We start from the raw sequence: 72,089 nt of genomic DNA, 5'->3' as shown, positions 1-72,089 counted from the left end.
AAAATACTATTCGGCATGTACAAGTAAAACAACACTCAAATATTACAGTATTCCCAAAACCTGATAGTCCCGAGTCAGAAGCTCTAAGAAATTTGTCTATTCATCTTCTATACATTTGTGTCTAAAAGAGATAGATGAGGAAAACAACATAAGGGATAGAACATGACTCCGAGGATCTGCGGGCCCGGGCAGATGTTCCTTGAAATCTCCAGTAAGTTGTAACGACTGCACTAACGATGAGGCGAGTAAGTGGTACCTGGATTTGCACACAAAAAACATGTGTAGGAAAGGGCGTGAGTACACCACAATGGTACTCATTAAGTGCCAAGCATAACCTTGGTCGAGTAGTGATGAGGTCAAGTCAGGGCCATACCGGAACATATATATATATATATATATATATATATATATATATATATATATATATATATATATCTAATAAGGCAAAGCAAAATAAAAATCGCAGTAATAAAGACTGAAATGTAACAAGGAAGAACTCATGGAAAAACAACAACTCATTACACATCAATACAACAGGGGATCTCCCGAGATACCGTGTCGTAGTCGCAAACGTAAATGTGCAAGGGGATCTCCCGGAATTCCATTCCATAGTCCCAAAATAAATATGTAAGACAGGTAGATCTCCCGAAATACTGTTTCATAGTCCCAAAGTAGATATGTAGTACATGGGAATGCCCCGGAATACCGTTCCGTAGTCCCAAAGTAAATATGCAACCAAACAACAGAATTCAACAGTCATGGCACGGAATCTTACAATTTAGCCTAAGTACAAATTTCAGGGAAAATAGGTAAAATCACTAAACATGCTGCACGTGGTTCAGGTAAACAGTTAAGGCGAGTAGACATGCTTCCTTAACCTAACAGGATACTACACATGCAAATAAAGTTCAAAGAAGAGGAAAGACATGTTATTATTTAATGAAAATCGGGTTTTTCAACAATTAGCCCGTGTACGTACTCGCCACCTCACGTACACGGCGCTTATATATCAACAACAGTACAAACCCTAAGGGAAGAGTTCCACCAGACAAGGTTAGGCAAGCCACTTACCTCAAACCAAGCTCAAATCAATCCAAATAATGCTCTTTCCACGAATATCCGACTCCAAATGGCCAAAATCTAGCCAAAACCAATTACATAATATAATTAACTACAAGAAAATAATCTAGCGAACAGAATCAAAGTTAAAGCAAGAAATTGGAAAATCGCTCAAAAAGCCTCCTCGGGCCCACGTCTCAGAATCGGGTAAAAGTTACCAAATATGAACACCTATTCACTCACGAGTCTAACCATACCAAATTTGTTCAAATCTGATACTAAAATCCAACTCAAAACCTCAAAATCCGTCCTAGAACTTTTTCTTTAAATTTTCCACAAATTTCCACCCCAAATCCCTGATTAAATGATGAAATCAACAATGGATTAATAAGAAGCCACCAAAAATAGGTTAGGAATCATTACCCAATAACTCCCTCTGAAAATCCTTTAAAATTTCGCCTAAATCCGAGCTATCCAAGTCCCAAAATGAAAATGAGATCAAACCCTCGATATTTTCCCTTTTCTGCCCAGCGATTTCGCTTCTGCGAACCCAAAACTGCATTTGCGGTCCCGCACCTGCAGGATTACTATCGTAGGTGCGGATTTTCACTTAATACTCACCGTCCGCTTGTGCGATTAAAAGGTCACACCGGCAGACCTATGTATGCTTCTGCAGTCCCAGACTGCTCATGCGATCCCTCACGCGCATCTGCAGGCTTCGTAGATGCGGAAATCACCTCGCACCTGCGACCCCAGACCACTCCTTCCGAATTTGCTTCTGCACTTGATCATCCACGCATGCGGCCCTGCACATGCGTTCCCCCACCGCAGGTGCGAAAACACCATAAACCAGCAACATCAGTAATTCTTCTAAGTCCAAATTTCCACCAGTTAAGCACTCGTAACTTACCTGAGGCCCCCCGGGACCTCAACCAAATATACCAACTAATCCTAAAATACCATACGACTTAGTCGAGCCTTCAAACTACATCAAACAACATCAAAAACACGAATTACACACGGATTCAAGCCTAATAAACTTTGAAATTTCTAAATTCTACAAACGACGTCGAAACATATCAAATCTTGTCCGAATGACCTCAAATTTTACACACAAGTCAGAAATGACACTACGGATCTACTCCAACCTCCGGAAATCAAATCTGGTCGACTTTTCCAACTTAAGCTTCCAATTAAGAGATTAAGTGTCTCAATTCACTCTGGAAACCAAAACGAACCCTCCCGACAAGATACAATAGCAGAATTAGATACGGGGGAAGTAGTTAATATGGGATCGGGGCTCTAACTCTTAAAACGATTGGTCGGGTCGTTATAGAATTGTATTCAAAACTTCTTTGCACCTATTTCATCTCTTGAGTCTAAAAACGCGACCTTTTGGTTCCGAACTCAAAATCATTTACATCCCTCAAGTTTGCTTAAAAAATCAAACTCATCCTCCAACTTTGAACAATTATCTTTCTACTCCTCATATCAAATGTGACTTCTTAAAATGCGTATTTTACCCTCTGCAATTTTTATTTCTTTAATATAATGATACTTTTTTATTTTAAATTATGTTTTTGACTTACTTATGGACAGATTAAAAAAACACTTTTCGAAAAAAAATGAGAAGTAATAGTCAAGCATATAAGTTAATGATGTTCAATAGTGGCATAATAAAAAAAATAAAAAATTACAATAAATTATTTACTTGTATCAGTAATTTTATTGATAGCAATCAAAACTCAATCTATTTACAACATAGAGAGTAAAATTGAGTAAATTTTTTATAAATTATACAATACAAGTAATAAAAATATAATGGGGGTAAAATAGAGGTAAATTTCAAAATAAATTTGCAAAATTTATCTATTTATGCTTTACATTAACTTTAATTAAAATATAGAAAAAATCCAGTAATATCAATTAAAACTAAAGAATTTATATGTATGTATATATATATATATATATATATATGAGAGAGAGAGAGAATAATAAAAATAGTGGAAAATCATACACCCATACCGACATACATTATATGCATTTTAATATACATAATATAATAATAATAATAATAATAATAATAATAATAATAATAATAATAATAATAAATAAAAAGTAGCAATACATTTTGTATTAAATTCATAATATAATTATTTTATTTATAATGTTAGTGAACTTAGATTAAATTATATAATAATATGTAATATTTTTAACCTATGAATTAAATACCTGCATTAAGAATATCTAAACAATATAAAAAGGTATTACATATATGGAGAGTTAAAAATGTCAAGGGTAAGAAATTAAAGGATGAAAATGACAATTGTTCAAAGTTAGAGAATGAGTTTAATTTTAAGAGTAAACTTAGGGGATATAAATGATTTTGACCTGATTTGAATCACAACTTTCTCTTAGTAATTAATGTGAAAAAAACATAATCTCCTTTTTTCTTTCCAATGCGCTTTTTCTGTTTTGTAAAGGCGCAATGCTTTTCGAGTACACCCTCTAGTCCTTTTTATATGTTTAACATTTTGAAACGGTGATGATAGGCTATAATTGCGTATTTTAATCGCTTATTACACTCTAATTTACTGCACTTTAATTGAGTTTGAGCTTTAATCGCTAGTGTTTTGCACTAACGGCGTGTTTTATGCCTTGTAGGAGTGATTACGAGCTATATAAATGTTATGGAATGAATTCTAGTGATTTGGAGCTTTTAAGTCTGAGTAAAAGCCCAAGGATTTAAGCCAGGATCGTGTTCGGGGGTCAAATTTGATAGTTAAAAACAAACGAAGACTCGAGTAGGCATATTACGTACTGTCTAGTAAAATAAACATAACTTTTTTCTCTGAACTCCATTTGGGTATATAATATATGGTTGGAAAGCTAACTCAAAGGGCTACAATTTTCACGTTTTATGTTTTTTTCACATTCCAAACAGAACAGGGTGAAAAATGCGGTTGAAACTGTAACCACGAACCTGGACGCGAACTGAGGCAGTGCACTGGGAAAATACCGCACCCGGACCGCGATCGCGAGCGTCCAGACCTGCAAAATTATCCTTTTTTTGCATAGGAAAAGGTATAAATTTTTGATTCCAACCCTACTTGGTATATATACATGGAAAAACGGTATTTTAAGGGGTTGGACATACTTTTGACACAGATTCGACCTAAGGAGGCAGAGACACAATAGGAGCAAGGCGCAAAATTCTTTTACGAGTTTTTTCTTCCTCTTCCTATTTTTCATTGTTGGTTATGACTTTTAGTATTATAGTTTTTCATACTATTATGAATAGCTAATTTGTTATCTAGGGTTTTGATAGAACCTTTTGTAGGATAAATTCTAGTTATGTTTTTATATAATTGAGCCGTTGGATTTTTGTACTTGTTCAACTACGTGTTTGTTGTTGTTGATTGAATGGCCTGTAGTGCTCGAGAGAGAGTACATATTTAGATAGTTATTGAATAACGTCACTCCTAACGTATGTGAAAAATCAATACAGTGGGTTTAAAGGCAGGTTTAAAAATAACAAAGCCTTGACGTGGTCATAATAAGCAGTTAGATAAAGCCAACTAGCGTAGTTCGAGAGAATATGTCTAGTAAATTATTTTAGTTGCTTGATAGATAATTGCGACACCTAAAGGGCTCATGATCAGTAGAGAATACATTGGCAAAAATTGTAGGGAACATAGCTAGAAGGATTCCGACAATTGGAGAACTCATAACTCTAGACCTCCTAATTTAGTTTCCAACCATTTGTCTCGTTAGTTCATAATTTTACTGCTTTCTAGTATTTGCTAGTTAATTAGTTAAAAATATAAATCTCAATCTTTATAATATAGAAAATTGTTCAAACTTGTCTTTTTAGTGATATTAGACAGATATAGCTAAGCCTTAGTTCTCTGTGAGATTCGACTCCGGACTTTTAGATCGGATTATATTTGCAGCGACCACTTACCCTTTTTAGGACTAGTTTTGGGTGTGATCAAATTTTGGTGCCGTTGTCGGGGAACTAACGGTGTAGCTGTAGGTATACATATTGCTAGGTTGCAAGTTTTGTTTTGTTGTATTTGATTTTTTTATATTTTTGTTTTACTTGTTAATTTGAGAAACATGGCATCCTGGAGTTATGGGAGTTTGGATGTTGGTAATTCTACTTTTAATCCTCCTTATGCATATTGTGAAGAAAACCATCTGTGGCAAAATTATCAAAATATTTTCGAGAGCGAGTTATGTGCACCAACTCGATCTTATGTATGGAATTTATGTAATATATATGGTGGTCAAGATGGTCACTTTTATGGTTGTGCTTATATTTCTTATCTTCCTCCAATCCCTTACTTTGATGGTTCTTCTTTTTCTTGTGAAGTTAATAGGAATAAAGAACCCAGGGATGATGACCTAAAAGAGATCAAGGATATGCTAAGGTGCCTTGTGAAACAAAATAATGAGAAACAACTGCACATATAAAGTCAAGATGTTGCTACTCTCAACCTGGAGGCACAAGTGAGTCAACTAGTTGAGGTAGTTAATGCTTAACAAGCCAATATTGTGGATAGTAGCCAAGAAGAGCATGAATTAGATACCGAAATTGAGGTGCAAATGGAGGAGGTCAGAGTAGAAAACCAACAATCTAACCAACTAGAATTTGAGGATGGCGATGTTGAAGAAGTGAGACTAGAGTCAGCAAGGACATTGAGGATATAAATTTTGTTGACTCTAGTATCATTGATATTGAGGATGCTGAAAGTCCTGAAGTTCATGTGTGTGAGCACATTGGTCCATACTCCAAGCATTTTTCCACATTGTGTTTGGATGATAATATGGAAATAGTGTCATCCGAACCAATTGAAGAGTCAAGGAATGAGGAACAAGGTGCATATATTTGAAATTCTTCTTGCCAGAAAGTCAGGATTACATACCTCATACAAAGGCCAAAAAGTGCAGAATACAACATTATTTCCTTGGGCCAGTTAGATTCGTTCCACCTCCCCAAAAGCATAATCATAAACTTGAAGCAAAACTTGGGGTTCAATTCATAAGCTTGAGGTGAAGACAAAAAGTGATTCATGTCGTGCCGCGACGTTAAATAAAGCGCTTGTTGGGAGGAAACCCAACTTTTTTTTAATTGTATTATTTTTATAGTGTCAATTTTTGATCTTCTAGGAACATGAAAATCAAAACTATTGGAAGGATGCAACAGCAAACCAAATGGTTGGAACTAAGTGTGAGGTACCCGCACGAAGGACCAAGCTTGGGAGAAGTCTGAGTACCCCATGAGTTATTAGTGCTTCGGCCTTTGGCCTACTAGGGAGTCTCTTTTACCCTTTTATTAGTCATGGTGTGCATTAGGGACAATGCATAATTTTAAGTGTGGGGTGAGGATATTGTCTTGATGACTTTCTATGCTATTTTAGTTGTGTTAGTTTAGTTGAATAATTTTTTTTTAAAATAGAAAAGATTGGACTTTTCCCGATGATGGATCTATTAGACAATTTTCTTGAGGGATTTAAGTCTAAAGAATAAAAAAATTCTTTTGTTAGGTAGTGTAGCAATTCCTCCTTTGTTTTTCTTTGTGCCGCGATTCTTTTCCAAGGGTTTTTTTGAACCGGGTGTAGTTAGTTTTATTTTTTTAGGAGTAGGAGCTAGTGTGAGATGAATTTAATTGCAGCGATATCTCTTAACTTTGTTATGCCTTGAGAATAGTAAGTACTCGTTGTGACGCTTAGACTTAGTTTTTGACTCTTGTATAAATACCTTAAATGGCATGATCTTAACTTTGTTTAACTGCTTTTACTAGAGTGTCTTGATGAATCCAATCCTGAGTGAGTTAAGTGCCATGTGTTGTGAGTTTTGTGTGTTATTCTGTGCATTGCATTTGATCTCTAGAACTTGCCCCATGTGTTTGCAAAGCGATAGAGGTTTTGTTCAGTCTTGGAAGTGATATAGGCATTTTTTTGTTAAACCATATATATATTTTACCCGCCTAATTGTTATGTAACGTAGTTAACCCCTTTGAGCCTGTAATCCTGTTTCTTTGGCAACCACATTATAAGTCGTACACATTTGTTTGAATTAATCATCTATTTGAACCTTTTAACCTCTCATGAACACTTGAATTATTATGAATTGTGTAAAAGTTAAAGTGTGGGGTGATTTGTAACGATCCGGCCGGTCATTTTGAGCTTTTGCATTTCGCTCGCCAGTTCTCGGGCATGACTTGACCCGTGTAATGCAATAGACTTATGTAAATCGTTGGTGTTGGGTTTCAGGTTAATCAGAATTTAATTTGGAAGAACAGTCTTAGTTGAAAGCTTAAAATTTGAAAGGTTTGACCGATATTTGACTTGTTTGTATATGATCTTGGATTGGAATTTTTATGATTTGGTTAGCTCCGTTAGGTGATTTGAGACTTAGGAGCGTGATTGGAATGCATTTTGGAAGTCCGTGGAAGGTTTAGGCTTGGATTGGCGAAATTAAGATTTCGATGCTTTCCGGTTGATAGGTGAGATTTTGATATAGGGGTCGGAATGGAATTTCGAGAGTTGCAGTAGTTTCGTTGTGTCATTTGGGATGTGTGTGCAAAATTTCAGGTCATTTGGATGAGATTTGATAGACTTTTGATCGAAAACATAATTTAAGAGTTCTTGAAGTTCTTAGGCTTGAATCCTATGTTAAATTGGTGATTTGATGTTGTTGTGAGCGTTCCGAAGTTTTGAAAAAGTTTGAACGATGTCATGGGATGTGTTGGTACAATTGGTTTGAAGTTCCGGGAGTTCCGAGTAGGTTCCGGATAGGTTCCGGGATGTGTTAGGCCGAAAATCATAGTTGTAGCAGGGTCCAGAAGGGTTGCAGGCCTCAGAACCCACCCGCACGGTCCACACAAAAAGAAGTGTGGCCACGGTATGTGATGTGCGGACCACAAAAAAAGAAGTGCGGCTGCGGTAGGTACTGTGCGGATGCACAAAATGCTGTGCGACCGTAGTGGGGAACTTTTCACTGGTCCTACTTCGGAAGCTCATATCTTTTTATCTACAAAGAATTTTGAGATGATTCAAAAAGAAAGGTTGTAGCTCTTTGTGTCTAGTTTCCATAAAGGTAAAGATATTGCAATTTGAACATATGTAGGGAAAGGTATGGCCAAAATACTAAAGCCTATCACTGCAGAGAAAGCCGTGCGGCCGCGGTCGTTTTTGTGCGGACCACACGGGTTTTGTGCAGACCGCGGTCGATTTTGTGCGGTCCGTAGAGGTGTAAATCTGTGGGGTACTCTATAAATACGAGGTTTTGGGTTTTATTTGATATTTTGACCTAGAGAGCTCGGATTTTGGCGATTTGTCGAAGGTTTTTCAAGAAATTCATCGGGGTAAGTGATTCTAACTCATATTTGGCTAGAGTACATAAATCTATCATTGAATTCATTATTTAATTCGTGATTTGGGATTGAATTTGGTAAGAAAATTGTGAAATTTTTCAAAAATATAAAATGATGATTTGAAGGACCAAATGGTATCGGAATTGGATAATTTTCGTATGGTTAGACTTGTGAGAGTATAAATATTTTAGTTTTGCGAATTTTGTCAAATTCTGAGACGTGGGCTCGGGTTTTGGTAATTTCGGGAATCGCACCCTTTGTTGATTGTTTTCGCTTTGGCTTTGTTCCCTTAGCATATTGTGACGTATTCATTCTGATTTTGGATAGATTTGACACGTGTGGAGGCCAATTCGAGGGGCAAAGGCGTCGCGAGCTAGAGATTTAGCCTGTTCGAGGTGAGTAATAATTGTAAATGATGCTCTGAGGGTTTGAAACCCCGGATTGCACATCGTAGTACTATATTGAGGTGAGGCACACGCTTGATGACGAGCGTGGGGTCGTGTATTATTGGGGATATTGACTTGGTCCGCCCCGACTGATGATTTTACCGCGTATTTGACTGAAACTTATATGTTATCAGCATGATTTGGGCTGATTGCCATATTTGGGCTTTGTGCCAACTATTTGAACCCTTCGGGGATTTTTATTACTATTTCCTTACTGTTTTGACTTATTAATTGAACTCAGTCATGTTATTTTCTACTGTTTTACTACTCAGCCATTTTTACTTCGTTTTGAGACTTAAATGATATTTTAAATGATGTTTTGGGCTGAGAAATACTGTTTTACTAATGCTCGAGGGGCTTGTGAATATTTTTGACTGAGTAAGGCCGAGGCCTAATTGTGAGGAAATACTGATACTGATTTTAGGCCAAGAACCTGAGATGTGTACGTCACGAGGTGGCTTGTTGATATTGTTTATGAGGCCGAGGGCCTGAGATATATACGCCACTAGGTGGCTTGACTGATATGAGGCTGAGAGCCTAGATTTGATGTCACGAGATGACTTGATATTGCGCTTGGGCCGTAAGGGGCCCCTCTCGGAGTCTGTACACCCCTAGTGAGCGCGGGTACCTATTGTGATGTGAGATATATCTCGAGGGGCTGATATTGTTCTATGTGATAGCCCGAGGGGCTGGTATTGTTCAATGTGATTGCCCGAGGGGCTGGTACCGTTCTATGTGATTGTCCGAGGGGCTGGTATTGTTCTGAGATATTGCCCGAGGGACAGAGTTGTTGACATTGAGTCCGAGGGGCGAACCTTTATGTGTTTATCTTTCATATTTACCTGTCATTTACCTGTTAAACTATGTTATTTATGCTCGAGGGGCAGATTTCTGTTCTTATCTACACTAACTGTTTTGCATTTATTTGTGTACTATTGAAAAAGCCATTTTCAAAGAAGTTTAAACTGAGCTAAGATGTTTAAAGAGATTTTATAGTTTCACTGCTTTCTTACTAGTTTTTTGAACTGCTTCTATACAACATCTTGGTATGCTTTACGTGATTTCTTACCATTCAGACTTTAGTTATGATTATTACTCACTGAGTTGGAGTACTCACTTTACTCCATGCACCTTGTGTGCAGATTCAGGTATTTATACACCCGGTAGCGGATTTTGGCTGATCGGAGGCAGAGTCATCGGAGTTTAGCAAGGTAGCTGTCGGCGTTCGCAACACTGCTTCTCTCTCTCTTCATTCATTAGTCTCTATTTGTACACTCATACTTTCAGTTGTATTTATACCCTAGTAGATGCTCGTGACTTGTGACACCCCGATTAGGGCTGTGTCGGGTTGGACTTTCCGCATTGTTAACGATATTTCCGCTATTTAGTATTGTTTGAACTGGCTGGCCTTGTCTTCACGAGAGGCGACATCACGACCGGGTTCGGGGTTAGGGTGGTGACATGATTGGTTTGGTTTTTGAGTGGAACTAATAAAATAAGGAGAAAGGTGCACTATTTTGAAAAAGTAAGATCCACTTGAATTTAAAAAGAAATAAAAAATAGTTGTATTGCTGCAAAAAAAATTATTCCTTGATAAGTGGTGGCTTTTAATATAAATATGCTTAAAGAATAATGGGGTAATATGCATTGATGTGAAGGTAGAGTTTTGGTTTGACATAAGTGTGGGGGTTGAATGTTAAAGTATATGCATTAAAGTGCTTAGGGAGGTGTAGTCACTCTTATATCTAAATGTATCCTGCCCGTTCCGCAGCCTACATTACAACCAAATAAAGTCCTACTTGATCCTAGACTGAATGAGCTCAAGTAGTAGAGTAGTACACTACGGGCAAGCCTATGGTGCATTTTTTGTGGCATATGATTATTATTTTTGAGAGACAGTGAATTCTTTCTATCTTGAGTTCCTAAGTGTTCTTAAATTTTATTGTGTGGAACTACTCTCTTTTTTTATGTGAGGGCGCTTGATTCATGAAGGAAAGGTGATATCAGTGACCTCTATGGTAGAGTAAGTGGGTGAGTTGTGAATAATGAATGGTACTTATGAGTCAAATCTTGAGGTGAAGATGTTATGCTTTTGTGCTTAGTCTATTTTAAATACTCTTGGTGTGATGAGTCAAGAGAATTGTTTAAAAAGGTCGTGTCTATATAAAGTGTAGTTTGATTACTCGAGGATGAACAATGGTTTAAGTGTGGAGTATTGATGATAGGCTATAATTTTGTATTTTAGTCGCTTATTACACTCTAATTTACTGCACTTTAATTGAGTTTGAGCTTTAATCGCTAGTGTTTTGCACTAATAGTGTGTTTTATGTCTTGTAGGAGTGATTCCGAGCTATATAGATATTATGGAATGAATTACAGTGATTTGGAGCTTTGAAGTCTGAGTAAAAGCCCAAAGAATTAAGCTGGAATCGTGTTCGGTGGTCAAATTTGATAGTTAATAACAAACAAAGACTCGAGTAGGCATATTGCGCACTATCTAGCAAAATAAACATAACTCTGCGCTCCAAATTCCATTTGGGCTATATAATATATGGTTGGAAAGCTAACTCAAAGACTACAACTTTCATGTTTTATGATTTTCCAAATTCCAAAAGGAACAGGTTGAAAAATGCGGTCGAAACCGCAACAGCGGACCTGGACGCGGACTGAGGCAGTGCACTGGGAAAATACTGCCGCGACCGCGAGCGTCCAGACCTGAAAAATTGTCCTTTTTGCGTAGGAGAAGGTATAATTGTTTAGGCCCGACCCTACTTGGTATATATATACATGGAAAAAGGGTATTTTAAGGGGTTGGACATACTTTTGACACAGATTCGACCTAAGGAGGCAGAGACACAATAGGAGCAAGGCGGGGAATTCTTCTACGAGTTTTTCCTTCCTCTTCCTATTTTCATTGTTAGTTATGAATTTTAGTATTGTAGTTTTACATACTATTATGAATATCTAATTTGTTATCTAGAGTTTTGATGAATCTTTTGTAGGATAAATTCTAGTTATGTTTTTATATAATTGAGCCGTTGGATTTTTGTACTTGTTCAACTACGTGTTTGTTGTTGTTGATTGAATGGTCATCAATTGAATGTGCCTATTTAGTGTGTAGTGCTCGAGAGAGAGTACATATTTAGGTAGTTATTGAATAACGGCACTCCTAACGTATGTGAAAAATCAATACAGTGGGTTTAAAGGCAGGTTTAAAAATAACAAAGCCTTGACATGGTCATATTAAGCGGTTAGATAAAGCCAACTAGTGTAGTTCGAAAGAATATGTCTAGTAAATTATTATAGTTTCTCGAGAGATAATTACGGCACCTAAAGTGATCACGATTAGTAGAGAATACATTGGCAAAAATTGTAGGGAACATAGGTAGAAAGATTCCGACAATTGGGGAACTCATAACTCTAGACCTCCTAATTTAGTCTCCAACCCTTTGTCTTGTTAGTTGATAATTTTATCGTTTTCTAGTATTTGCTAGTTAATTAGTTAGAAATATAAATCTCAATCTTTATAATTTATAAAATTATTCAAACTTATCTTTTTAGTGATATTAAACAGATATAACTACGCCTTAGTTCTCTGTGGGATTCGACTCCGGACCGCTTATCCTTTTTAGGACTAGAGTTGGGCGTGATCACATGGCAAACACATTAGGAAAATTATTTAATAGAGCTAGTTATTATAAATGGTTTTTAACTCAATTACATTTATCTATAATTAACAACAAATCTTAAAAGTAATTTTTAATTAAAGTCATTTATTAAAGAAATCCTAAAGTTACAAAAAGTTCTCAAACTACAAACTCTTTGGGTTCTCTCCCTTATTTGGATTTCGGCTTCTAGCGTTCTACGCTTCAGAGTTCATCCATCACAATTCCTCTTCAGCCAATCACGTTGTCCCTATCGGTCGCCGTAAAATCTTCCTCTGCACCCTCCAAGAGGTTGGATTATCTTCTCTTTTTTTGTTTTTTCTCTGTTTTCACTTCATCTTGAATTATATATTGTTATGAAATAAAAGCAATATATCAAAATCTGAAAGAGATAGAAAGAAGAGGCTTATCTCTTCTTCTGTTATCTCAATTAAACAAACATTTACAAAGCCTATTTATAGGCATAGTTGATATATGTTTTGATAGTTATTGAGTAGATACAGAGACAAGTATCCACAGTATAAGGATGACATATATTGATCCATACACTATTTACAATACTCCCCCTTGGATGTCCATGTCAAAACAAAAATATACCTCATTAAGAATTCATTAGGAAAAACCCGTGAGGTTGTACATAGTTATTAATAATATGCATTGCTTACTGCCTCATTAAAAACCTTACCAGGAAAATGTAACGACCCGACCGGTCGTTTTGAGCTCTAGAGTGTCGTTCGGCAATTTGAGGCCTTGGGTAGCTTCACGTCAGGTATTATGACTTGTACACATGGTCAAAATTAAATTTCAGGAAGTTCGGAGTTGATTTCGAAAGAAAATTCTCATTTCCGAAGCTTTAAGTTGGAAGAGTTGACTAAGGTTTGACTTTTGATCGAAAGACCTCGGAATCGGGATTTGAAAGTTCCAATAGGTACGTATGATAATTTCGGACTTGGGTGTCACGACCCAATTTAGGATTATGACCGACACTTAGGAGCAAGTGCCCCCAAGTAAGCCTCGTCAGTATTTTCCAGAAAATCGGACAGATTTTCCCCTATTTTTGGACTATCCCAAAAAACTTCCTATCTCATAAACAAGTAACAACCAACCAATATTCACCTAAATCAGTTATAATCTTCATCAACTAACCACAAACGCGTTTCTACCAATATTACCAACCTCCTCAACATAATAAAACCAAAACCAACTCTAAAAATACGGAAAGAAAGTACAATCCTAGTAACTAGTCCATATTAACAAATGAATACTCACGACACTAAAAGGAGGACTATGTAACGACTCTAAGAGTTCAAAAAAAAGACCATAACAATAAATAAAATCTCCGCCCACGCGAACAAGTGCGAGGCTAACCAAGAACTATCAACCTATGTGCTATAATTAACGAAATTCTCGCCTGCGTCAACTGTTGTCTCTCTAAAAAAAATTATCGGGGAATGAGTCGCTAGCTAAGTGAGTAATAACATTTAACCAAAACCATTTTTATTGGGGATAAGTCAGAAAATATGCTAGTATTAAACATAAAATATCATAAAGATGCCTTTTCAGAAATAATAAATAATTTTCAATCTCGTCATGTTTTCATGTAATATAATTCAATCGATAATTCAATAATAAGCTCGGTAGACATTGTATAATATCAATATTCATATTTGGGAGGTTTCAATGAAGCACTGGTTCCGCAAAAGCGGACTTACACTCGTAGATGCACCACCACAGATCCGAACTTCAAGCACAGGTGCGGTTCCGCAGATGTGATTCCTGCCTTCCAGGTCTTCTTCCGCGAATGCGGCCATTTCCTCGCAGAAGTGACCAGTGTTCCGCATATGCGGAATCACTGAAGAGTTTTGCATTGTTTCAACCCTTTTTTGCTCAATTCCACTTCAATTGAATTCAACTCTCTTCATGGCATCATTTACCTGAAAATCTAACAATACATACCATAAACGACCTCCTATTATAATTAAAGGACATAAAATCTAAAGAAAAGAGACTGGAATGAGTGGTAAAATCACCACTCATCAGTATTCTGCCCGCGTTCGCAGACCTCGGAGTCCCCCTCTATTCCCTCCTATGTCGTTTACCTTTCCGTATCTTCTTGGACTCTGGTGTATAGAGATACTAGTTTTTCTTCTGTAGCTTGTGACTTATGATTTTCCGGGTTTTGGAAACTCTATGTATACTCTAGTGTTGGGACGTTTGTACAAGCCGAGCAGCATTTTATCATTTTATAGTTATCTGTTGCAATCTAGCTGTTAAATTCTATTTTTATTTTTGTCATTTCGCAAGTTGTTACGCTTACCTAGTCGTAGAGACTAGGTGCCGTCACGATATCATATAGAGGGAGATTTGGGTCATGAAAGAATTTATCTCGACCCATTTCTCCCTCCGTAAGACATCGTGATGGCACCTAATCACTACGACAAGGTAAGCCTAATAATTTCAAAATAACGGAAATAAAGCAGTAATTAACATCTAAACTTCAATAGATATTATAAATTGATAAAATATTGTTCAGCATGTACAAGTAAGCCAACACTCGAATATAAATATCATTCCCAAAACCCGATAATCACGAGTCACAAGCTCTAAGAAATTTGTCTAACTCTCTTCTATACATTTGTATCTAAAAGGGATAAAGGAGGAAAATAACATAAGGGATAGAGGGGGACTCCGAGGATATGCGGACGCGGGAAGATATACCTTGAAGTCTCCAGTAAGCTGCAGCAACTGCACTAACGATAAGGCGGGTAAGATGTACCTGGATCTGCGCACGAAAAATATGTGCAGGAAAGGGCGTGAGTACACCACAATAGTACCCAGTACGTGCCAAGCCTAACCTCGGTCGAGTAGTGAAGAGGTAAGGTCAGGGCCCTACCGAAATATATATATATATATATATATATATATATATATATATATATATATATATATATATATATATATATATATATAGCAAAAATGAAATTTCGCAGTAATAAGGCTAAAATGTAACAAGCGGGAAATTACGAAAAAAATAGGTCATAACTAAGCAATACAACACGGGATCTCCCGAGATACCATCTCGTAGTCCCAAATATAAATGTGCAGGGGGATCTCCCGGAATATAGTTCTGTAGTCCCAAAGTAATAGTGCATGACAGGGGATCTCTCGGAATACCGTTCCGTAGTCCCAAAGTAAAAATGCAGTACATGGGGATCTCTCGGAATACCGTTCCATAGTCCCAAAGTAAATATGCAGCCAAACAATATAATCAATAGTTACAGCACGAAATCTTACAATTTAACCTAAGTACAAGTTAATGGAAAACAGGTAAAACCACTAAACATGCTGCACGTAGTTCAAGTAAATAGTTATGGCAAGTAGGCATGTTTTCTGAGTCTGACAGGATACTACACATACTAATAAGTTCGAATAAGAGGAAAGACATGTTACTATTTAGTGAAAATCGGGTTTTACAACAAATAGCCCATTTACTTACTCGTCACCTCACGTACACGGCGCTCATATAACAACAATAGTAACAATCCTAAGGAGAGTTACCCCACACAAGGTTAGGCAAGTCACTTACCTCGAACCAAGCTCAAATCAATCCAAAATAATGCACTTTCCACAAACATTCGACTCCTAATGGCCCTAATCTAGCCAAAACCAATTACATAACATAAATATAACTACAAGAAACTAATCTAGAAAATGGAATCAAAGTTAAAGCAAAAAATTGGAAAATCGCTCAAAAAGCCTCCCCGAGCCCACGTCTCGGAATTGGGTAAGAGCTACCAAATATGAACACCCATTCACTCAGAGTTCACTCGTACAAAAATTATCCAAATCCGACGCCTAAATCCCCCTCAAAACTCCGAAATTCGGTTGGGGAACTTTCCCCCATTTTCCCAACTTCCTCACTCAAATTCCTTAATTAGATAAAGAATACAACAATATATTAATGAAATATAATCAAAATCGAGTTAGGAATCGTTACCCAATAACTTCCTCTAAAAATTATTCAAAATTTCGCCTAAATCCGAGCTCTCCAAGTCCCAAAATAAAAATGAGACCAAACCTTCGATATTACCCCTTTTCTGCCCAGCGATTTTGCTTCTGCAAACCTAGAACCGCATATGCAGTCCCGCGCCTGCGGGATTGCCATTGCAGGTGTGGATTTTCACTTAAAACTCATCGTCCGCTTCTACAATCAAAAGGTCGCATTGCGGGCATTGCAGATGCGGAACTCACCTCGAAGCTGCGACCCCGGACCACTCCTTCCAAATCCACTTCTGCGCTTGATCATCAGCATATGCGGCCCTGCACCTGCGGTTCCCCACCGCAGGTGCAAAAAGACCAGAAACCAGCAATATCAGAAATTATTCTAAGTCCAAATTTTCGCCCGTTAAGCTCCCGAAACTCACCTGAGGCCCCCCGGGACCTCAACCAAACATACCGACAAATTCTAAAACACCATACGAACTTAGTCGAGCCTTCAAACAACATTAAAAACACGAATTACACACGGATTCAAGCCTAATAAACTTTGAAACTTTCTAAATTCTACAAACGACGTCGAAACATATCAAATCTCGTCTGAATGATATCAAATTTTACACACAAGTCAGAAATGACACTACAAACCTATTCCAACCTCTGAAAATCCAACCGAACCCGATATCAAATTTTCCACCGATGGCCAAAATCGCCAAAATTCTAACTGTTTGCCAATTCAAGCCAAACTCCACTATGGACCTCCAAATCACATTCCAAACGCACTCCTAAGTCCAAAATCACCTAATGAAGCTAACGGAACTAGGGCTGCTTATCAGACGGATTGAGAGGTTATTTACACTTAACGGTTTGGCTTATCGGTTATCAGCTTTTAAATGTATTAATTTGATAGCCACCCGATAAAATATCGGACGGATTGGTATCGGTTTAGTTCTTATCGGGAGGTTATCCGATAGTTTATCGGCCTAATTCAATCTATATTGCGTGCATTAATTGTTTGCTAACCGGTGACTCAAAATAGAAAATTGAGAAAGAAAAAGGAGAAATTAGAGTAGCAGCTTTCCAATTTTTAGTATTAAAATAGTCGTCAATATGAATTCTCCAAACTCTCAACTCAGGATAATTCAGTTACTCATCATCTTGATTAAAACTCACAATCACATATAATATATACGCCTTTTTATTTTTACTTTCATCACTAATATTCTTCGAGAAAGAAGTTAAGACATTGTACAAGTGAATAAGCATTTGAATACTGACATCAGCAACAACGAAATAACGATATGACATCTTTTCTTTTTTGTAGTAATTAATATATATATATATATATATATTCTTAACGGGTTAACGGATAATCCGTTAAGAAAATTGAATAATCCGCCCCCAAACTGATAAGCTGTTAATAAAAAAAATTTAATTCATTCCCCATCCATTAAATTGTTAACCCGATACCAATAAGCCATTAAGCTTCGATTTCGGTTCGGTTTTGAACACCTCTAAACGGAACCGTCAAAATTCAAATCTGAGGTCGTTACATACAAGTCGACATCCGGTCGACTTTTTCAATTTAAGCTTCCAATTAAGAGACTAAGTGTTTTAATTCACTCTGAAAACCAAAACTAACCCTCCCGGCAAGACACAATAGCAGAATTAGATACGGCGGAAGTAGTTAATAGGGGATTGGGGCTTTAACTCTCAAAACGACTGGCCGGGTCGTTACATCCTCCCCCTCTTAAAACAATCATTCGTCCTCGAACAAGCATAGAGACATACTTGAATCTATGAAAAGATGAGGGTAACGGCTGTGCATATCTTGCTCGGTCTCCCAAGTCGCCTCCTTGACCGGCTGACCCCTCTACTGAACCTTTACTGAAGCAATGTTCTTTGACCTTAGCTTTTTGACCTGCCTATCCAAAATAGCCACTGGCTCCTCAACATAAGATAGATCCTTGTCCAACTGGACTGAGCTGAAATCCAATACATGAGCCAGATCATCGTGATACTTCTGGAACATAGAAACATGGAATACTAGATGAACTCCTGCTAGGCTGGGAGGTAGAGAAATCTCATAGGCAATCTCCCTAACACGCCGCAATACCTCAAAAGGACCAATGTACCTCGGGCTCAGCTTGCCCTTTTTTCCAAACCTCATGACGCCCAAGTGATTCCCAAAGCAAGACCTGCTCTCCAACCATGAATGCTAAGTCGCGAACCTTCCGGTCCGCATAACTCTTATGTCTGGACTGGACCATGCAAACTATACCATGAATCACCTGCACCTTATCCAAGGCATCCTGGACAAAGTCTGTACCCAATAATCGGGCATCTCCCTTCTCGAACCAACCCACTGGGGACCGACATCCCCTACCATATAGAGCCTCATACGGTGTCATCTGAATGCTGAACTGATAACTATTATTGTAGGCAAACTCCGCAAGTGGCAAGAACTGGTCCCATGACCCTCCAAACTCTATCACACACACAGAGCATATCCTCTAGAATCTAAGTCTTGTGCTCGGACTGCCCATCCGTCTGAGGGTGAAATGTTGTGCCCAGCTCCACTCTAGTGCCCAACTCCTACTATATAGCTCTCCAGAACAGTGATGTAAATTGTGTGCCTCTATCTGAAATGATGGAAACTGGGACACAATGTGGGCAAACAATCTCTCGGATGTAAATCTCAGCCAACCTCTCTAAAGAGTAAGTAGTCATCACTAGAATGAAATGAGCTGACATGGTAAGCCGATCCATAATCATCCAAATAGCGTCGAACTTACTCGAAGTCCGTGGGAGCCCAACTACGAAATCTATGGTGATTCGCTCCCACTTCCACTCAGGGATCTCTAACCTCTGAAGAAAGCCACCCGGTCTTTGATGCTTATACTTAACCTGCTGATAGTTGAGACACCGAGCCACAAACCCAAATATATCCTTTTTCATCCTCATCCACCAATAATGCTATCGCAAATCCTGGTACATCTTCGCGGCACCCGAATGGATGGAATACCACAAGTTGTGGGCCTCCTCAAGAATCAACTCCCGAAGCCTATACACATTGGGCATGCATATCCGGCCCTGCATCCTCAACACGCCATCATCACAAATAGTCACATCTCTAGCATCACCTTGCCAAACCCTATTCTGAAGGATGAGCAGATGAGGGTCATCATACTGATGTTCCCTGATACGGTCATAAATAGAAGACCAAGAGGCCACGCAAGCCAATACTTGGCTCTGTTCCGAAATATCCAATCTCAGAAACAGGCTGGCTAAGGCCTGAACATCCACTGCTAAGGGTCTCTCTACTGCTGGAAGTTATGCCAAACTCTCTGCCTAGCGACTCAAAGCATCGGCCACCACATTAGCCTTCCCCGAGTGGTATAAATTAGTGATGTCATAATCCTTAAATAGATCTAACCACCTCCGATGACGCAAATTAAGAACCTTTTGCTTGAACAGGTGCTGCAAACTCTGGTGATTGGTGTAGATCTTACAAGGAACACCGTACATGTAGTGGCGCCAGATCTTCAGGGCGTGAACAATAGTTGTTAACTCAAGATCGTGGACATGATAGTTCTTCTCATGCACCTTCAACTGTCTGGACGCATAGGCAATCACCCTACCATCCAGCATCAACACCATGCCAAGACCAATATGCGAAGCATTACAATAGACGGTGTAAGACCCCGAACGTGTAGGCAATACAAATACTGGGGTTGTAGTCAAAGTTGTCTTGAGCTTCTGAAAGCTCTCCTCACACTCCTCTATCCACCTGAACAGAGCACCCTTCTGGGTCAGCCTAGTCATAAGTTCTGCAATAGATAAGAATCCCTTTATGAAACGACGGTAATACCCCGCTAAACCCAGAAAACTATGAATCTCCATAGTTGATGACGGTCTACGCCAACTATGCAATGCCTCCACCTTCTTCTGATCTACCTTGATCCCATCACTCGATACTATATGACCCAAGAATGCCACTAAGTCAAGCCAAAACTCACATTTAGAAAATTTTGCATACAACCTCTTCTCCCTCAAAGTCTAAAGCACAGTCCTTAGGTGATGCTCATGATCTTCACGAGTCCGGGAATACACTAGGATGTTGTTAATAAACACAATAACGAAGGAGTCAAGATAAGGCCGGAACACATTGTGCATCAAATGCATAAAGGCTGCTGGGGCATTGGTCAGCCTAAAAGACATGACAAGAAACTTATAATGACCATATCTGGTCCTGAAGGCATTCTTCAGGATATCCGGCTCCCGAATCTTCAACTGATGATAGCCTGAACGCAAGTCAATCTTGGAAAACATGCTGGAAACCTATAGCAAATCAAATAAGTCATCAATGCGAGGTAATGGATGCATGTTCTTCATTGTAACCTTGTTCAGCTGGCGATAATCAATACACAAACGCATAGAACCATTCTTTTTCTTCACAAACAAGACCGGTGCACCCCAAAATGACACACTGGGCCGAATGAAGTCCTTATCAAGCAACTCTTACAACTGCTCCTTCAACTCCTTCAACTTAGGAGGAGCCATACAATAAGGAGGAATAGGGATGGGCTGAGTGCCCGGCAAAAAATCAATGCTAAAATTAATATATCTGTCAGACGGCATGACCGGAAGGTCAGTTGGAAACACATATAAGAAGTCACTCACTACTGGAACTGACTCAATTGTAGGGGTATCAATAATAACATCTCTCACATAAGCTAAATACGCATCACACTCCTTCTCAAGCATTCACTGAGCCTTAAGAAATGAAATGACTCTGCGGGGAGTATACTCTAAGGTACCCCTCCATTCTAATCGCGGTAAGCCTGGCATAGCTAGCATCACAGTCTTAGCGTGATAATCAAGAATAGCATAATGGGGTGAAAGCCAGTTCTTGCCCAAGATAACATCAAAATCTACCATGTTGAGTAATAATAAATTAGCTCTGGTCTCAAAAATACTAAGAGCAATCAAACACGACCGATATACGTGGTACACAACAAGATAATCTCCCACATGAGTAGTAACAAAATAGGAGAACTCAACGCATTCTGAGATACCCCAAAATGTGGAGCAAAGAAGAGGACACATATGAATACGTAGAGCTAGGGTCAAATAATAGTGATGCATCTCTATGACAGACTGGAACAATACATATGATGACAGAATCAGAAGCAACTGCCTCTGAAAGAGCTGGAAGGGCATAATAGCTGGCATGGCCTCCCCTTCTAGGGCAACCTCAACCTCCCTAACTTCAATCTTGAGCTGGCTGAGTGGGTGGGGTGGTAGCTAGGCTGGAAGCATTGTTGGAGGACCCCATGGAGCACATGGTGGCTGAGAAGTCTGTGAAGGTACACCCCTCCTAAGTCTGGGGCAATCATTTACCATATGGCGAGTGTTGCCACACTCAAAACAACCCCTCGGAAGACGTGGCTGTTGTGACTTGCTCGGGCCTGGCCTACTGGACTAGCCGCTAATAGCACCCGAGCAGGCGGTACACTGGATACTGGTGGTGCATAATAAGGCTCATAATGCCTGAAAGGAGCTGGAACACCACTGGCAGCTGGAAGAGCTGAATGAACAAGGCGACTCACATAACCCCCTACTATGGCGAGCTATTGGGGCACAAACCCTAGAATAATAACTAGCCTCTCGAGACCTCTTGGAATCTCTCTCCTCTTTTTCCTGGGCAAGCATGCCCTGCACTCTCCTAGCAATACTCACGACTTGCTGATAAGAGATATACATCTCCAACTCCTTGGCCATACTGGTCCTGATGTTGGGGTGGAGTCCCTCAATGAAGCAACGAACCCTCTCCCGAACTGTGGCAACCAAGACTGGTGCATGTCGAGCCAACTCACTAAAATGGATTGTATACTCCAACACAGTCATAGAACTCTAGTACAGCTGCTCAAACTCCTTGCACTAAGCATCCCTGAGGCTCATTAACATACTCATGAACTGGGCTAGAGTCTCTCGGAGGGCTAGTGCAGCAGAAACCTACAGTGTTTGTCCTCTAGCTAGAGCTATGGGGGCTTCTCTGTTGTAGCTCACGCAGGAGCTCTGGCTGCACCGCGTGGTCGTCCTCTACCCCGGCCCCGACCTCTGGCGGCTCTGGCAGGGGCTCGGGTGCTTGATCGTCAGATCTCCTAGTACGGGTCCTCACCATCTGTGAGAAATAATAGAATAGAGAATTTTAGAATTTGATGTCAGTAACTTGCACGACAAGGAGAATAAAAGAAGTATGATTGTTCTTAATAGTTCTATAACCTCCTGAAGATAAGTACAAACATCTCCATACCGATCAGCGATACTCTAATAAACTGGCTTGTGACTCACGACACCTATGAACCCAGAGCTCTGATACCAACTTGTCACCACCCAGTTCTCCCTCCGTAAGATGTCGTGACGGCACCTAGTTGCTATCACTAGGTAAGCCTAACAATTTCGAAATAACGGAAATAAAGCAGTAATTAACAACTAAACTTCAATAGATACTATATACTAATAAAATATTGTTCGACATATACAAGTAAGATACCACTCGAATATAAACAGTATTCCCAAAACCCGGTAATCACGAATCACAAGCTCTAAGAAATTTATCTAACTCTCTTCTATACATTTGTATCTAAAAGGGATAAAGGAGGAAAACAAATAATGGATAGAGCGGGACTCTGAGGATCTGCGGACGCGGGTAGATGTACGTTGAATCTCCAATAAGCTGCAGTGGTTGCGCTAACGATGAGGCAAGTAAGATGTACCTGGATCTGCACACGAAAAACATGTGCAAGAAAGGGCGTGAGTACACCAAAATGGTACTCAGTAAGTTCCAAGCCTAACCTCGGTCGAGTAGTGACGTGGTCAGGTCATGGCCCTACTGAAATATATATATATATATATATATATATATATACATACATACATAAAATAAGGCAAAGCAAAAATGAAACTTCGCAGTAATAAGGCAAAAATGTAACAAGGAGGAAATCATGAAAAAAACAATAGCTCAGTACTCAGTAATACAACAAAGGATCTCCCGAGATACCGTCTCGTAGTTTCAAACGTAAATGTGCAGGGGGATCTCCCGGAATACAATTCTGTAGTACCAAAGTAAATATGCAAGACATGGGGATCTCCCGGAATCACGTTCCGTAGTCCCAAAGTAAATATGCAGCCAAATAATAGAATTCAATAGTTACTACACTAAATCTTACAATTTAACCTAAGTACAAGTTACGAGAAAATAGGTAAAACCACTAAACATGTTGCACGTAGTTCAAGTAAATCGTTAAGGCGAGTAGGCATGTTTTTTTAGTCTGACACGATACTACACATGCTAATAAGTTCAAATAAGAGGAAAGACATGTTACTATTTAGTGAAAATCGAGTTTACGACAAATAGCGCGTGTACGTACTCGTTACCTCACGTACGCGGCTGTAATGCCCCGGAAAAAAATTTTGTTAATTAATTTAGGATTTCGTGGTACCAGGTAGGCTAATTATAATATTTTTCATGCTATTAACATGATGGACATCAATTGGATTTGTCAAATAAGTGTATAAGTCATATAATAAGTAATTTAGGGTCCAAGGAAAGGCCTAAGTCTAAGTCAAATTGGAAAATTTCATAATAGGCTAAAATTCCAAATGAGTTCGCACAAGTCCACACTTTGGACGAGCATATCTAAATATATATATGAGGTTTTATGTGATGAAAAACCTATCAAATGAAAGGTCTTCGAGTCTAGTTTATAACGCTTCAAACCTTTCGTCATTTGGACATTCCTACACAAAGTTATGAACAAATTACCAAAGGCAGGATTTGCGATCAATTTCGTGATCGCAAAATGACTCTGCGGACCTCATACACGTCGCATAGAAAAGCAGAGTCGGGCAAAAATTATGTTGTCGCATGTTGATTATTCTATCGCATAATTTATTATGCTGTCAATTATGCTATCGCATAATGATTATGCTGCAAGTCTCCTACCTACATATCGATTACGCTATAGTATAATTACACCACATATTTGACTTTGGGGGTCAGTTTTGGAAATTTTTATATCCGAACTCACTTTGATAAATAAGCCTTGGGGGTTCATTTGGGGCTATTTTATGCTAAATCTAGAGAGAGGTGAGAGCATTTTAGAGAGAGAAGGAGGAAGCCTAGCATTATAACCATTCAATCTCTCATCAATCTTCAAGAATCAAGGAAACCAATCACAAGATCTTCATCTAAGAAGTAAGGTTCTATACACTAGACTTTAATTCGAATTTGGGGTATAAGATGAGTTATTAAGGTATGATTCTTGGGTGTAATAGTATTATGTATACATGCATGTACAAATTAGGTTTGTGGAAAGATTGTTGAACACAAATAAGTAAAGATTGGGTTGGGGAATGAAGGAAATCTTGTAGAAGAGCTTTGAAATCAAGATGCATAACTAGTATTTGATAAAATGCTCAAATGAGATGAAACCATGAATATCTTCCTAATTTGTGTTCGATTTTATTATGTCTCTAAGTAGATTGGGATTGCTAGAATTTTCGGAACTTTGTAGTAACTTAAGAAAATCTTAAACAAGGTATGTTGGCTAAACTTTCTCTCTTGGAATCAAATTCCATAAATGTTTCATAAGTTCAAGCATGGTTGGCTCAAAGTTCATAAATCTTATATTCCGGGTTATTACCCATAAACATGACTATTCCAAAATGAGCCCTAAGATATATATATATGGCTTCATTTGGGTCTATTTTATATATATTCTAAGTATGAGTTGCGTATTAAAATGTTACGGCTTTGAGTCGTGTTAAATAAAGGGTTGTAAGCCAAATTGTGTGAGAAAACTTGATATGGTTGATACTCTTAAATGCTCTCATATGTACAAAATGTATTTGATTGATTGTGTCTAGTTGTTGGTAATCTGTAAAGATGTTTGAAATGAATTCGGGAAATAGAGTGTGGTCAACGTGCCGACAACTTGAGTTATAATTGTGCCTGGTGATGCCTATGACATGAGAAAATGTGATTATATTATGAAATGAGCCTCGACTCAACCATTTTAAGATGACTTCAAAGAGTAGAATTTGCTTAAAAGCTCTATTGAGGTATGTATGGCTAACCCTCTTCTTCTTATAATTGAACTCTTGGTGTCCGAATAATTGGTGTAAGTTTTGACTTGATCATGATAGAATTGGTTGTCTTAATGTGTTGGGTTGAAAGATTTATGTTCCATAATTGTTCTAAATGTTTACCATGTAATAATGCTATTTGAGAACGTGGTTATGATTTCCAAGCTCTTTTCATTATGTGTGCAATGTTTTATCTGATAGAACTTATTGACATGAATGATACTGTTGTTCAAACAAATAAAAAGGGAAAGACTAGAATTTTAAAATATGTCCAAGTGCCAAGAACTACTTAATAAATGGGGATGTTTGTGTCATGTAATAGAAGATGGAAAGAAATGTGAATTAAATGAATAATTGAAAGAGGTTATGTCCCAAGTGAGATGGCTTAGCCGGTCGGGCCGAGACCGGACTCCGTGTAAGAACAAGGTGGCATTGTGGATGAAACTGTGAATAAGGTTACGTCTCACTTGAGATGGCTTAGCCGATCGGGCCGAGATCGGATGCCATGTTGTACACATGGGGGCATTTACGTTGGATTTCTGATTATCATTGTGGATTTGGATATGTCTCACTTAGGATGGCTTAGCCGGTCGGGCCGAGACCGGACTCCGTGTAAAAACACGGCGGCATTATGGGTTGTGGCACTTGGCACTAAAGATTATTTAACCTAAAGAGATGAAAAAATTGAATCAGAACGATGTGGTCCTTATTTAGTGTTTCCTTGTAATCCTGTGAAGTACTTATTGATTATTTTAACTGCCTTCTATTTGTTCTCACTATTCATTTTATTAAGATTTGTGTTTGCTTTACGTACTAGTACTATTCGACAGTACTAACGTTCCTTTTGCCGGAGGCGCTACATCTTTAAATGGATGTAGGTGGTCCCATAGCATACAGTATTGGTCGCAGCTAGTGGCGCATCCTCTTTTCAGCTGGCTTGGTGAGCCCTACTTCACTTCGGGGTCCTGTATCATTGTTTATCATGTACTTTGTATTTTGAGGTATAGCCAGAGCCTTGTTGCCAGCATTTCCATATTACTCTTCAGTTATATTTAGAGGCTCCGTAGACAGGTTATGGGTGGTGTTTGGTATTGGAGATTAAATTAAAAATATTGGTATTTGACAAATATGTTTTTCTTCATTTCTATAAAAGTGAGCAGCATTATTGTTTGTAATGCTTGGAGTTTTACTTTCAGTTTTGTCGTTCGAGACTACAACTGGAATACTCTGCAAGAAGAACTTTAAAGTCTTACTTAGTCTTTCAGTAGGTAAGCATATGTAAATTGTATCGTATACACGACTAACAAGATGGATAAACTTTGTGACAATGCTTGATCCTCACCTTTTCCAGGAGAGTTATCCTTTCATGTTTCTCCTCTTCAATTGTTTGTTCTTCAGGTTTCTCCTCAATTATTGGTTCTTCAGGTTTCTTCTCAAATGCTGGTGTTTCACGTTTCTCCTCAATTGATGGTTCTTCAGGTTTCTTCTCAACCGTTGGTTCTTCAGGTTTTTCTTCAACTCCGGTTCTTCAAGGTTTGCCTCAACTGATAAATAGTCGGCAACATCATTGTTGGTATTGCATTGAATTTCACTGTCAGTCTTCTCATTGAAATCTACAACTGACATATTCTGCAAGAAGAATTTAAAGTTTCACTTAATCTTTCAATTGATAAGTAGATTCGAATCTTTGCACATACAGAACTAATAGGATGGATAAACTTTGTGATAGTGCTTGATCCTCACCTTTTCCAAGAGAGTTACCTTTTCAGACTTCTCCTCTTTAACCGCTGGTTTTTCAGATTTCTCTTCAACTACTAATTGTTCAGGTATTTCTTCAACAGATGGTTCTTCAGGTTTCTCTTCAAATTCTAGTTCTTCCGGTGTTGGTTCTTCAGCTTTTTCTTCAACTATTAGTTCTCTAGGTTTCTCTTCAGCTGCTAGTTTTTCATGTTTCTCCTCAACCTCTGGTTCTTCAAGTTTTTCTTCCACGGCTGGTTTTTCCTCAATCGCTGGTTCTTCATGTTTCTCCGTAACTGCTGGTTCTCTAGGTTTCTCTTCAACCGTTGGTTCTTCATGTTTTTCTTCAACTGCTGGTTCTTCAAGTTTTTCCTCAACTGCTGGATAGTCAACAGCGTCATGATTGGTATTGCATGAAATTTCATTCTTGGTCTTGTCGTTCGAGTCTACAACTGGCATATTCTGCAAGAAGAATTTAAAGTTTCACTTAGTTTTTCAATAGATAAGCAGATGTGAATTCCTTGCACATATAGAACTAATAGGACGGATAAATTATGTAACAATGCTTGATCCTCATCTTTTCCAGTAGAGTTACCTCTTCCTTATTGTCATCCATGTTGCATTTTCCCTTCAAACCACCATGGATATCTTCTGAACTGGTGGCTGTATCAAGCTTATGGTCGGATGTTGTCTCTATAAGTTCCCCGAAAGATGAGTTTCCAATCTCGTCACCAGTGACATGCAAGAGTTCAGTGAGATTCTTTTCCACTTCATTTTCCAAAAGGATGTCATTTGACTTGTTATCTTTTGGAATTTCAGCAATTTCCTGCCCTTCTGCTGCAATTTCTGATGCTTCGTCATCTCTACTTTCTCTTTTTGAGCCTTCTGGCATGTCCAGCTGGTCAGTTTTCCTTTGCACATTTTCCTCGCACGCTACCTGTGAATCATCAACAATTTGGACATGGTTTTTTCCAGACTCATTTGCTTTACTTGCTCTGCGATCAATTATAGTGGCATTCTCAAACATCTTGGTTTGGTTTTCTTCTTCATGCCGGCTCGTGTTGGCATCATTCTCTGAGACAGTTCTGATGACATCTCTTAATGGTGCAGAATTGGTATCTTCTTTGGGGGCTATGTCCTCTCTTTCTTCTGTAAACGAAGATACCAATATGTCTGAGCTCTGAATATCATCAATGTCCTTGGATGTTGTATTTATTATTATTTCGTTAAACTGATGTGCTTCTTGGTTTCCATTCTCAATTGAGTTGTCCCCATGTTTCCTGCTCGTATCTGATTCAGCATCATCTAACCTGGTTTCTTCTACAACATTAACAAATGGGTTAACAAGCAGATTCCTTGCACCCTCTCCATCTCCTGTCACTTTTTTCTCATCCTCTCCTGTTTGGCACTCTGTTTGGGGGGAGATGAAAATACTTCTATCATCATCGTAGTCTTTCTCATCTTTGAGTGCTTTCTCATCCTTCGTGTGACCAGGTGATTTTATTGCTTCAGCGTTTGTCCCTTCTGTTCTTTCTAAAATGGATGACATTGTCTCTTTTTCTTCTTTTCCTTCAATGATTGTTTCACATGAGTCTCTTCCTTTGTCGGTATCAGGTACATGCTTTGTGCTGTCATCTTCATGACAAACTTTTTCTTTTTCTGTTGTATCCTCTAGTAAATGTTCTGTGGTACTCTCTTCATAGTCTAGCATGTGTACAATCTGACTTGAGATTGTCTTTGTCAAATGTCCATTGGGTTTTTCTTGTGTCATGCATCCCTCATCCTTGTCCGAGCTAGTTGCTGATTCTTTTACATTTTGTGTGTATCCGTCTGAAGAAATATTTTCATTTGAGCTGATTTCTACTTTTTGGTCTTCTGTTTTCTCCCCAAAGTGGAATGAAATCCCTGACATCTCTTCGCCTGACTTGTTTGGTGTATCGACTGACACATGGACTTCCATTGAACTGCTAATTCCTTCAACAGCCTTGGCAACTGAGGGTGATTCAAAAATATTTTCACCCTCAGCTTTTCCGTTGTTACCTTGAATGGGATCCTTAACATTTTCAACCTCTGAAGTTCTTTCAACCTCAGGTATTGGATGGACTTTGTTGTCTGCCTCCATGATCAGTTTGTCTGATACTACATATGCTTCGCCTAGCAAATTCTCTTCTTTTTTCTGCATGAAGTAAAAATGGTTTTGCTTTATTGTAGCCAAATTAAAAAAGAAATGTGTTTATCTAATATTGACAGGGCAGCACTCAAACATGAACTTTGTCAGGATAACCATAGCATATTAAACTGCATATATTAGCTGGATTCCTGTTTATAATTGAAACGGAGTTACTAACCCTGGCCTAGTGGTCAAATCCCTATTGCTCTAGCCTTTAAGTCCCAACGTATGACCTGCTCGCTGAACTTTCTTTGCCATGTTTGAGAATTCCCATAGAAGTAGTTGCTACTGCTACTCCCTTTATTAACCAATCAATATCCAACATGACCTATTTTCTCTTTGAATAATGTATCAGATATTTTTCTTTGATGAAGTGACTTCCATAGGAAACAATAAAACAATAGGAAATGCATGTAGACTTCTATATACGATATTTGAAGTTATCTTACTCCTAACAAGAGACAAGAGGGGTTGCTCTGATGGTAAGCAACCTCCACTTCCAACCAAGAGGTTATGAGTTCGAGTTTCCCCAAGAGCAAGGTGGGAAGTTCTTGGAGGGAAGGATGTCGAGGGTTTATTTGGAAACAGCCTCTCTACCCAAGGGTAGGGGTAAGGTCTGCTTACACACTACCCTCCCCAGACCCCACTAAATGGGATTATACTGGGTGGTTGTTGTTGTTGTATGGTTAAAAGTGCTAACGGAAACAAAATGAAAGTTGTTAGTGAAATATTTACAAAGTATGATAGATGGAGTTCATCTCCTCTTTATTCATGAATTAGTTTGGGGTAGAATGAAATCTAACAGGCTTGCTCAGTCAGGTTTATTCGGTTGAACGCCGGTCGGGCTCCTCGATTTTGGGGCGTGACAAACTTGGTATCAGAGCCTAAGGTTTTAAAATGTCCTAGGATGTCTCAGAGTCGTGTCTAGTAGAGTCCTTCTTATAGGTGTATTGTCGACCACATCAATAAATTGGAGGCTACTCGGACATTTAGGAATTTCACCATTCTTTGATACTCCAGATCGTGCGGTAGAACCCAAGATAGGGAGCTAATTTCCTCGCTATGTCTTATTCTCAAAATGAGAAATCTTGAAACTATAATCCATGAGTTTAAAGCAGTAAGGAGGGAATGACCCCACAATTGAATCTGAGGGAGATTGCCCAAGAGTTTGTTAGAAGAATGTATCAAGCCATGGAGGGATTGGTAGAACTTGCTGCTAAGGGGAGTACCCTTGTTCCTATTAATGTCTCTGCACCACCAGATCATGTAGTATATCAGTATGTTACCAACATACATTAGGGATGTGGAGTCGAGGGGTATCAATTACGCTATTGCCCTATCAACCTAAAGTCACCAGGTAAGTCACTCCTTAGTACATCAATATGAACAACACAAAATTTTTACTTGTTGTATATGTACATCCATATTGAAGAGTTCTCATAAACATGGTCTTAGCAAGATGTTGAATCACAAAACATTGCATGCACCTACTCTTTGAACGAGATGCATTATTCATGAATCCCCTCTATTACAAATTCTCCTATTTACATCCTCTTGTGGAATTGAGTTCTATAGTTATGTCCTTTAATTGAGTTATAACTCTAGGATTAATACTTTCCACTTGCTTTCCTAAATTCTCAACAAACGACTATACCCGATGAATTTCTTACAGAATCTTTTTGTTTAAATGGACAACATCTGCTCACTTGTGTCTATGCATTCACCATCGTAAAGTTTACCTATGTGGTGTCAAGTTCAATGTAAAGCATCCTAGTGTTGTGATTCTTCTAGAGTCGCTCTTTTTCTCACTGGTGTATATGGCTTCTATGGTTTGAACAGTGACTCTACTCTCTTGCGAGTATCATGAAACCTTTTCACTGTCTAGTAACATAAGAGCATTCCTTAGCACCTATCATATGAGTGCATGTCAATCGAAATGGTCACTTTTTGCATAAAGTCTCTCTGAAAATTGAGTTTCTCACATCTCCGTCATAGGAAGATCTTGTGTTGCCATCTTAGTATAATTTTTGTGTCCACTTGGGACACCCCGCAGTAAGTAGCTCACTTTGTTCCTAGTATTGTGGTTGTCCGTGACGTGGTCTTGTATTGTAATTTGGGAGTTAATATAGCATAAGCATGTCCAGCTCATTACAAATGTTTATTTTCTTTTTATACCTCCACAATATGTGTTAATTGTGTTCCTTAGTTAGCAAATTCATTGTGCTAGTTTCCCAACACTTGTTTGAAATCTATGAGAGAATCTGTACTTCTATGTGTCACTATAACACTTCCTTTCTCATAAGGACCCTCAATAGGCTCTCCGTCAAGACCAAATGCACATTTGGGGGCTATCATAGCACAACGCCTAATTCTCATGTTTTCCTGTCTTTCATTAGCATCTGGGTGCTTCTCAACTCAAAATCCATGGAGAACTCATCATGAACATCTGCAGACCTTCCATGATTATTTTATACTGTCTCATTGGGTTCGGTTGTCTTTACACGCTCAACTTCTAGAATCATTGACTATGTCATTGTCATGTGCAGGGAGTTTTGCTACCCTTGGTATTTCACCTCCCTGGGTGGATTGGAGTGTTATTTGTCCTTCTCCCCGGAGCATCATGTTAACCATTATAACCCTCTAACTAATAAATGATTTCATCCCAATATTAAAATATTCTAGCTATGTGGTTTCACTCGTGAAAGGTTTAGATTAGATGGCTTCAGAGTTTTGCACATATTATGAGCATATTGATTTGGAAGACAAGTTGTCGTATCTTTAGTTCTATCATATAGGATCAATTATCAGGAAGGATTAAGCTATCTGAAATATGATAATCTCATAAGTGCTCAATTTCTTTTCATCCTCAAGGGCTTGTGGCATAGATTCCCTGTGTCAGTTAACCTTAGGAGTGTAATTCAACTTCATGTAATATTTGAAACCCATGTCACATTCAAGGTGCCAGAGTATTCTCATTCTTGATAAACTGATTTTCCCTACATTCCAGGAGACGACTAGGTCACGTACTTGAATATTCCTCCTTAATGATTCCTATTGCCAATGTCCTAGTTACCCCTATGCCTCATTTGTCTAATAATTGATATCGTCATAATGATTAATCAAGTCAATATTGTTAGTAGTAATCTTCGTGTCTCTTAGCATATAATCTTATGAAATACTTTGCTCAACACATTAATGAATTCCTGGATAATTCTAGCCTAATATTGAACCCTGTTGTTCCCCATTGCATTAAATCTATTAGGTATTGAAGGTCCAAACATGTCAAATGGGAAGCATCACCATGTGGTCACATATATTCGATAGGTAATTTTATGGTCAATTCATGATAGCACATCTTAGTGTAATCGTTGAAGGTCATCAAAGGTTTAGTGTGGGTGTTCGCGTAGATATTTAGAATTTAGGAGGGTGAACGGTTTATTCTCAATATTTTTCCCTGAAGATGTTATGTGAGTTGATAATGAAGGTTGCATAAGTGTATTTCACATTAGGCCGCACTAGGAGTATGAAGTTTTCCCATAGTTGTTCCCCATATATTTTGTGTTTTCACATGTCTATGTCTAAGCAGGTAGTTGGAGATCCTTTGTGTATCATTCCGGTGGAAATTATTGAAGGTGAAGTTAATAGATAGTTAGATTATGCGAGGTATCTAGCTGTCATCCTTGTTAGATAAGTTTGGAGGTTGGGGTCATTTCCGTGAATGTGTTATGGAAAAGCCTGTAAGTCGAGGAGGCCACCTTTGAAGGCCGAAAGTGTCGTGGAAAGAAAATATTTTTGCTTGATTGTATAACAATTGGTTTTGATTTGAAAGGTACCTTATAGGTGTTATGATTTAAAAATGTGCAGTCCATGTTTAGGTATCATTATGATAATGTAGCGCTTGTAATGCTGAGATTAGTGTTATGGATATATATGTTGTGGTGCTTTGTCGAGTTGTGGATGTGTTGTTAGAATGGTTTTGGTGGTTCTCTGGCAGGTGGATAGGCCTAGTTACAAAAGAGATGTTGCTGAAATTTCTAAAAAATTTGGGAGTTAGTCAAAATTTAGGGACCTGAGGTAGTTTAGAAAAGAGATATATTATGTTAAGTATTTGGGGTGGACTCTACTTCTCATTCGAGGACGAATGATCCTAAGCGGGGGAGAATATAATGCCCCGGAAAATTTTTTGTTAAGCAATTTAGGATTTCGTGGTACCAGGTAGGCTAATTATAATATTTTATGTGCTATTAAAATGATGGACATCAGTTGGATTTGGTAAATAAGTGTATAAGTCATATAATAAGTAATTTGGAGTCCAAGGAAAGGCCTAAGTCTAAGTCAAATTGGAAAATTTCCTAATAGGCTAAAACTCCTAATGAGTTCGCACAAGTCCACACTTTGGACGAGTATATCTAAATACATATGAAGTTTTATGTAATGAAAACCTACTAAATGAAAGGTCTTCGAGTCTAGTTTGTAATGCTTCAAACCGTTTGTCATTTGGACATTCCTACACAAAGTTATGAACAAATTACCAAAGGCAAGATTTGCGATCAATTTCGCGATCGCAAAACGACTCTACGGACCGCATACGCTTCGCATAGTGAAGCAGAGTCAGGCAAAAATTATGTTGTCGCATGTTGATTATGTTGTCAATTATGCTATCGCATAATGATTATGCTGCAAGTCTGATGTCCACATATCGATTATGTTATAGCATAATTGCACCACATATTTGACTTCGGGGGTCATTTTTGGAAATTTTCATATCCGAACCCACTTTGATAAATAAGCTTTGGGGGTTCATTTGGGGCTATTTTATACTAAATCTAGAGAGAGGTGAGAGCATTTTAGAGAGAGAAGGAGGAAGCCTAGCATTATAACCATTCAATCTCTCATCACTCTTCAAGAATTAAGGAAACCAATCACAAGATCTTCATCTAAGAGGGAAGGTTCTATACACTAGACTTTAATTTCGAGTTTGGGGTATAAGATGGGTTATTGAGGCATGATTCTTGGGTGTAATAGTATTATGTATACATGCATGTACAAATTAGGTTTGTGAGAAGATTGTTGAACACAAATAAGTAAAGATTGGGTTGGGAATGAAGGAAAACTTGTAGAAGAGCTTTGAAATCAAGATGCATAACTAGTGTTTGATAAAATGCTCAAATGAGATGAAACTATGAATATTTTTCTAATTTGTGTTCGATTTTGTTATGTCTCTAATTAGATTGGGATTACTAGAATTTTCTGAACGTTGTAGTAACTTAAGAAAAGCTTAAACAAGGTATGTTGGCTAAACTTTATCTCTTGGAATCAAATTTCCATAAATGTTTTCATAAGTTCAAGCATGGTTGGCTCAAAGTTCATAAATCTTATATTCCGGGTTATTACCCATAAACATGACTATTCCAAAATGAGCCCTAATATATATATATATATATATATATATATATATATATATATATATATATTCTATATATATTCTAAGTATGAGTTGCGTATTAAAACGTTACGGCTTTGAGTCGTGTTTCAAATAAAGGGTAGTATGCCAAATTGTGTGAGAAAACTCGATATGGTTGATACTCCTAAATGCTCTCATATGTACTAAATTTATTTGATTGATTATGTCTAGTTGTTGGTAATCTGCAAAGATGTTTGAAATGAATTAAATGAATTCAGGAAATATAGTGTGGTTAACGTGCCGAGAATTTGAGTTATAATTGTGCCTGGGGATGCCTATGACATGAGAAAATGTGAATAGATTATGAAATGAGCCTCGACTCAACCGTTTTAAGATGACTTCAAAGAGTAGAATTTACTTAAAAGCTCTATTGAGGTATGTATGGCTAACCCTCTTCTTCTTATAATTGAACTCTTGGTGTCCGAATAATTGATGTAAGTTTTGACTTGATCATGCTAGAATTGATTGCCTTAATGTGTTGGGTTGAAAGATTTATGTTCCGTAATTGTTCTAAATGTTTACCATGTAATCATGCTATTTGAGAACGTGGTTATAATTTTCAAGCTCTTTTCCTTATGTGTGCAATGTCTTATGTGATAGAACTTATTGATATGAATGATACTGTTGTTCAAACAAATAAAAAGGGAAAGACTAGAATTATAAAATGTGCCCAAGTGCCAAAAACTACTTAATAAATGGGGATGTTTGTGCCATGTAATAAAAGATGGAAAGAAATATGAATTAAATAGATAATTGAAAGAGGTTATGTCCCAAGTGAGATGGCTTAGCCGGTCGGGCCGAGACCGAACTCCGTGCAAAAACACGGTGGCATTGTGGATGAAATCGTGAATATGGTTACGTCTCATTTGAGACGGCTTAGACGATCGGGCCGAGATCGGATGCCATGCTGTACACATGGTGGCATTTATGTTGGATTTTTTATTATTATTGTGAATTTGGATATGTCTCACTTAGGATGGCTCAGCCGGTCGGGCCGAGACCGGACTCCGTGTAAAAACACGGTAGCATTATGGGTTGTGGCACTTGGCACTAAAGATTATTTAACCTAAAGAGATGAAAAGATTAAATCGAAACGATGTGGCCCTTATATAGGGTTTCCTTGTAATCCTGTAAAGTACTTATTGATTATTTTAACTGCCTTTTATTTGTTTTCACTATTCATTCTATTAAGATTTGTGTTTGCCTTACATACTAGTACTATTCGACAGTACTAGCGCCCTTTTTTTCCGGAGGGGCTACATCTTTAAATGGATATAGGTAGTTCCATAGCATACAATGTTGGTCGCAGCTAGTGGCGCATCCTCTTTTCAGCCGACTTGGTGAGCCCTACTTCACTTCGGGGTCCTGTATCATTGTTTATCATGTACTTTGTATTTCGAGATGTAGCCGGAGCCTTGTTGCCGGTATTTCCATATTACTCTTCAGTTGTATTTAGAGGCTCCGTAGACAGGTTGTGGGTGTTTGGTATTGGAGATTAAATTAAAAATATTGGTATTTGACAAATATGTTTTTCTTCATTTCTATAAAAATTGTAATATTTTGGATATTATGGTTGAAAATGCTAACGGCAACAAAATCGAAGTTGTTAGTGAAATATTTACAAACTATGATAGATAGAGTTCATCTCCTCTTTATTCATGAATTAGTTTGGGGTAGAATGAAATCTAACAGGCTTGCTCAGTCGGGTTTACTCGGTTGAGAGCCGGTCGCGCTCCTTGGTTTTGGGGTGTGACAACGACGCTCATATAACAACAATATTACCAATCCTAAGGGGAGTTCCCACACACAAGATTAGGCAAGCCACTTACAAACCAAGCTCAAATCAATCTCAAATAATGCTCTTTCATGAATATCCGACTCCGAATGGGCCAAATCTAGCCAAAACTAATTACATAACATAAATATAACTACAAGAAACTAATCTAGTAAATGGAATCAAAGTTAATGCAAGAAATTGGAAAATTGCTCAAAAAGCCTTCCCGGGCCCACGTCTCGGACTCAGGTCAAAGTTAGAAAATACGAACACCCATTCACTCATGAGTTCACTCGTACAAAAATTATCCAAATACAACGCCTAAATCCTGCTCAAAATTCAGAAATTCGGTTGGGGAACTTTTCCTCCATTTTTCCAACTTCCTCACTCAAATTCATTAATTAGATGAAGAATACAACAATAGATTAATGAGATATAATCAAAATCGAGTTAGGAATCTTTATCCAATAAATTCCTCTGAAAATCCTTCAAACTTTTGCGTAAATCCGAGCTCTCCAACTCCCAAAATGAAAATGAGACCAAACCCTCAATATTTCCCCTTTTCTGCCCTGCGATTTTGCTTACACGAACCCAAAACCGCATTTGCGATCCCACACCTGTGGGATTACCATCGCATGTCTGGATTTTCACTTAAAACTCATCGTTCGCTTCTGCGATCAAAAGTTCGCACCTGCGTGTGCGCACCTACGGACCTATGTCCACTTCTGCGGTCCCAGACTGCTCCTGCGATCCCTCACGTGCATCTGCGGGCATCGCAGATGTGGACTCACCTCGCACCTGCGACCCCAGACCACTCCTTCCAAATTCGCTTCTGTGCTTGATCATCCGCATATATGGCACCGCAATTGCGGTTCCCGCACCGAAGGTGCGAAACACCAGAAACCAGCAACATCAGAAATTCTTCTATGTCCAAATTTTCACCTGTTAAGCACCTGAAACTCACCCGCGGCCCGTCTGGACCTTAACCAAACATACCAACAAAATCCTAAAACACCATAAGAACTAAGTAGAGCCTTCAAACAACATCAAAAACACGAATTACACACTGATTCAAGCCTAATGAACTTTGAAATTTCTAAATTTTACAAGCGACTTGAAACATATCAAATCTCGTCTGAATGACCTCAAATTTTATACACAAGTCAGAAATGACACTACGAACCTAATACAACCTCCGGAAATCCAATCCGAACTCGTATCAAAATTTCGTCCGCTGGCTAAATTCGCCAAAATTTCAACTTTTCGCCAATTCAAGCCAAATTCTACTACGGACCTCCAAATCACATTCTGAATGCACTCTTAAGTCCAAAATCACCTAACGGAGCTAACGGTACCATAAAAATTTAAATCTGAGGTCGTTTCACAGGTCGACATTCGTAGATAAATATGGGACTTGGGTGTATGCCCGGAATCGGAATCTGAGGTCCATAGCCCAAGAAATGAATTTTTAAGTGAAATTGTTTTCAGAAATTATTTAAGGAAATTTGAAGTGAAAATTGATTAGAAAGCAATGGTATCGGGCCCGTATTTTGGTTCCGGCGCCCGGTACAGGTCTTATATATGACTTGAGTCATTCTTGTGAAATTTGGTTTAAAACGGACGTCATTTGACGTGATCCGGACCTTAATTGAGAAAATTGGATGTTTAAAAGAGTTTTGAGAAATTTTATTGATCTCGAGGTTTAGTCCGATGCTCATGATGTTATTTTGGTCATTTGAGTACACGAATATGTCCGTAGGATGTTTTTGAGGTTGTGTGTATAATTGGGTTGGAGTTTCGAGGGCTCGGGTGAGTTTCGAATGGGATCTGGAATGCCTTAGGCTTAGAAAGTCAGATGTTGCAGGTTAAGGAAGTAGCAGTCTTTGAACCCTCTAGTGCAGTCCGCGAGAAATCGCATGCGACCGCAGAGGGGCCAGCGCGGCCGCGGTTGCCTTTGTGTGGTCCACGGTGGAGGCTGTGCGGCCGCAGTCGCCTTTGTGCGGTCCACCCAAAGTGCTGAACTGTAGGTCTTCAGGGAGGGGCCAGCGCGGCCGCGGTCGCCTTTATGCGGTCCGCGGTGGAGGCTGTGCGGGCACGGTCCATTTGATGCGGTCCGCACTAGGGTCTGAGAGGGGTATAAATAAGTGGGAATTTCAGTTATTTTTTACTTTTTCAAAACCCCAAAACATAAGAGGCGATTTTTCAAACAACCTTTCTTCTCCAAAACATTGGTAAGTAATTTCTAACTCATTTTCTTCACTCCTTAACATCTTTTAACATAATTTCAACTTCAAATCAAAGATTTTCATGGGGGAAATTGAGTGTTTTGGGTATAACCTAGGTTTTCTAAAATCGGGGATTTGGACCTCAATTTGAGGTCCGATTTCAAAACAAATTATATATTTGGATTCGTGGGGGAATGGATAATCAAGTTTTGGTCCGAACCTCGAGTTTCGACCACGTAGGCATGGGGGTGATTTCTGACTTTTGGGTAAAACTTTAGAAAACTCATTTCATGCATTGGGGTTGATTCATTTAGCACTTATTGATGTAATTAAGTAACTTGTAACTAGATTCGAGCGGATTGGTAGTGGAATCAAGGGGTAAAGCTATAGTTGAGACTTGAGTGGTGATCAAGGCATCGAGATAAGTGTTTTGTCTAACCCTAGCTTGAGGTATTAGGAGTTGAGTCATACTTGCTACTTGTTTTGTGTTGAGTATGACGTATAGGCATGGTGACGAGTATCTATACGTTGGTGTCAAGCATGACCGTGAGTCTTAAATTGAAAGTTTTTGTGTTCTTAAATGACATTTGGGTGCTTTACTTAATGATCTTCTATGATTGAGCACTTTCAATAATTGAACTGAGTACAAGTTGAGTTGAAGTTGGTTATAGCTGATTCTCCCTTGTCGGGATGACTAATTCAATATTGTTGTTCCCTTGCTGGAAAGTTATTATATTATTTATGTTCCCTTGCCGGGATTTCTTGTGATTGTGTGATGAAATGTAAAAGGGAGCGGGTGGTACGCCTACCACAAGATATAATGAAATGGGAGCGGGTGGTATGCCTACTATAAGATATAATGAAATAGGAGCGGGTGGTATGCCTACCACAAGATATAATAAAATGGGAGTGGGTGGTACGCCTACCACAAGATATAATGAAATGGGAGCGAGTGGTACGCCTACCACGAGATATAATGAAATGGGAGCGGGTAGTACGCCTACCACAAGATATAATGAAATGGGAGCGGGTGGTATGCCTACGACAAGATATGCTGAAATGGGAGCGGGTGGTACGTCTACCACAAGATACGAGAAATGGGATCAGATTGCACACCTGCAACAAGATGAAACTGAAAGTGAAAGTTGCCTTATTTCTCTTTATCCGTGTTAGAAGTTAAATTGTAGTTTCCTTACTATTCATTGGTATTCTGTTTTATCTGATATCCCCGGAGCATGTTTCCCATTTCCTAGCTTTGATTGCTTATTACCTGTTTACTTTTCCGCCATATAGTATATAACTGCACAGGTTTATCTAGAGTCTGGTCCTAGCCTCGTCACTACCTCGTCGGGGTTAGGCCAAACACTTACCAGCATATGGGGTCGGTTGTGCTGATACTACACTCTGTGCTCTTTTGCACAGATCCAGGTCTTGGACAACAGTAGTAGCGCATGAGCCAACTTTCAGTCCAGTGAGACACTGAGGTAGCCTTACAAGCGTCCGCAGGCCCGGCATCTCCTCTATCTTTATTTCAGTCTGTTATCTCATGTATTCGAGACAAACAGTTTATATTTTTCTTTCAAACGGTTGTATTTAGTACTCTTAGAAGTTCGTGAGTAATGTGACACCAGATCTTGGGTAGAGACATATGTTGATTTCCATATTATTGTTCAGTTTCTTTAATTTAAGTCTTCCATACATTTATTAAATTTCGTTGTTTTCTTGCTATCACTGATAATCGTTAAAAGAAGTGATTTGTTAATGAAGTAAGCTGTTAAGGATTGGCTTGCCTAGATCACATTAGTAGGCTCCATCACGACTCTCGAGGGTGGGAAATCCAGGTCGTGACAAGTTGGTATCAGAACTCTAGGTTACATAGGTCTCACAACTCACGGACAAGCTCAGTAGAGTCTGAGGGATCGGTAGGAGACGTCTGTATTTATCCCCCAGAGGCTATAGAGTTAGGAAAATCTCACATTTGTTCTTTCTTGTCGTGCGGATTTGTTCCTCAAATGCTAATTGGATTTCTACTCTGTTCTTTCGCAGATGGCGAGAACACGCGCTTCCTCATCTATCGCTTAGCAGCACGAGCCCCTAGTAGCAGCTCCCACTAGGGGCAGAGGCCGAGGTCATGCTAGAGGTCGAGGTAGGGGCAGAGTTCAGCCACGAGCAGCAACACCAGTGGTGGAGCCTCATGTTGATTTTGAGGAGGAGGTTCCGGCCCCAGCAGTTCCGGTGGGCCCAGCTCAGGTCTCAGAGGGGTTTATTGCTACCCCAGTTCTTCAGGACGCTTTGATCCTATTGGTGGGCCTCATGGAGAGTGTCACCCAAGCAGGTTTGCTTCTTGTAGCCCCAACCACTTCTCAGGCTGGAGGAGGGGCTCAAACTCCTACTACACGCATTCTAGAGCAGGTAGCTCCTCAGATTCAGACTCCAGCGATTTAGCCAGTTGGAGCTGTTCAGCCGGATGTAGTAGCTCAAACCGGTAATGGAGCGGCTATGTCTGCCGATGCTTTGTGGAGGCTGGATAGGTTCACCAAGCTCTTCACTACTACTTTCAGCGGTGCTTCTTCAGAGGATCCACGAGATTTTCTATATAGCTTTCACGAGGTTCTTAGGAACATGGGTATAGTTGAGACCAATGGGGTTGATTTTGCTACATTCTGCTTGTCTGGATCCGCCAAGACTTGATGGAGGGATTATTTCTTAGCTAGGCCAGCCGGGTCGCCATCTTTGACTTGGGAGCAGTTTACAATATTATTTCTGGAGAAGTTTCTCCCCGTTACTCAGAGAGAGGCCTATCGGAGGCAGTTCGACCCCTCCAGCAAGGTTCCATGACGGTCACCCAGTTTGAGACCAGGTTCATCGACTTAGCTTGCCATGCTCTTGTCATACTTCCTATAGAGAGAGAGAGAGAGAGAGGGTGAGGAGGTTTATTGATGGTCTTATTCTGCTGATTCGTCTTCAGATAGCCAAGGAAGTCGGGAGTGAGATCACTTTTAGGAGGCGGCCAATGTGGCCCACAGAGTTGAGATGGTTCTGTCACAAGGAGGTGGTCAGGTGTCAGATAAGAGGCCCCATCATTCAGGCAGATTCTATGGTACCTCGTCTGGAGGTAGAGATTTATATGGTAGAGGCCATCCTCCTAGGCCCTTTCAGTCAGCCCTTTAGGCTTTTCATGGTGCTTCAGGTGGCCGTGGTCCTCGATTCAGTATTCTGATCAGCAGTCCTTCAGTACACCACCAACACCTATCAGTGCACCGCCGCTTCAGAGTTTTCAGGGTCGTTAGTCCCAACAACCGAGGGCTTGTTTTACTTGTGGAGACACGAGGCACATTGCTAGGTATTGCCCTCGGGCTTCGAGCAGCTCTCCCCATCAGGGTTCCCATGCTATGGTTCAGGCACCAAATGTTCCACAGCCCGCCCAGCCAGTTAGAGGTGGGGGTAGAGGTGCTAGAGGTGGAGGTAGAGGTCCCAGAGGTGGAGCTCTGGCCGTCAGAAGTGGAGGCCAGCTAGCAGCAGGCCATCCTAGAGAGGTAGTTCAGGGTGGTGGGGCTCAGCCTCAATGTTATGCTCTCCCAGCCAGGCCCGAGGCTGAGGCTTCAGATGCAGTTATTACAGGTACAGTTCTAGTTTGTGATAGAGATACTTCAGTGTTATTTGATCCAGGGTCTACATACTCGTATATGTCATCTTATTTTGCACCGTATTTGGTCATGCCTAGTGATTCGTTGAGTATTCCTATTTATGTGTCTACGCCGGTGGATGATTCTATTGTGGTAGATCGAGTCTATCGCTCTTGTGTAGTTGTGATTGGGGGTCTTGAGACTCGTGTGGATTTTTTGCTTCTAGACATGGTCGATTTCGATGTCATATTGGGGATGGACTGTCTATCACCTTACCACGCTATCTTGGACTGTCATGCCAAGACTATGACCTTAGATTTACCGGGTATTCCTCGTTTATAGTGGAGAGGGACACTTGGTCATTCTACCCGTAGCGTCATTTCTTATATGAAGGCTCGGCGTATGATCGAGAAGGGGTGCTTGGCCTATTTAGCTTATGTTCGTGATTCTAGTGCGGAGGTTTCCTCTATTGATTTTATGCCTGTGGTTCATGCATTTCCTGAGGTATTCCCTTCAGACCTGCCGAGTATGCTGCGCGACAGGGATATTAACTTTTGTATTGATTTGGCTCCGGGCACTCAGCCCATTTCTATTTCACCGTATCGCATGGCCCCGCCAGAGTTGAAAGAGTTGAAGCAGCAGTTGCAAGACTTTCTTGAGAAGGGTTTCATTAGACCCAGTGTTTCTCCTTGGGGTCTGCCTGTGTTGTTTGTCAAGAAAAAGGATGGTTTGATAAGAATGTGCATTGATTACCGGCAGTTGAACAAGGTCACCATCAAGAATAAGTATCCACTGCCGAGGATTGATGATTTGTTCGATCAGCTTCAGGGTGCCAAGGTATTTTCAAAGATTGACTTGAGATCTGGCTACCATCAGTTGAGGATTAGGGCATCTGATGTCCCTAAGACAGCTTTCCACACTTGGTACGGGCATTATGAGTTCTTGGTTATGTTATTCGGGTTGACAAATGCCCCAGCAGCTTTTATGGATTTGATGAACCGAGTGTTCAAGCCTTATTTGGACTCATTCGTGATAGTCTTCATTGATGATATTCTGATATATTCCCGCAGCCAGGAGGAGCACGAGCAACATCTTAGAGTGATTCTTCGGACCTTGAGGGATAGTCAGTTATATGCTAAATTCTTGAAGTGTGAGTTCTGGTTGAGTTCAGTTGCATTCCTGGGTCATATTGTGTCAGCAGAGGGTATTCAGGTTGACCCAAAGAAGATTGAAGCAGTCAAGAACTGGCCTAGACCAACATCAGCTACAGAGATTCGGAGTTTCTTGGGATTGGCAGGCTACTATCATCGGTTCGTGGAGGGGTTCTCATCTATCGCAGCCCCGATGACCAGGTTGACCCAGAAGGGTGCCCAGTTCAGATGGTCGGACGAGTGTGAGGCAAGCTTTCAGAGGCTCAAGATAGCTCTGACTACGGCACCAGTGTTAGTATTGCCCATGGGTTTAGGGCCTTACATAGTTTATTGCGATGCTTCCCATATTGGTCTTGGTGCAGTGTTGATGCAGGATGGCAAGGCTATTGCCTATGCTTTGATGCAGTTGAAGATTCATGAGAAGAACTATCCGGTCCACGATTTAGAGTTGGCAGCCATTGTTCACGCATTGAAGATTTTGAGGCATTATTAGTAGGTGTTCACTGATCACAAGAGTTTTCAGTATTTGTTCAAGCAAAAGGAGTTGAATTTGAGGCAGAGGAGATGGTTGGAGTTGTTGAAGGATTATGATATCACTATCTTATATCACCCGGGAAAGGCCAACGTGGTGGCTGATGCTCTGAGTAGGAAGTCAGCCAGCATGGGCAGTCTTGCTTATATTCCGGTCGGTGAAAGGCCGCTTGCGTTGGATGTTCAGGCTTTGGCCAATTGATTTGTGAGATTGGATATCTCTGAGACTAGCTAAGTATTAGCTTGCACGGTCACTCGATTTTCATTATTGGAGCGTATCCGTGATCAACAGTTTGATGATCCTCATTTGTGTGTCCTTAGAGACACGGTGCAGCGTGGAGGTGCCAAGCAGGTTACATTAGGTGATGATGGAGTTTTGAGATTGTAGGGGCGAGTTTGTGTGCCTAACGTGGATGGGCTTCGAGAGTTGATTTTAGAGGAGGCCCATAGTTCCCGGTACTCTATTCATCCAGGCACCGCGAAGATGTATCAGGATTTGTGGTAGCATTATTGGTGGTGTAGAATGAAAAGGATATTGTTGCATATGTGGCTCGATGTTTGAATTGTCAGCAGGTTAAGTATGAGCATTAGAGGCCTGGTGGATTATTTCAGAGGATTGAGCTTCCCGAGTGGAAGTGGGAGCGGATCACTATGGACTTCGTTACTGGACTTCCGCTAACTCGGAAGAAGTTCGACGCAGTTTGGGTCATTGTTGATAGGATGACCAAGTCAGCGCATTTCATTCCTGTGGCAGTCTCCTATTCATCCGAGAGGTTAGCTGAGATCTATATCCAGAAGATTGTTCGCCTTCATGGTGTGCCTGTGTCTATCATTTCGGACCGAGGTACGTAGTTTACCTCGCATTTCTGGAGAGCAGTTCAGCGAGAGGTGGGCACTCAGGTGGAGTTGAGTACAGCCTTTCATCCCCAGTTGGACGGTCAGTCCGAGCAGACTATTCAGATTCTGGAGGATATGCTCCGAGCTTGTGTCATTGATTTTGGAGGTTCGTAGGATCAGTTTTTGCCTTTAGCAGAGTTTGCCTACAACAACAACCACCAGTCGAGTATCTAAATGGCTCCTTATGAGGCTTTGTATGGTAGGCGATATCGATCTCCGGTTGGATGGTTTGAGCCGGGGGAGGCTCGGTTGTTGGGTATGGATCTGGTTCAGGAGGCCTTGGACAAGGTCAGGATCATTCAAAAGAGGCTTCGTACGGCTCAGTCCAGGCAAAAGAGTTATGTAGACCGCAAAGTTCAAGATGTAGATTTTATGGTTGGTGAGCGGGTATTGCTCCGAGTGTCGCCTATGAAGGGCGTGATGAGATTTGGGAAGAAGGTCAAGCTTATCCCTAGGTTCATTGGTCCATTTGAGATTCTTGATCGAGTAGGAGAGGTGGCTTATAGACTTGCATTGCCGCCTAGCTTATCAGCCGTGCATCCCGTATTTCATGTGTCCATGCTTCGGAAGTATCACGACGATCCATCCCACGTGTTAGATTTCAGTACTGTCCAGTTGGACAAGGACTTGTCTTATGAGGAGGAGCCGGTGGCTATTCTAGACCGGCAAGTCCGTCAGTTGAGATCGAAGAGTTTTCCTTCGGTTCGTGTTCAGTGGAAAGGTTAGCCTCCTAAGGCATCGACTTGGGAGTCCGAGTTTGATATGCGGAGCCGTTATCCTCATTTATTCCCCGACTCAGATACTTCCTTCTTCTATCCGTTCAAGGACGAACGGTTGTTTTAGATGTGGAGAATGTGACGACCCAAAGGGTCATCACCTATTTTCTTACCCATTATGTGCTTTTGAGACCTTGAAAACCTCATTTAGAGTCGCTTCGATTTGCGTGCGCAGTCCGGGCGCATAGTCGGAAAACTTAAATATGAAATTCTGTGAAAAAGGCTAAGTCTTGACTTTAAAATGAATAAATTTGACTTCGGTCAACATTTTGGGTAAACGGACCCGGACCCGTGATTTGACGGTCCCGGAGGGTCCGTAGGAAAATATGGGACTTGGGCGTATCCCGGAATCGGAATCTGAGGTCCCTAGCCCGAGAAATGAACTTTTAAGTGAAATTGTTTTTAGAAAATATTTAAGGAAATTTGAAGTGAAAACTGATTAGAAAGCAATGGTATCGGGCCCGTATTTTGGTTTCGGTGCCCGGTACAGGTCTTATATATGACTTGAGTCATTCCTATGAAATTTGGTGAAAAACGGATGTCGTTTGACATGATCCGGACCTTAATTGAGAAAATTGGATGTTTAAAAGAGTTTTGAGAAATTTTATTGATCTCGAGGTTTAATTCGTTGCTCGTGATGTTATTTTGGTCATTTGAGTACGCGAATATGTCCGTAAGATGTTTTTGAGGTTGTGTGTATACCTGGGTTGGAGTTTCGAGGGCCCGGGTGAGTTTCGAGTGGGCTCCGGAATGCCTTAGGCTTAGAAAGTCAGATGTTGCAAGTTCAGGAAGTTGCAGTCTCTGAACCCTCTAGTGCGGTCCGTGAGAACTCATGTGCGACCGTGGAGGGGCCAGCGCAGTCGCGGTCGCCTTTGTGCGGTCCGCGGTGGAGGCTGTGCAGCCGCAGTCGCCTTTGTGCGGTCCACCTAGGGTGCTGAACTGCAGGTCTTCAGGGAGGGGCCAGTGCGGCCGCGGTCGCCCTTGTGCGGTCCGCGGTGCAGGCTGTGCGACCGCGGTCCATTTGATGCGGTCTGCACTAGGGGTCTGAGAGGGGTATAAATAAACGGAAATTTCAGTTATTTTTTACTTTTTCAAAACCCCAAAACATAAGAGGCGATTTTTCGAACAACCTTTCTTCTCCAAAACGTTGGTAAGTGATTTCTAACTCATTTCTTCACTCCTTAACATCTTTTAACATGATTTCAACTTCAAATCAAAGATTTTCATAGGGGAAATTGGGTGTTTTGGGTAGAACCTAGGTTTTGTAAAATCGGGGATTTGGACCTCAATTTGAGGTCCGATTTCAAAATAAATTATATATTTGGATTCTTGGGGGAATGGGTAATTGGGTTATGGTCCAAACCTCGGGTTTCGACCACGTGAGCCCGAGGGGTAATTTCTGACTTTTGGGTAAAACTTTAGAAAACTCATTTTCATGCATTGGGGTTGATTCATTTAGCACTTATTGATGTAATTAAGTAACTTGTGACTAGATTCGAGCATATTAGTTGTGGAATCAAGGGGTAAAGCTATAGTTGAGACTTGATGGTGATTAAGGCATCGAGGTAAGTGTTTGGTCTAACCCTAGCTTGAGGGATTAGGAGTTGAGTCATACTTGCTACTTGCTTGGTGTTGAGTATGATGTATAGGCATAGCGACGAGTATCTATACGTTGGTCTCAAGCATGACCGTGAGTCTTAAATTGAAAGTTGTTGTGTTCTTAAATGACACTTGGGTGCTTTACTTAATGATCTTCTATGATTGAGCATTTTCAATAATTGAACTGACTACAAGTTGAGTTGAGGTTGGTTATAGTTGATTCTCCCTTGCCAGGATGACTAATTCAATATTGTTGTTCCCTTGCCGGGAAGTTATTATATTATTTATGTTCCCTTGCCGGGATTTCTTGTGATTGTGTGATGAAATGTAAAAGGGAGCGGGTGGTACGCCTACCACAAGATATAATGATATGGGAGCGGGTGGTACGCCTACCACAAGATATAATGAAATGGGAGCGGGTGGTATGCCTACCACAAGATATAATAAAATGGGAGCGGGTGGTACGCCTACCATAAGATATAATAAAATGGGAGCGGGTGGTACGCCTACTGCGAGATATAATTAAATGGGAGCGGGTGGTACTCCTACCACAAGATATAATAAAATGGGAGCGGGTGATACGCCTACCACAAGATATAATGAAATGGGAGCGGGTGGTATGCCTACGATAAGATATGCTGAAATGGGAGCGGGTGGTACGCCTACCACAAGATATGAGAAATGGGATCGGGTTGCACACCTGCAACAAGATGAAACTGAAAGTGATAGTTGCCTTATTTCTCTTAGAAGTTCGTGAGTAATGTGACACCAGATCTTGGGTAGGGGCATATGTTGATTTCCGTATTATTGTTCAGTTTCTTTAATTTAAGTCTTCCGTACATTTATTAAATTCCGTTGTTTTCTTGCTATCACTGATAATCGTTAAAAGATGTGATTTGTTAATGAAGTAAGTTGTTAAGGATTGGCTTGCCTAGCTCACATTAGTAGGCGCCATCACGACTCCCGATGGTGGAAAATCCGGGTCGTGACAATCATTCTACTCCTCAAATGATATGTGACTTCTTAAAATGCCTATTTTACCCTCTACAATTTTTATTTCTTTAATATAATGATACTTTTTATTTTAAATTATGTTTTTGAATTACCTGTGGACAAATTTAAGAAAAAACTTTTTGGAAGCAAAAAAAAGTGAGAAGTAATAGTCAAACATATAAGTTAATGATGTTCAATAGTGACATAAATGAGAAAAATAAAAAATTACAATAAATAATTTACTTGTATCAGTAATTTTATTAATAGCAATCAAAACTCAATCTATTTACAAAGTTGAGAGTAAAATAGAGTGAAATTTTTATAAATTATACAATGCAAGTAATAAAAATATAATGGGGTAAAATAGAGGTAGTTCATACTAAATTGTCAAAATTTATCTATTTACACTTCACGTTAACGTTAATTAAAGAGTTGAAAATGTCAAGGGTAAGACATAAAAGGATGAAAATGATAATTGTTCAATGTCACGATCCAAAATCCATTAAAGGTCGTGATGGCGCTGGACACCGCTGTCAGGCAAGCTAATAATTAAATACTTAATTTAGGTCTCTTTTTAATATTGTTGAAACCATAGTATTACCTCAATTAAATAGTAGAAGGTGGAAAAAATCAGAGTAAATAATAATATTTTTCATGATCTCAATATTGAATAACCCATAATCATCTTAGAACTCGTTGTCACAAGTCCATGAGCATCTACTAGGAAATAAAATAAAATACAACAACTGTCCGGAGTACAAATTTGGACAGGAGAGAAAATGTAAATACTCTGAAGGAGACTCTGCTGGTTGCGGGTCGTAATGTGGAATGCAGCCCACCTAAGTCCCTGTGTCAACCATGCCACCACGCCCACTAGGCCACTAGCCATATATGTGCCTCTACAACATAATGTACAGCAAGTGTAGTATGAGTACAAAAATAACGCGTGCCCAGTAAGTATCCAGTCTAATCTTGAAGAAGTAGTGACGAGAGGTCGACTCTGATACTTACTATGACCAACAATGATATACCGATAATATGATTAATCATGAATTTTTATAAGACAATCGTAAACTCAATAACATGAAGCAGGTAAATAATTCTTTTGTTAATAGGAGATTTCCAAATTTATTTTCATCTTTTAACATTTATATCTCTGGCCAATGAAGCTACATCAATTATCAATAATTTCAAAATAGTCTATTAAGTCATGTGCAAATCATGTCGAGGTCATACGACCCGATCCAATATAATATTTAAACTATGCACCGCTAGAGGGTCGAACGACGTGAACCATAGATGCATCTATTTAAATCTGCCAAGGCGTTCGGCCCGTTCCATAAAGGAAAACACAATCAATCAAGAATTCATCAAGGATCAATTATCCAAGGAAATGGCAATCTTCTTTTAAAGGTCAAGAAAGTTCGATATGATTAAAGCAATTTAAATTGACAAAAAGGTTACAAATATCGCAAGTATAGTATGTTTTTGGGTCCTAGACTACCCGGACTTAAGTATAATAGTAGCAATGCATGGACTCTCGTCACTTCGTGCGTATGCAACCCCCACAAATAAAAGCATGTATTAATTTAGTTCACCTATGAGATTAATTTCCTCTTACAAGGTTAGAAAGGAGACTTACCTCGCTCCGAAATTCCATAATCGGCTCCCAAGCCCTTCCGACAACTCAAACCGATGCCAACGCTCCAAAACTAGCCAATTATTATGCAAACCCATAAATATATACCCAAATACTCATAATAATTTAATTTATAATAATTTCCAACTCCGTTCGAAAATTTGGCAGTTAGGCCCACATCTCAAAACCCGATAAAACTCACAAAATCCGACAACCCATTCCGATACGAGTTTAACCATACCAATTTTATCAAATTCCGATAACAACTTGACCTCCGAATCTTAAATTTTTGTTCTTAAAAAGTTTTGCAAAAATCTTGACTTCTTCCATTTAAATCCAAAATAAATGATGAATATAATCATAGAATCATGAAGTATAATTACTTTCAGATATAGAACACTTACCCCAATCTATATGGTGAAAATTGCCTTAAAAATCGCTTCAATCCGAGCTTCATAGCTCCAAATATGTTAAAAATAGCCGAAACCTTGAAATATAGCTTCTGCCTAGGTATTTACTCTTTGAGATCGCGTCAGCCCAAAATTTTCCCTTCGCAGTCGCGTAGAACAAATGCCCAACTCTTCCAGATAGCCTCTAGTATAATGGTCATAACTTTTTGTACAAAGCTCTAAATTACAAATGGTTTAACTTTTTGAAAACTTGACTCTAAGGAATACCACTTTTGTGCTTTTCTCATCTCTCAGTTATTTATAGATTACGAGATATAAGCTTCCAAAGTCAGCCATGTGCAACACAAATTTCTTCTTCGCGATTTCTAAACTCTTCCCGGATAGGCTGTAGTGTAACACTCATAACTTTTTATACATAACTCCAAATGCCAAATGGTTTGATTTTCTGAAAACTAGACACAAAGAGCTACAATTGTTGTTTTGGATCTTCTCCAAATTCCTTATAGATTGCAGGATACAAGCTTCTAAAGTCGGGTCAGTGCAGCAAAAACTTTCCTCTACGCAATCGCAAAAGGCTTTCCGCAATCACGAATCACTGGCCAATTTCTCCCATTTTACTCATTGCGATCGCGACCATTTCCCTGCGATCGTGTTGCACACTATTGTAGCCAAAAACTAGCAGCTAAAAATGGCCTAGAAATTGTGATGACCCAAAATGTCATCTTTAAATTAAATAATCATCTCAGTGTTTTAAGACCTTGAAAGCGCTATCAATAATTACTCGACTTGTGTGTGTAGTCCGTATAATTTTTCGGAAGGTTTTTATGTGAAAATTGTGAATTAGAGCTTTAAAACTCAACTGAGTTGACTTCGATCAACATTTTGAGCAAACGGACCCGGATCTGAGCTTTGACTATTCTGGTAGTTCCGTATCGTGATTTGGGACTTGGTTATATGCCCGAAATCAAATTCGGAGGTCCCTAGCTCAAATTATCGCTATTTAACGGAATCTAGAAATCTAAGGCTAAAGATTTCTTAAGTTTGACCGAAAATTTGACTTTTGAGCAAACGATCCCGGATTGGAATTTTGATGATTCCAATAGCTTCATATGGTAATTTTGGACATAGGCGCATGTTCGGATTTGGATTTGGAAGTCTGTAGGATAATTTAGCGCATTTTGGCAAAAGTTGGAAAATAGAAGATTTTTGGAAAGTTTGACCAAGGGTTGACTTTTTGATATCGGGGTTAGAATCTAGTTTTGAAAATTTTCATATCTTCGTTATGTCATTTATGACTTGTGTGCAAAATTTGAAGTCAATTGGACTTGATTTGATAGATTTTTGCATCGAATATAGAAGTTAGACATTCCTAGTTTCAGTAGGCTTGAATTGGGTTGTGATTTATGGTTTTGGCATTATTTGATGTAATTTGAGGTTTTGACTAAGTTCGTATGATGTTTTAGGACTGGTTGATGTATTTTGTTGAGGTCCCAAGGGCCTCGGGTGAATTTCGGAAGGTTAACAGATCGATTTAGACTTGAAGAAAAGCTGCTGCATTTTTTTCACAGCAGCATGAACAGTATTCATCAACAGTAGATGTGTACAGTAGTAGTGAATAGTAGCCATGTACAGTAGCGTGAACAGTAACACTCACGAACAGTACCGCAAAAAAATTTTGTACAGTGCATAATGAGCAGTCCGAGTTTTCTCCATTTTTGGACTTCCAAGCTCGGTTTGGACGATTTTCAGAGGCAAAGTTCACCACAAAACTTGGGATAAGTGTTTTTGATTCCCTTGTGATTATATTCCATGAATAAATCTTCATATTTGGCGTTAGATTATTGATTTTTGAAGGGAAATGGAGAAATTTACTAAAATTCCATAAAGATGAATTTTCGAGATTTGAACATCGATCCGGAGTCGGATTTGAGTAAAATTTTTATAGTTGGACTCGTAGTTGGATGGGGGTTCATATTCCGTAATTTTTGTCAGGTTCCGAGACGTGGGCCCCACGAGAGAATTTTTAGTGCAATTTTGGATTTTCAATGGAAAATGTAGAATTTCATATGGAATTAATTCCTATAATTAGGATTGACTGAATTGAATTAACTGTGGCTAGATTTGGGTCGGTTGGAGGCCGATTCGAGGGACAAAGGCATTTTGGAGTAGGATTTTGCTCGGATTGAGGTAAGTAATGATTGTAAATCTTGTCCTAAGGGTATGAAACCCCGGATTTCACTTTGTTTCACTATATTGAGGTGACGCACACGCTAGATGACGAGCGTGGGGGCATGCACCTTTGGGGATTGTGACTTGGTATGTCCCGTAGCGACTCTTAAGTTGCGTATCTGACTGAAAACTATTTGATATTCTTGTGTTTTGGAAAATATTACTATGTTTTGGGCCGAATGCCATATTTGGGCCTCGTGCCAAGTTGTTGGACCCTGAGGGGCTTTTCCTTATTATTTCCTCACTATTTTGACTTAATATCTGTACTCAGTCATGTTATATTTTTATTGATTTCATAACTCAGTATTTATTATTCCTTGATGCATAAAATAATATTTTGGGTTGAGCACCCTGTATTACTGATAGCCCGAGTGGCTTGTGAGGTTGATGACTGAGAGAGGCCGAGGGCATGATTGTGAGGTTGATGACTGAGAGAGGTCGAGGGCATGATTGTGAGGTTGATGACTGAGAGAGGGCGAGGGCCTGATTGTGAGGATTATATATTTATGGATCGGGCTGCACGCCGCAGATATATATATATATATATATATATATATATATATATATATATATATATATATATATATATATATATATATATACGCATACATACATACATACATACATACATATATATACATACATACATATATATATATATATACATACATATACACATACATATATATACATACATATATATATACATACATATATACACATACATATATATATATATATATATATATATATATATATATATATATATATATACATACATACATATATATATACATACATATACACATATATATACATACATACATATATATATACATACATATACACATACATACATACATATATATACATACATATATATATACATACATATATACACATACATACATACATACATACATATATACACATACATACATACATACATATATATATATATATACACATATATATACATACATATATATATATACATACATACATACATATATATATATATATATATATATATATATATATATATATCGAGCTGCATGCCACAGCGATATATGGATCGGGCTGCACGCCGTAGCGATATGTTGGATCGGGCTGCACGCTGCAGCGATATAGCGCTTGGGTTGTAGGAGCCCCTCCGGAGTCTGCACACCCCCAGTGAGCGCAGTCGACTATATATTTATGGATCGGGCTGCACGCTGCAGCGATTATTACAAGGTACTTATTGAGCGTGAGTGCTGAGTGTGAGCGCTGATTGATGGGAGTTGAGTCACGAATGACTGAGAGGCTTGCCCGAGGGGCTAGATATATACATATGAGTGATACGTTGCCCGAGGGGCTTGTTTTTATGAAATTACTATTTTCACTCCTCTCTATACTGAGCCTCTATTGAAAATATTGAACAAATATTTTGAACAACTTTCATTGAAACTGGAATTTTTATGTGATATTCGGAATTTAATTACGGATTTGGCTTTGTTATTTTCACTGAGATTTTTATGTTATGAGATGTATATGAGAGATAGTGATAATTTCCCGAGGGGCTTTTTATGACTTATGTTGCCCGAGGGACTATTTATGATTTATATTGCCTAGAGGCTGTATACGAGTGAGTTTTGCCCGAAGGGCCAACTATGTTTTTTTTACCATTTTTACTCACTATTTCATCACTTGTTTTGAAAACTGCTGAAAGATATCTTAAATGGATTTTTACACATCTTCAAATGATTTCCACCAAAAAAAACTGATTTTTTGACGAAAGGGTTTGATTTATATACTACGTTGGAAGCACACTGTACTTGTTGTGGTGTTATGACGTGGATTATGTATTTTCTTACTGTTCAGTCTTTATTTACTCTTATTACTCACTGAGTTGGCATATTCACATTACTCCCTGCATATTGTGTGCAGATTCAGGTATTTCTGAACCCGATGACGGGTGTTGATTACTCAGTGGCAGGTTCATCGGAGTTAGCAAGGTAGCTATCTGGCGATTGCAGCCCTGCTTTTCTCCCTCCTTATTCTTCCTTAGTGTATTCAGTGATTTTCCTGGTTGTGTTAGTCTTGGTGTTGTGAGACAGTTGTAGTAGATGCTCATGACTAGTGACACCCTGATGTCGGGTTTTTTTTCCGCACTGTTGATTTGTTCTAAGCGCTTTTAAAGGCTTATTGTTAAATAGCTTTGATTTTATCCTAAGAATAAAGATATTGATTGGTTTTGAGTTTGTGTCGGATAGCCTAGTTTCATGATTGGCACCATCACGACCGGGTTGGTTTTGGGGTCGTGAAAGAAATGATCCGAAACCACCCCGAAACTCACTCGAGCCCCTCGGGACCCCATCCGAACATACCAACAAGTCTCAAAACATATCACGGACTTAGTCAAGGCCTCAAAACATATCAAACAACGCTAAAAACACGAATCACACCCCAATTCGAGTTTAATGAAGCTAAGAAATTTCAATTTCTACATTCGATGCCGAAACCTATCAAATCACGTCCGATTGACATCAAATTTTGCACACAAGTCACATTCGACATTACGGACCTACTCCAACTTCCAGAATCAGAATCTGACCCAGATTTCAAAAAGTCCACTCCCGGTCAAACTTCTAAAAAACCTTCAAATATATAACTTTCTCCAAATGACCCCGAAATGACCTACAGACCTCCAAATCCACTTCTGAACGCGCTCTTCAATACCAGAATCACCATAAGGAGCTATTTCCAGACTCATAATCCCAAATGGACATTGAAATACACCTCAACCCAAATTTATGAAATTCTTCCAAAATGCCAACTTCCACAATAGGCGCCGAAACACTCCGAGTCATCCAAAATCTGATCCGGACATACGCCCAAGTCCAAAATCATCATACGAACCTGTTGGAACCTTCAAATCCCAATTCCGAGATCGTTTACTCAACAATCACACTTTAGTCAATTCTTCCAAGTTAAGGCATCAGAAATGAGAATTTTCTTTCCAAATCAACTTCGAATTTCCCGAAATCCAATTCCAACCACGCATGCAAGTTATAATACCTGAAGTGAAGCTACTCAGGACCTCAAACCGTTGAACGACCGGTCGGGTTGTTACATTTTCTTATTCCGAAATGATTGTCTTTTTTCCCCCTGAATTTTCTAAAAATGAAAAGACCACTTTTAAATCAATGGTCATTGCCTTTTCCCCCATCTTGTAAAATTATGATTGCAGCCGGTAATAGTGGACGAGAAGGGTGTTGAGCTAGAAGGTGAGTGCAGTGGATATTTATGTGTGAAAAGCTCATGGCCTTCGGTATTCAGAACACTCTATAGGGATCATAAAAGATATCAGACCACATACTTTAGTGCTTTCCTGGATATTATTTTACCGGGTAATTTATGTCTGCTAGAGTCCTGGTCGTGTCAATATTTTGAACATTTTGGAACTTTACAGTAAAATTAATTCCATGTTTGCTGTATAACTTGGAATCAGTGATCATATTCATGTATAAACTCTTGATTTAGGGACAAAGATGGTTACTACTGGCTCACTGGCAGGGTAGAAGATGTTATTAACGTCATGTATACATTCCCCTTCACTTTATATCTATGTATGTACTTTTCATATTTTATTTCTCGTCTTCTAATTCCTTATCCAATGTATTTGTTTCAATGTTACCTAGTAGGAGAACTAAGAGTACTGAAGATAACATTATACTATAGAGAATTAGATCCAATTTAGGGAAGTTTGGAACGAAGCACAAAAAAAAACAATCTTTTTGTACGAGAAAAGGGGTAATAAAAAAATTACTTAATTCATTCAAGAACCTTGTGACTAGGCATTTTTTCAGTTTGCCCAATAATTGAAGTATATTCAAATGCATTGCAACAGTGGACACAGAATTGGCACAGTTGAAGTAGAATCAGCTCTAGTTTCACATCCTCAGTGTGTTGAAGCTGCTATAGTTGGTGTGGAACACGAGGTACCCTCATTCTTTATGTGCTACATAAGGACTGAGTATCACAATTTTTCCAGAAGTCTAATACTGTTGTTGAAAATGTTATGTCAGGTTAAAGGACAAGGGATATACGCATTTGTTACTTTGGCCGAATGTGTTCCATATAGTAGGAACTAAGAAAAAGCCTTTGTAAAGGTTGTGAGAGATAAGGTATGATTTTGTATAGTGCTCTTGTTAAACATGTTAGATACAGATACGAGCTCAGAGGCAGATCCAAAATTCAATCGCCGAACTGAGCACTATTAATATAGCTTAAATTTCACATGTCAGATTGGAGCTTTTGCTGCAAGATCCATTGGGCGCCGGGACTTCCAAAGACAAGAAGTAGGAAAATAATGAGAAGAATATTGAGGAAAATTGCTTCCAAGAGCTTAGATGAGCTTGGGGATACAAGTAAATTAGCAGATCCTAGTGTGGTTGATCAGCTTATTGCACTTGTTGATTGCTGAATGTTAGAAATTGCCTATTTAATTTTTTCTACTAAAAGCAGCGAATGGTTATTTTTTCTTCCTATGGAACATTAACATCTATGTATTTTAACTTGAGTATCTTTCTAAATCAAAGTCATCCTTGCAACATCAATGTTGCTATATAATTGTGAGAACTCACGTAGTCTTCTTCTATTGACATAAGAGAATCAAGAAAGAGAATTAATATACAAATTGACACTTCATCAACTTTTCATTTCCTATGTTCCATCCCAGCCTCGAGGACAAGCTCGATTCAAAGGGTTGGTGTTGTAGAATATTGAAAACAATCCAATGACGTAAAAATCAAGCAAAGATAATTCAACAATGATACAAGTAGGCAATGAGTTAATTCCAACTTAGCGAAACTACTATTTATCTTTTATTTTTTTATCCCAAAAGTCTCTCAAGTTCATACATATATTTTATAGAAAAATAATGGCCGGAAAGCCACTTTGAACGTGAGTTGAAATTGTTAAATAAATTGAGGTTCTTACACCACACAACTCCTATAATATAGTATTTATATTAATGTTACCATATTTGGATTATTCCAATAATAACAAATTTTAATATGAATGTAGGATATATAAATAAAATAATACTCCCTCCGTGTCAATTTATGTGAACCTATTTCCTTTTTAGTCCGTATAAAAAAGAATGACCCCTTTCCTTGTTTGAAAACAATTTACCTTTATGTAATAATTTATAGTCACACAAACTATTTATGCCTCATTTTACACCACAAGTTCAAAAGTCTTCTCTTTTTTCTTAAACTCCATGCCCTGTCACGACCCATTTTCTGAACAAGCCAGGACCGGCACTCGATCACTAAACATGACCGAGTGAACCATCTCTGCTTATCAAATCTATTATAACTCCAAACTTTATATGCAACAAGGCAATACTCTAACCAAATACTTTTGATTAGTTTAAATATTTAATGAAATCAACTACAAAACTTTATTCGTAGTAACTACTGAATTACTGCTAAGTTATTATCAAAAACATCTTAATCTTAACCCAACGACTATATATATGAAGTCTCTACTGATAAACTGATGCACTGCTCGGGACATGGGATTTTCTGGCCAGTTCTCTAAGTAAACAAAGAAATAACTAAATAAAGATGACTCTAAGGAATACTCCATGAACAAAAGCGGAGCTTACCAATAGCACTGGAAGAGAAGAAAGTCCTAACTCGTAGTCTGTTCACCTACAAAACCGGTTCCTACATTGTACCGCAGACCAACGTAGGTTCTCAAAAGAGAATGTCAGTACCATCCATTGTACTCAGTGAGTCTCAACAACAGGGGGCGGAACTTTAATAACATATACGTTACGGGCAAAGGTTCTAATGCATGTAAAACATAAAGCTTATAAGAATAATTCTAAAATAATTGCATAATCGCAGTTTATGAATATTCTAAAAGAAATTCTTTTCTTTTTCTTTCTTATAAAAAAATACTTTACTTTATACTTTGGGAGTTCCAACTATCCTGACTTAATTCTATCTCCGTCACCGTGTGATCGGCACGGGTTCGATCCCAACCTGATCGAATAGGCCCAATCCACGAGGTACCAATCGCTTCATGGTTATCAGCGCTCATGAATCATACCTTAGCATGGCTAAGTAAATTCTCAACAACGAGACCCTCGGCTCGTGTGCTCCCTACTTTGGCACAAATAGTTTCAGGAAGTCAACGCCTTGGTCAGAACCCTCGGCCTGGACGATGACCCCTTCTCAGAATAAAGGATACTCCCAAAAATCTTCTTGTGACTTTTCAAGTCTAAATCTTTTCTTTATAGAACATCATGTACATGCTCATGCTGGTATCCTTAAATGTAAAGCATGACATAAGAATGAAATAAACATGTAAAAGTATTTCTAAAGATTCTTGCTACTTCATAAATTTCAACATGAAAATAACATATAAGAATAACACAAAAAATCTGAAAATTTATGCATATATATCATAATAAATCATCTAAACTTTTGCTAGAACAATTCTAAGTTAATAGGTACTCACTCGCTCCAATTAAGTAAATATAAACTCTTTTAAGCAATTCATCAAACACCTTGTATGCGTGCTTTTGTGAGTTAAACCACTTTAAAGAGTTCTATCAACTCACCTCAAAACTTTTCAAGTCAATACGTAGGCCCCAGTCCAATTGACACTAGTCAAACAATTGATTCTACAACAACCAGTGCATTTTAATTAATTTTAAAATTTCACACGTAAACACGGAACTTTACTGTTGATATAGAGAAAGAAGGGAATTGACTATTCAATTCTTACCTACTACTATTTTAGGATAATTGAAAATAGAAAATTTTATATACTTGAGTTCAAGAATTAGTGATTTGCAAAGAACCTTATAATTTCCTTGTCTGCGTAAACAAACTTGCTGCCTCTATTTCTTATTGTTACGTGAATGGCAGAAGTTTAAGCCTTCTGTTTTGTGCCTGACTTGTCTAAGGCTTTTTGAGCCTTTTATTTTCCTTTAGTCCAAGGCTTAAGCTTTTACTTCCCTCACGTCCAGACTACTCTATGGGCCTTAGGCCCAATTTTAGGTGTCTTTGTTTTTTTTGTTTTTTTTTTTTGACTTAACTAGTAGTTAACTATATCCACTATTAATAATATAAAAGATTAAAATTATTAATATTCTCCTAATTGTATATCCAATTATTTATAAATAGAGAAGTAACTCAAAATCAATCACAAGAGTTTTAATCCGTAATAGGAGTATAATTTAAGATTATAAAAAATTAAATTCCATATTTAGTCGGTCTTAAACTTTTATAGATTTGAGGAGTGTTACAATCTTCTCTCCTTAAAAACAGTCATCCTCGAATGTTGCTAGGGCCTTATTCTTAAGCTAACAATCATTCCTTAGGTCCTTGAACCTCTTAAATTTTCTTAGCACTACTAACTCTTCCAAGGGACTCAAAATTTTGACTAACTTCCTAAATTTTCAAAAATTTCAGCAGAGTTTCCCTTGTAAATTAGACTATTCAAAAAAATATCTCTGTCACAAATACCACAACTACACCAACAACAACCAAATATACCATAACAGGCCATTCATAGGCACCATACATAGCTCATAAATTAATTACTCACACTCCGGCAAGGAGGTACCACAATAACTAACAAGAATCTAAAGCACAACAACTTTAGCATACGTAAATCACTTTAATGAATTAAATATACTACGGAGTAAACTAAATTACTACAACAACTAAGTATAATCTAGAAAGGACATAAACACTTGCTAACTTGTATTTAATAAATGAAGTATAAATGTCAAATCAGCTTAGGTTAACATACCTTTTTCCTCAAATAAATATGGATATTTCTTTCTCATATCTTCCTCGACCTCCCACTTAGCTTCTTTTGAATCATGATTACTCCACAAAACTTTTACTGATGCTATATCCTTTGTTCTCAACTTTCTTACTTGCCTATCGAGAATTTCTATAGGTACCTCTTCATAAGTCAAGCCTTCTTTAATTTCTATGGTATCGGCAATTATTATATGCGACTCATCATGAATGTACTTTCTAAGCATAGACACATGAAAGACAGGATGCACAGAGGACAATTCAACGGGCAACGCTAACTCGTAAACCACTTCCCTTCTTTTCTATAATCTCATAAGGTCCAATAAATCTAGGACTAAGTTTTCCCTTCTTACCAAACCTCATAACTCATTTCATTGGTGAAGCTTTCAAAAATACCTTGTCACCAACCATGAACTCTAAGTCACGATGTCTCTTGTTAGAATAGGACTTTTGACGACTCTGAGCCGCTTTCAATCTTTCTCCAATTAGCTGGACTTTTTCTAAGGCCTCACAAACAAACTCTGGACCAATCAACGACACCTCCACTGGTTCAAACCAACCCACTGGAGAGCTATATCTTCGTCCATACAATGCTTCATAAGGAGACATACAGCTGCTAGCCTGATAGTTGTTATTGTGAGCAAATTCTATAAGTGGCAAGTGATCATCCCAATTACCTCCAAAATCTATAACACATGCTCGCAGCATATCTTCGAGAGTCTGAATGGTCCTTTCTGCCTGGCTATCGATCTGAGGATGGAAAGCGGTGCTCAAATTTACCTTGGTACCTAATCTTTTCTGAAATGCCTGCCAAAAATGCATCGTGAACTGAAGGCCTCTGTCATATATGATTGAAATTGGAGTACCATGCAATCGGATTATTTCTTTGATGTACGACTGCGCATACTGCTCTGCGGAATCTGTCGTCTTTATTGGTAGGAAATGCGCGGACTTTGTTAGTCGGTCTATAATAACCCAAATTAAATCATGCTTACGGTATGTACGAGGTAGACCTACTACGAAATCCATATTAATCATATCCTACTTCCATTGTGGTATCTCTATATCTTGAGCTAGGCCACCAGGCCTCTGATGCTCGGCTTTGACTTGCTGGCAATTCAAACATTTAGGCACATAATCTGCTACTTGTTTCTTCATGTCTTTCCACCAATACAACTCTTTCAAATCTAGATACATTTTGATAGCACCTAGGTGGATAGAGTATCTCGAACTGTGAGCTTCCTCCATTATGGCCTTCCTAAGACCATTTACATCAGGCACACATAACCGATCATTCAACTTCAAAACTCTGTCACTTCCTAGAGTGAAAGCAGTGATTTCTTTGTTTCTGACTCCTTCTTTTAATTTCACTAAGTGTAGATCTTCGTCCTGCTTAGCCCTAACATGCGCAACAAGGGAGGGTTGCGCTAAGGCATAAGTAGTTATACCTCCTTCTTCGGTCTCATCCAATCTATTCCATCATTTGCTAGTTTTTGAATTTCTCGACCCAAATATCGCCTTTGTACTGCAAGATGGGCCAAGACACCCATTGACTTCCTACTAAGTGCATCTGCTACCACATTAGCTTTGCCCTAGTGATAAAGGATATTGATGCCATAATCTTTCAGTAGCTCGAGCCACCTTCTCTATTTCAAATTTAATTCTTTTTGCTTGAAAATATACTAGAGGCTTTTGTGATCTGTAAACACTTCAGAATGCTCGCCATAAAGGTAGTGTCACCATATTTTTAATGCAAACACCAATGCTGCAAGTTCCAAGTCGTGTGTGGGATAGTTCTTTTCATGATTCTTCAACTTCTTGGAAGCATAAGCAATAACTTTTCCATTTTGCATAAGAACACAACCGAGACCAACTCTGAAAGCATCATAATACACTGTGAACCCACCCGAACCTGTCAGCAAGGTTAATACAGGTGCAGTGGTCAACCTCTTCTTTAACTTTTGAACATTCTGCTCACAAGCGTGTGACCACCAGAACTTAACTGATTTCTGGGTCAACTTAGTTAATGGAGCTACAAGTGAAGAAAACCCCTCTACAAACCTTCTATGGTAGCCAGCTAACCCCAAGAAACTTCTGATTTTGGTTGGAGTTGTCGGCCTTGGCCAGTTTTTGACTGCTTCTGTCTTCTGAGGGTCTACTTTTATGCCTTCACTAGATACCATGTGGCCTAAGAATGCCACTGACTGCAACCAGAACTCGCATTTTGAAAATTTGGCATAAAGCTCATTCTCCTTCATGGTCTGCAAGGCTATTCTGAGGTGTTCTGCATGATCTTCCTTGCTCTTAGAGTACACCAAAATATCGTCTATAAAACAATAATAAAGGTATCCAGGAATGGCTTAAAAACTCTATTCATGAGGTCCATGAATGCAACTGAAGCATTTGTCAACCCGAAGGACATCACTAGAAATTCATAGTGCCCTTAGCGAGTTCTAAAGGCTGTTTTAGATATATCTTCTTCTATGATTCTTAACTGATGGTACCTGTGAGCACGTGATTTTTGTTTTTGCGCGACAATCGCTCCAAAAGAATAAAAAATTGGTCCTGCTGTACAATTTTTGGATTTTTTTGTGCGGCACTTTGTTGATTTATTTGTGACTTTGGCCCATTTTTATTTATTTACTTTATTAAAACAAAATTAAAAAAAAATGTGTACGTGTCATGCATAATCTTAACCGTAACATGGTTTAAATAGAAAGGCATAAACAGGCATCTTTGTCCGTGATTTTGTTTTGTTTGATTTTACTTGTTTTGAAATATTTTAGTGTGTGTGCGAATAATTGTATTGAGTGTGTATTTAATTTTGATTTTTTGTTTAGTTTTGTTTTTAAAATAAATAAGGAAAAGAAATAAAAAATAATAAAAAAAAAAGAAAATAAAAGGTCCCTTTCTTCTTCCGGACTTGGGCCAATTTTAACAAAATTGGCCCAAACAAACAGCCCAAAACCCAAGCCTGCCCAGGTCCAACACCACCTGATACCCAGGACGTCCAAACGACGACGTTTTGGTCCAGTGTGATCTGGGCCGTTGATCTCAGATTGATCAACGGCCAAGATCACTTCCCCACAACCCACTGAGGAACCCGACCCGTTTACACCCGGACCGAACCCAAACCCTCAACACTTGAAACGACACCGTTCCACTTAACCATCAGATCCAGACCGTAGATCTAAATTGATCTAACGGTCGAGATCCGTCCACCCACTAACTATATAAGCCCATAATCCTACCCTGCCCCCCTATCCGAACCCCAGCCTTCGTCTTCAACCTCATCCCCTTCAAACCCTAGAGCCGCCCCTGTATCCCCCACCATGAAAACCGGCGGCATGAACGCCGGTGACCTTCCCCTTAACACCCTAGAATCCCCTTGCCTTCCTGAACAAGAATCTGTTAACCCTGTAGTTCGAATCCCTCCCCACCTTCTCGAATCTTCATTTGAAGATTCGAGTCAAAACTCGATCTACACAGTTTAACCCCAGCTTCACACCAGACACTCCCCAGACCCCCTCGTGACCAAACCATACTTGGTTTGGTCCGAATCTAACGAGGGAAACATGAATCCCGGATCTGAGTTTTGGAACTTTGTAGCTCTTCATCACTGGCCCATGTCCGCCCGAGCCTAAGAGATTAAGGTCTAATGGACCTTAATCGAAGTGTTTCTCATCTGAGAAACACTTCAATTAAAGTCCATTCAGCCTTAAGAGAGGTCTGTCCAAATCCGGGTTCAAACTTTTAACTTTTCAAGTTTAAGGTGAGTCTGCTTTCTTTCCTTTATTTGTTTCAGTCCGTGTGATTTGTTTTAAGAGTCTGTTCATATTTGTTTTAAATTTTATCGACTTTTGTTTGTCCACTTTGCTTGAACCTCTGTGTTTGTCTGAATCCCCCCTCCTATTCTGATAAGGCCTGTGTATTGGTTGTATTCTAAATTTGTACTGACTAACTGATTCCTCGAAGTATAATTCTGTTTAATCAGTATAAGTTGAGTCATGTGTCCTATACTTTTGAATGTCTGATTTTTGGCTACGATTGTGTATGTTAATGCTAATATAGTCGAGTCGACATGTGTCGTCAATTAGTTTCAACTGTCTGAGCAAAGTAAATCGATTTGCTTCTGTTGAACATTTGTTGAATCAATTAAGAACCAGTTTTGTTTACTTATAGCTGTTGAATTGGATCAGTAGTGCTTAAATTCTGAATCAGAGGGCATGTGCACTTGTGCGCAGCATGTGTATTGGTGCACCTCATGTGTTTTGTGCACAGCCTGTTTTCCTGCATAAAAGGGCTTTTAATTTTAAAATGGTTTGACAGCATATGCTGTCAGACATATTCTACTGCCCATACTTGCTTTTAGTTAATAAAATGGAAAAGTTAAATCTGCCAGGGAAGGATGGGGTTTTAATACCTAATTAGCTAAAGTTGGGATGGAAAATGGGAGGCACATGGGAGGGGTATTGGTGATAATCTATCAGGCTGTAAAAGGGGTAATATGAAGGCTTATAAGAGGGGCACATTGAGAGATATAGGGGAGATAGAATCAGAGGATATAGAGAGGATTAGAGGGGAAAAAGAAAAATAGATAGACTGTGAGGAATTCTTTGAAAGAGAGAGCTGGAATACACACTGATAGAGACACACAGACAGAGCACACAGAGATAGGGAGAGATACTAAGAGGGAACATCTGAGAGTTCAAATTTTTTGGAAACAGAAAACTGGAAAAGAATTTTCGTCTGATAACTCAGACAGACAAAACCAGAAGTTGCTTCCTTTCCTTTTGTTTCTGACTTCACTAAATCCGGACCTGTTCTGTGCAACACTGATTTCTCACAACTGAGTCTGCTTGTTTGTTGTTTGTTCTACTTGAAAGTTTGGTTTAGTTGGGGTTGATCTCACTCCAATTGTTTTGTGAGTTGTGGTTGCTACTCTTCTGTTTCTTGTTGCTGTTGCTATACTGCCCTGCTGCTACTGTTAGTGCTGTTACTGCTGCTGCATTTGTTCATTGTTACTCTACTGATTGCCCTCTTCTTCAATTGCAAATATTCCCAGGTACACAACCTTTGAACCATGTATTGTTGAAAGTTTGAAGTTGAAGCAGAAATAAAGAAATGAACATCAGTTTATGTTATAGCATTGGTGTAAAAAGATAGTTCGAATGTTAGTTGGGCCTGTATATTTACTGCAAACTGCAAATATTCTGTATAAACTAGCATACATTCTGTTTAAGATGAACTGTTAGATAGCATGGCTCAACAGTAATGACAGTATGACATAGACAGCATGTTTGATTTAGTATACATTCAGTTCAGTATAACACTTGTTTGGTTTAGTTATGACTCTATAACATAGAGTCATGGTAAGCACTTGTATGTATTTTGCCTAGACCACTGAATTGACAAATCTGTGGTACTAGGTCCGGGATAAATGTATCCCAAACAAACTCTCATGCAGCCACATTAAGAGTTTGGCTATGAAGGCCAGCTTTCCTGTCAGATTATGTGCTCCAATATAAGTTCGATGTCGGGTCTCGGTATAGATTCCTTGTTTCGAAATCATGTGATGATTGTTGAGGGAAACTAGTAGTCGTTTTGAGGTCAATTAGTCGTAATTTTCCTAATAAAACAGCCAATTTCGTTTATCAATTTCAAATAGGTTAGAGTTAAAAAACAGAACTTGGAGGTCGTTAAATATAACTCAGTATATGTTGTTAGTTTGCTTGCAATCTCACTTAGCAAATTAATAAGCGCGTTCACTCGATGAAGACAAAGCATGAGGTGACTCTCACCTCATAAATATTCAATCAGGTAATCAAACAAACTTAGGTTCGGCAAACATAATAAAGATTCAGTCTGTATTTGTTCAAATAAGTAAGTTCGGTATCATCTTTCTTTTAGAGACACACATAGTAGAAATGTCGTCACTGTAGGATACCTTTCTAAAATAAAGAGACGAGCCTCGCCAAATAAAAAATGCAAATTGCGGGGCCCTCGATAAATAACCATAATAAATATTTTAGAATTCAGGCTAGGCCGTTTAGCGAATCTCACGGTCCTCCACTAAATAATAACGCGCTAGACTCTTCAGGCACGGTTTAAGTAAATTATATTCTTAAATTCGGGTGCACATTGATGTGACCCAAATTCAAATCTCAACGAAGTCGAAATGTGTTAACAACTACGGGTGCATTGATTGTGACGTGGTTCGAGATGCATTTTCACGACGTTGCAATTCTATAAAAATAAATGATAATGATAAAAGCGGTTTTAAACTTAATAAAAGCACATATAGTCATAACATGTACTTGAATCAGATATTTAGCCATTATAACAATTTAAGCGACCGTGCTAGAACCACGGGATTCGAGGGTGCCTAACACCTTCCCTCGGGTCAACAGAATTCCTTACTTAGAATTTCTGGTTCGCAGACTTCATTTGGAAAAGTCTAAAATTCCTCGATTTGGGATTCAAGATAAACCGGTGACTTGGGACACCAAAAGCCAAACCTTTCCCAAGTGGCGACTCTGAATTAAATAAATAATACCATTTCGAATATTGTCACTTAAATTGGAAAAACTCCACCGGCGCATTTAACCCTTCGGGGCCGGGCGCGCAAAAAGGAGGTGTGACAGCTCTGGCGACTCTGCTGGGGATGTAGAACCCAGAACCACTGGTTCAGGGTTCAAGAATTCGAGCTTAGAATAATTGTTATACTTGGCTTTATTATCTGATCTTTATTACGTGTTGTGCATAACGTGCTAAATGTTGTTTTTACCGCTTTGATATTATCTGAACTGTATATAAACTGTGCCGAAACCCTTCTTTTCTTACCTCCGGGGAGAAGCTCGCTGGTCGAGACTCCCTATTCTGTTAGTGTCAATACCTTAAATAAGAAAGAGGTCGGACAAGTTACAAAGCCGGACGATCTCGCGGGTCCCCGGTACGTAGCCCCTTCCTCGACTCGAGTTGTCCGCTCGGGTACACAGTCTAGAACAAATACCCAGGTTACGAACCTAGAATAACTAAACTTCATGCCGGATCCCTAGTAGGAACGCTTATTTGCATCATATTGCATTTGACTTAGGGGACTCAACACAGGGGTTGGGTCCGTCTAGGACAGACAACCTGAAATGGAAAAGACCATCATGCTGCATTCCTATCTGTGTTGTGCATTTATTTGCTTCGGTTCCGCATGTCGACCGGTTCCTAAAAAAAAAGGGGAAAATAGCAGCGTAGGGGAGATAATTACTTATTTTTGGAAAATAAAACCAATGTCCAAGTATTGTCAAAACCTCGCCGGAATTTTTTTTTTTTTCTAAAAAAAAAAAAGAATCAAAAATTGGTCTTTTTAGTTTGAATTATTAAAAAAAAAAAAAATTCATGTCCGAAATCAAAAAAAAAAAGAGAAAGGTATTTACTTTAAAAAAAAAAGAATAATAATAAAAATGGAAAATTCATAATTCAAAAAATGTGTTGTTTCTTTCGTAGTACCCCTTTTATGAATTCGGACTAATAGTCCAAATTTTTCCTAAAAAAAAAATAATATAAAAAATAAATAGCTTCTTTAATCTTTATCTCTTTTCAAAAAAAATGTAAAAAATACGCATTCCTGATTTCTAGGTTTATTCGATTTTTTCCTATTTTACGATAGCCCGAACTACGCCGGTTTGATTCTCACCGGGTGTGAGATACGTAGGCAACCCTCGTCGGGTTCAACCCCCATTTTAGCTAAAATAGCCAAAATCAAAAAAAATATGTTTCAAATTTTTAAAGAGTCATAAATAAGTCAGGTGATGCTGTTTTGTCATAAATAGCCGAATGTTCCCGAAAGGGACGCCGGAAGGCTAACTTTGCATAAACAACCACCTTTGGGTCATTTTTAAGGTTTAGTCCAGTTGACCCACACAACCTTAAAATCTTCATCCCCGAAGTGTTTAAAGGCCGTGTTCAAAACTTGATCCCCTCTGTAAAATTTTTTTTTTAGTCAGTCGTTTTGTTAAAATCACCTTAATAAATGTGCAGGATGAGCACGATGCAAAATGAACATTTTTCAATAATGACCAAAATCCCTGTCAAGTTACGGCTATGGTGGAATGATCTAGGTGTTGAAGGACAAAATGAGGTTAAGAAATATCTGAAAGGTCTTGTGGGTCTGTTGGAAGTCCAGCCCCGGGGAGATATCATAAGAGCTTTGATTACCTATTGGGACCCGGCGCACAATGTTTTCCATTTCTCTGATTTTGAACTCACCCCGACTTTGGAAGAAATGGCCGGATACATCGGGAATACTGAGCTTCCCTTGAGGGAAAAATACTTGGTCGCCCCAAGAGTCGTCACGGTACATCGGTTCCTAGATTCATTGAAAATACCTAGAACAGTCCACAACCCGGATCTAGCAGCCGGATTCTGTACTCCATGCTTCATATATGATAGGTACGGTCATGAGGGGGGATTCAATAATCCAATCAACAAACTGTGCAGCAAAGGAGTTCGTCAGAAGTGGGACGAGCACAGACGGGTAGCGTTCATGATAATGTTCCTGGGTCTTCTGGTATTTCCGAGGAAAGATGGAAACATTGATTTGAAGATATCTGGGGTCGTCAGCACTTTACTCACGCAAAGTGACAGTACTCTCGCGCCTATGGTGGTATCCGACATCTTTCGAGCTCTCACAGCTTGTAAAGCTGGGGGAAATTTCTTCGAAGGTTGTAACTTGCTCCTACAGATATGGATGACCGAGCACCTCTGCCATCATTCCGAGATTTTGAGCCATGGTTCCCCGGAAAAGACCCGCATAGAAGAATCTTACACGAGAACCAGAGAGATCATTTGGCCCAAAGGAGTCCTGGCATGGACCTCGTTCTTGCAAGCTCTTACTGCCAGCCAAATACAATGGACGTTGGGATGGTTGCCTGTTGATGAGATCTTATATATGTCGGCGGCTAAAACTCATTTCTTGCTGATGGGGCTTAAGAGCATTCAACCTTACGCACCCGGCCGAGTTTTGAGACAGTTCGGAAGATGCCAGACAGTACCTCATGAGGAAGATCTTAGCGCTCAAACAGTTGAGATAAGTCCTAACGGACAGTTCCCAGAAGCAAAGATTCGCCAAATCTGGAATGAGGGTCAACTTTTGAAATCAGATACTTGCGTGCGGGATCGAGCCAAAGGAGAAACGGCGCCAGGTTACCTTGCATGGTATAGAAGGGAACTCGAGCATGAAAGGCCAGCTAAGAGACCCCACATCCGGGATTTCACCGAGTCATCGCAAAGGCATTGGGATTGGTTAGCAAAGGAAAGAGGTTATTGTGCCGAAATCAGCAGATTAAAGCAACAAGTAGAAGGCATGAAATACGAGCACAACGTGCAAATTGCCACCGATCTGGGAGAGCGGAACAGGTTAATTCAAGAAAATGAAATGCTCAGAGCCCAGATCAAACAAATAAGATTGGATGCAGATAAACAACCAAGGCGTCAATCAGACGAGCGCCTGATAAAAAGGTTAAAAAGCGAGATCAGAGAATGGCAAAATGGTTTGGAAAAGTCTGAAAGCGTCATAGCAGAGCTCAAAGCGCAGTGGGATACGAGAGCAGATAAGCATCGCAGATACCTGGGTCAATTGGAAGGCGACCACGAGAAAACCGTTGCTAAGATAAAGAGAGAGATGGCTGCACTTGAGATCAAAGCAGTTAATCAGGCCAAGGATTTCCAAACCGAGAGCAGATACTGGTACAACTCAATAGCCCAGATGAAGTTGGAAGTACGGCGACTGAAGCATCAGCATGTACAAGATACTCAAGTCTTCAAGATATGCAGCGATCATATAAAACGCCTGCTCGTAGAGAAGAAGCAAACCAGAGATAGGATCAAGGCCATTGCCCATGCCATCACCAGACGATGTCTACGATGTGAGAACATGTCCAGTGTTACCTTCCTCTCGGCAGTAATGGTTTATGTCAAGCAGACTATGCACGAGCTAGAGCAACTTGAGAGGGATCTCACGCCTAGGACCGCGGCAAGGCCGAACGATGCCCCGCGGAAACCAATTTTTAAAACCATAATGCATTCATAGGTCAAATTTGTATCTTAGCACCTTCTGCCTGTTTTTCCATCAGGGTGATTTTCAGTCTATTTTGAGTCTAGGTTTATTTTTCAAAGTTTGCTCTTTCTTTTGCAAATGTAGTTTGTAATAGAACATTTTTTTTAACAATAAAGAGGTTGTTTCTTTTAAGCTCATTTTTGTTTTTCGAACTACGTAATGATCTGATTCACGTAGGCATCGTGATACGTAGACAATCCTCATCGGATCCGGTCGCATTTCTTTTACTGCAAAATAAATAAAATAAATAAAAGAAAAACAAAAAGAGAAAAAAAGAAAACTAACAAAAAACGCCGGAATGACGCATGCTCTCGTAGCAAACATATAGTAATCCACTTAACTGTATAGGTGCATCATGCCCAACGTGAGATTAACTATCTGTTATTTGCTACAAATTAACCGTGCGTTTGTCATTGAGCATTTCCCCAGGGTTTTTAAAAAGACGGTTGGTTTGGTGAAAGTCTGGCCTCGCACTCATATTTCACGAGGTCAAGGAAAAGTGTTCAACCACCTGTTGTTAAGGCCAGAAGCAGTACTCACACTTACTTCACCAGGTCGAAAGGAAGTGTGGAAATGTCTTCAGAAATTCCATTGCAAACGATCCCTGTTTCTGAGGAGAGCTCAATCTCAGCCGTCCTCACACCTGAATCCACAACTGCGGAGGAAAATAGAATCCTACGGCTCCGCATGTTGGAAATGCTGGACGACTGGAACAATGGGAAAGAGCCGCCAAGTGTCGTCCCCGGATTCCCTGAATTATTCTCCAGGTCAAGTGGGACTTCTAATGTCCCCATAAATTATCCTGCTACCCCATTCGGGTACCCAGCCACCTCAGCCTTCTCCGCTGGATCGCCTTCTGAACCTCATCCCCGAATGTCGGCCACTGATGCAAGCATGAACATCTTTACTGCATCGCCTTGCCCGGTTACGGCACAACCTACCACATACAAGCCAAGCTTTGACTCATCATCTTTTACATTCCAAGCCCCATCGTTCTCAATGGAACCAACTAGGTTCGCTACCAATACTAATCCTCTACCGCCTCAGTGCGAGCTTGCACCCGGGCAGGATCAGAACCCCAGATTTGCAGAACAAAATGAGATTGCCAAAAGGATGAGAAGCCTTGAACAAAGTCTGAAGAATATGCAAGGATTGAGCGGGCAAAAGAGCGTCTCTTACGCCGACCTGTGCATGTTTCCTCACGTGCACCTGCCAACGGGTTTCAAGA

General features: G+C 39.2%; 1 protein-coding gene and 1 pseudogene across 2 annotated transcripts; one reads left to right on the top strand and one right to left on the bottom strand.

Annotated features, from left to right (window-relative positions):
* Positions 1-27,042: 27,042 nt before the first annotated feature.
* Positions 27,043-29,885, bottom strand: LOC104240183 (uncharacterized). 2 transcript variants are annotated; one of them, XM_070167385.1, is made up of 4 exons: positions 29,786-29,885; positions 28,033-29,613; positions 27,444-27,899; positions 27,043-27,329 (listed from the first exon to the last, which is right to left on the bottom strand). In XM_070167385.1, exons 2-4 carry the CDS (start codon positions 29,557-29,559, stop codon positions 27,111-27,113), a joined length of 2,202 nt encoding a protein of 733 aa, XP_070023486.1. In that variant the 5' UTR covers positions 29,560-29,613; positions 29,786-29,885; the 3' UTR covers positions 27,043-27,110. The 2 variants fall into 2 exon arrangements, with proteins under 2 accessions (XP_070023486.1, XP_070023487.1); XM_070167386.1 differs by having other exon boundaries at positions 27,462-27,899.
* Positions 29,886-42,462: 12,577 nt separating this feature from the next.
* LOC138882817 (acetyl-coenzyme A synthetase, chloroplastic/glyoxysomal-like) lies at positions 42,463-57,386 on the top strand (annotated as a pseudogene).
* The last annotated feature ends 14,703 nt before the right edge of the window (positions 57,387-72,089 follow it).

Source organism: Nicotiana sylvestris, chromosome 2 (genome assembly GCF_000393655.2).
Source record: "Nicotiana sylvestris chromosome 2, ASM39365v2, whole genome shotgun sequence".
NCBI lineage: Eukaryota > Viridiplantae > Streptophyta > Magnoliopsida > Solanales > Solanaceae > Nicotiana > Nicotiana sylvestris.
Note: the sequence above shows the minus strand (reverse complement) of the source record. Positions and strands in the feature narration are given on the sequence as shown.

What these genes read in the sequence shown, in the direction of transcription:
- LOC104240183 (XM_070167385.1), bottom strand. Translation starts at nt 29,559, where the DNA reads ATGGAGGCAGACAACAAAGTCCATCCAATACCTGAGGTTGAAAGAACT. An exon ending in TGGATGACAATAAGGAAGAG is followed by an intron (nt 27,900 to 28,032) that starts GTAACTCTACTG and finishes TTCTTCTTGCAG; the next exon opens with AATATGCCAGTTGTAGACTC. An exon ending in AGGTAACTCTCTTGGAAAAG is followed by an intron (nt 27,330 to 27,443) that starts GTGAGGATCAAG and finishes TTCTTCTTGCAG; the next exon opens with AATATGTCAGTTGTAGATTT.